Source organism: Nothobranchius furzeri, chromosome 9 (genome assembly GCF_043380555.1).
Source record: "Nothobranchius furzeri strain GRZ-AD chromosome 9, NfurGRZ-RIMD1, whole genome shotgun sequence".
Lineage (NCBI taxonomy): Eukaryota > Metazoa > Chordata > Actinopteri > Cyprinodontiformes > Nothobranchiidae > Nothobranchius > Nothobranchius furzeri.
The window spans coordinates 25,318,538-25,390,626 of NC_091749.1; the positions used below are offsets into that span (position 1 = coordinate 25,318,538).

Genomic DNA, 72,089 nt, shown 5'->3' on the forward strand with positions numbered 1-72,089 from the left:
CCATTGGTAGAAGTGTATAAGGTGCAAATAAAATTGGGGGGCAGGTTGCCACAGGAATGCGGAAATGGGGTCCACACCCGCACTCCCTGGCTTGTCCACCCCCAAGGTCCTATGTGCATGTTTGTGTGATGATGTGAGGGAGCAGGAGGAGAAAAATATGCGGGGATGGGGAGAAATGGCTGGTTGGGCTTAGACCTCCAGGGAGCCAGCTCCCCCACTGGCTCCAATAGGCACCTCTGTTGTCAAAATGCCACCCAGGGCATGGAGACCCCAGCCCATCTTGCCAGGGCCCAAAGCAGCAGCATTGCAGAGCCTCACAGAGTCCGAGGGCACCAACCCAGCCCCACCCCAGCAGAATATCTACGCCCATCCCTGCATTTGCACAACTTCCAGAATGTATAAGACATAGGACATCCAGGTAAGGTTAGGTCCTCCCCCTCCTGGACCTCCCCCTCCCCTGTGATGGAACAGCAGAGGAGCCAAGGTCTACCCGAGGCCCCTGACCCGGGCCAAGCACTGCTGCATGTGCCTGCCTTCTTCCCGGCAGCATACATGTCAGGACCCCACCCCCAAGGCCCCGCCCAGATCCCCACACGGGGCCGGCCACCCCCCACACCCGAGCCCCCAGGCCCCTACCCAGACCCACCCAGGGGCAATGTAGGTGCCAGGCAGCGACCCATGGCCACCGCCAAGACTTCCAAGGGGTCCCACTCACAATCGCCAGTAGTCCACTCCCCGAGGCAACCCAAGCACCTCCAGAGGGGGGCAACGGCCCCCCAGTCCCAGGCACCGCCAGAGTGAACCCACCTCCAGGGAACATCCGGATACTCCAAACTCAGACCCTCCACCCCCTCACCCACATCATCCCGCAGGACAATATCAATGGTCCCCCATCATTGCTATGTGATGGAACCGATCAAAGGAGCCCAGAGAGATTGATTTGAAGTGGAAGAAGAGGCTAAATCAAGTGTAATATGAGTTAACAAAAGATTTCTATACTGGTTAATGCAGAGAGTTTCTCTATTTTTCCAATTCAAGAGGATAGTTTTCTTAGCAATGCCTATGGCGGTCAGAACTACGTGAACCAAAGATGTTTCAATCGGGACATCGTCCAGTTTTCCCAATGAACAAACAGAGGGGCAAGTTGGGATATGACATTTCAGACATTTTGACAGATCTTCACATGCTCTACCCCAAAATTCCTGGACAGGAGGACAGGACCACAGTGTGTGAATGTAATTGCCAGGAATGTTGTTTGTGCAGTGTGTACAGGTGTCAGATGACACAAACCCCATCTTGAACATCTGATGACCTGTATAGTGTACTCTGTGTAGAATTTTGTACTGAATTAATTGTAAATTGGGGTGTCTAATCCTTTTAAAAGTTTTTAAACAAGTTTGGGACCAGAAGTCCTGGTCAAAGCTAACTGATAGATCCACCTCCCATTTTTCAATAGGGACTGCAATTTTATCATCTATTTTGGACAGTGTCTTATAAACTTTAGACAGTAGTTTAGGGGGGTTGAGATTATAAAAGTCAAATACCCTTGATGGTGTTTGTAATTCTATTTTATTGAGCTTACATTTTTGTTTGACTACAGATTTAATTTGGTGATAATCTAAAAAGCTATTCTTATCCATTCCAAATTGGGAGACTATTCGATTAAATGGGATGAAGTCCAATCCTTCATATATATGTTCCAGGTATAGGATCCCTTTTATTTTTCCAGTCCGGAAGGTTCATCATTTGGTTATTTTGCAAAATATCAGCATTATTCCAGATAGGTGTGCGTCTGCATGGTATTAGTGAAGACGCTGTCATTTTTAGATACTCCCACCATGCTGTCAGAGAGGTGCTGATACTAATACTTTTGAAGCTTTCATGTTTCCTTATGCTTGAGCTAATAAATGGTAAGTCTGAAAGCTCTATCGTATTGCAAAGTGTCTGTTCTATATCTAACCAGGACTCATCTAGTGGGTTATCTTGCAACCATCTCGGTATATATTGCAGCCTGTTGGCTAAGAAATAATAATATAAGTTGGGTAAATCCAGTCCTCCTCTGTCTTTGGTCTTCTGAAGCGTTTTTAAGCTAATTCGTGGAGGTTCATCCTGCCAAAGGAATTTAGTAATTGAGGAGTCCAGAGATTTAAACCAATCAGTTGGTGGTTTGTTTGGGATCATTGAAAATAAGTAATTTATTTTGGGTAAGACCATCATTTTAATTGTAGCAACCCTCCCCATGAGTAATATCGGTAAGGATTTCCATCTTGCAAGATCATCTTCCACTTTCTTTAAAAGTGGGATGTAGTTTAGTTTTGTTAGATCTGCCAACTTGGGAGAGACATTAATTCCCAGGTATGTGATATTCCCTGACTCCAATTGTGTATTAAGCTAAATAACAAAAGAGAAATTAATTGGTAGAACTGTGGATTTTAACCAGTTTATAGAATAATCTGAAACTCTTGAAAAAGAGTTTATCAGTTCTACTGAATGGGAGAGAGATGATTGAGAATTCTGGAGAAAGAGTAAAACATCATCTGCATAAAGACTGATCTTATGTTCTATTTTCTTACACTCTGTCCCTTTAATATCTGTTGTTTGCCTAATTGCTGCCACTAGTGGTTCAATAAAGATAGCAAACAGTGAGGGGGAGAGTGGGCATCCCTGCCTGGTCCCCCTCTGAAGACAGAAGCTGTGGTGAGTACAAAGTTTGGTAAAAGTCTCTGAAAGTGTTGTTTATGATTTCAGGGTCATAAACTATATTCCCGGTTGAGTCTTTAACAGCAGATATGGTAGTTTTCTCTTTATTAATTTTTAACTGGCTAGCTAAAAATTTACCTGATTCATTACTATGTTCAAAGTTTTCTATTCGTAGTCTTTGTGCTAAAAATTGTGTCTTTTTGTCAATAATTCCAAGAAGTTCTAATTTAGCTTTAGGTAATTTGCTCATTAACTCTTCTTCTGTGGATGCCTCTAAAGACTTAATGATTTCTTCCAAACTCCTGAATATGTTTGTTTTCTGTTTTTTTCTTATGTGATGAGAAAGAGACTATTTTACCTCTCATCACTGCCTTTCCTGCCTCCCAGACAATAGATGCTGATGTTCCAGGCAGGTCATTTTGTTCTAAATATAAAGCCCACTCCTTTTTAAAACAAATCAATAAAACCTTCATCTTTAAGCAGTGATGTGTCAAACCTCCAGTTTTTGTTTGGTGGGATTGTCTTCTTGTTAACCAGAGTTAAAGAAACCGGAGCGTGGTCTCTGACAGCTATGGGGTGCATCATAGAATTTTCTAAATAATTCACACATCCACAAGGTGTCAGTGTCTGTGGCGCTGCAGGTCAGTAAGCCTGGTTGATCCCATCAGCAGGGATTTAGTGTGTGCAGCCTGAACACACCATTGTGTAAATGACTGTTACAATAAATCTGAGTGTGTGAGTGAGTGTGTGTCTGTGTGCATTTCATCAATCACCCTGAGCTGAGAAAAAACCCTTTTCAGAAACATTTTAGACCCAAGAATGGTCCAGTTCAAATCCTTTTCTATATCTACGAGCGTCTGCACACATACTTGGAAATTGGCCTCTGGTTAGATCAACAGCTGCCTACCTTTGAGCTTCCATCCAAGTACCTGTGCTTTAAAGTGTCTGTCTGCGTGTGCACTTGGATGCTCGCTTGAGAGCAGGTCAGGTGACATAAGCTAGTTTTGCTTATCCAACCAGATGAGAAGGATATTGGGAGGTCGGACCCATGCGGCCTCCCACCCACCTCCATTCACTAAAGCACAGCAGATTAACTCCCTGAGATCGCTCCTCTTTAATTAGGGGCACACAGGAGGCGTGGAAGCACAGTGACTCCATTCTAATAACTCAAAAGAAGCACTGCTATAAACAGACCATACGAGTGTCGGTGCATACAAAGACACTCATCTTTTAATTTAGCTCCTAAAACATTATTTCCCGAGTGTTGGGGGAAACATCACGTATCGTTATCTCCGCAGACAGACAGAAAGATAATTAGATTGTCTTTTGTATAATTGCTTGCAAGATTATTCAGTCTTTACTCCAGACATGAAACCAAATCATGGACAATAAAGGGAATGCCATTCAATAAAACACGGAACAGTTCATTAAGGAAAACGGTCGGCCATTATGAAGTATGTTTAAAAAAAAAACTGCCTGAACAGCCTCAAGTTGGAGAAATAGTTTGTATTTGACGGCTAGTCTTAATGTAGCTAAAACCAAAGTGTGCTGCTACATCCTTTAAGCAGCTCAGATCTTTTACATTTGAGTTTTATATTTTTGTTAACTTTACAAACAAACACTAACTCTCTGACTGGCAGGATAGCAACTTGGTTGAGCACATTTTAGACCTTAAATCTTATTAAAACATTAACTGAAATAACTTGAATAAAACATAATAAAAGTTCTTAAAGTAAGTAAGTACATTTTATTTATTTATTAATGACTAATTAAATCACATAGATCAAAACAAAACAAATAATAATGTCATAAAATCATTGTGATCATAAAACAGAAATAGATTAAAATCAGAAAAATAAAGTCATAACATTATAAAATACAATAAAACCAATGAAAGACAATTACAAATTGGAGATAAAAATAAGAGAATATCTATCCATCAATCTCTTTTCGGCCTTTAATCCAGGGTCGTGCCGTGGGGGCAGTAGCCTATGCAGGGAGGCCCAGACGGCCATCTTCCCAGCCACTTGGGCCAGCTCTTCCTGGGAAACCTTAAGGTGTTCCCTGGCCAGCTATGAGCCATAGGGTGTTTTTCAATGTCAAGACATCTGGCCTTGTGAGGCGATGTCTTGCGAGGCCAGGCGTCTTGCTTACGAGGACACTGACCTTCCTTGGTCAAAGAAAATGGTTAAATGGAACACGTATCACGTGACTGCGGTTTCCACGACGGTCACGTAACGTCACGTGACACGGGAGATAACGTTATATTTTATACGTATAAGTTTCAGTATAAATACATAACGAGCCTTTTACTATTAAATTGTGTATATATTTATTAAATCAAAAAATATGAGCGAGTTACTACCTGCTAGCCACCGAAGCTGCAACTACTAAGCAACTAACCAACCACAGATAACTTCTTTGGATCTAATAAAAAATTTTAAATTAGTTGACTTACTTTTAAACTTGAAATTTCCCCCCGGGGTAGCTGCCGGCTTCTGATCCGCCGTTCTTTTGAAAATACCGTGGTGTATTTTGGGTAAACTTTTGACCAAGGCTAGGCTACAAGACACCTCCCGTGTATCCTCACTCAGCTAGCTAAACGGCTAACACACGCCTCTGTAGAACATGAACATTGCAACACGCCTTGGCGGCTCTTGATGATTTATTTTCTAGGCAACCGGGGCGGGACCAAGACATCAAGGCAAGGTTCCTTGGCATTGAGAAACATCCTAAATCCCTCCAGCATGTCCTGGGTCTTCGTTTAGGCCTCCTCCCGGTTGGACGTGTCCAGGAAACCTCACAAGGGAGACGTCCAGGAGACATCCTAACCAGATGCCCAAGCTACCTCATTTGGCTCCTCTTGATGTGGAGGAGCAGCAGATCTACTCAGAGCCCCTCCTGGATGACCGAGCTTCTCACCCTATCTCTAAAGGAGAGCCCAGCCACTCTGCAGAGAAAACTCGTTTTGGCTGCTTGGATCCGCGATCTTGTTATTTTGGTCCCTACCCAAAGCTCGTGACCATCGGTGTGGGTAGGAACGTAGATCGATCGGCAAATCAAGAGCATTGCTTTCCGTCTCAGCTCTCTTCATCCCGACAGATCGATACAACGCCCGCATCACTGCATATGCAGCATCAATCCACCTGTTGATTTTGCTCGGACACTGGTCACATAGGGACCTATCAGGTTGCATCAGAGAGCATGGTACCCCATACTTCTAAAGTACCCCCAAGGGCCTCCCAAGGGACGTGGTCAAACACCTTCTCCAAATCCACAAAACACATGTAGATTGGTTGGACGAACTCCCACTCACCCTCCAGGATCCTCCTAAAGCCCTGATCACACAGTGCGATTTGTGGCCGTCTTAGCCATATTTCTTGTCGGGAGCATAATCATGAAATTATTTTTTAATTAATTAATAAATAAAACAGCAAGTGAGGGTGACCACCACCCCGGTCTGCCAATCCAGTGGGGCTGCTGATGTCCACGTGATGTTGCAGAGCCGCGTCAGCCAACACTACCCTGTAACATCCGGAGTCTTAAGGAAGTCTGGGCAGATTTTATTCACCCATGGAGTCTTGCCAACGAGGATCTTTTTGACCACCTCAGTGACCTCAGCACCAGAGATCGGAGAGTCCAACCCAAGTCCCCAGGCTATGCTTCCTCAATGGAAGACATGCCAGTGAGATTGAATAGGTCTTTGAAGTACTCTGCCCACCGATTTACATCATCCCAAGCAGAGGTCAGCAGCACACCATCCCCACTATAAACAGTGTTGGTAACACACTGCTTTCCCCTCCTGAGATGCCGGATGGTGGACCAGAATCACCTCAAAGCCATATGGTAAGTCTTTCTCAGCGGTCTCACTGAACTCCCCCCACTCCCGGGATTTTGCCTCTGCAACCACCCAAGCTGCGTTCATCTTGGACCCCTGGTGCCCATCAGCTGCCTCTGGAGTCCCACAGGCCAAAAATACCTGATAGGACACTTTCTTCAGCTTGACGGCATCCCTAACCGATTGGTGTCCACCAGCTGGTTCGGGGATTGCCAACAGGCACTGCAGGTGCAGTTCTGGTCAGCCACCTTGACAATGGAAGCACAGAACATGACCCAATCTGACTCAATGTCCTCCACCTCCCTCAGAACATGTTGGAAGTTCTGTCGGTGGTGGGAATTGAAACTTCTTCTGACAAGAGACTCCATCAGACATTTCCAGCAGACCCTCACAAAACATTTTTGCCTGCCAGATCTGACCGGTATCCTGCCCCACCATCGAAGCCATCTCACCACCAGGTAGTGTCACTTGACAGCTCCAAACCCCTCTTCATCCAGATGTCCAAGAAATGTGACCGCAAATGAGACAAAATGAGAACAAAGTTGATCGTCGAGCTGCTGCCTAAAAGTATCCTGGTGCCAGCAGGACACCTGGAGTACAGAACTACACCTGTATATCTGAACATGGTGTTCATTATGGACAATCCATGATGATGAGCACAGAAGTCCAATAACAAAACACCGCTCAAATTCAGATCAAGGGGGCTGTTCCTACCCACGCCACCTCTCCAGTTCTCACTGTCATTGCCCATGTTAGCGTTAAAGTCCTCCAGCAGAATGAGGGAGTCGCTGGAAGGAGCACCTCCTCCAAGGTCTCCAAAAAGGGTGGGTATTCTGAGTTGCAGTTTGGTGCATAATCACAAACCACAGACAGGGCCCATCCACCCACACGTAGGTGAAAGGGGTTTACCCTTTCATTCACTGGGGTAAACTCCAACGTACAGGCACCCAGGCTCAGCATCCCTCAGTGGGGGCAACTTCAGAGAGGCAGAGTGTCCAGCCCTACTCAAGGAAACTGTTTCCGAAGCTTGAGCCATGCGTCGAGGCGACTTTATCTAATCCAAACCTTTCAACCTCACACACCAGCTCAGGCTCCTTCCCCACCAGAGTGGTGACATTACACATACCGAGAGACAGCAGCAGAGGATCAGACCGTCGAGGTCCCCGTTGTTGGCTACCACCCATCACACATTGCACCCGACCCCTTTGGCCCCTCCCACAAGTGGTGAGCCCATGGGAGGCGTGGGGGGGGGGGGGGGGGGGGGGGCATGTTTCTTCTTCGGGTTGTGCCCGGCCGGGCTCAGTGAGTGAAAGCTTGGCCAACAGGTACTCGCCGACATGCCCCACCTCCAGGCCTGGGTTCAGAGGGGGCCCCAGTGACCCACATCCGAGTGAGGGAACATTGTTTCCATTGGAACTGCGCTGCTCTGGGTGGCTGCATGTTGGAGTAGCTCTGTTGACTGTATGTAAGTTTTGCCTTTTCTTGGACATTTTTTCTTCTAGTTTCACAAGAAAAACGGTATTCTGTTGGACATTTTACTTTTCTGTTTCTGGTGCTGTGAAGCTTGGAGGATTTTTACTGCTATTTTTTTAACTTTTTTCACTTTTTGAGCATTTGTTATGATGCGTAACCATGGCAACAAGCTGGTTTACAATCAGGAGCAGCTGATTAACATTGGGAAGGCTGAAATAATACCTCAACTGAAGCCACAAATCCCAAATGAGCTAAAACGCAAGAAGCGAGGGTGCAGAGCGGGAGCAAAACGGAGACAGAGAAAGAGGAAATTCAAACCATCTCTTCCATCGATCATAATGGGCAATGTGAGATCACTGGCCAACAAGATGGATGATCTCCAAGCCCTTTCAAGGACTCAGCCAGAGTATCGGCAGTGCAGTGTTATGTGTTTCAGTGAGACGTGGCTGCAGGACCATATCCCCGATTCCAGCGTCTCTCTGCCAGGATTCCTGACTGTACGAGCAGACAGAGATCTGAAGAGGAGCGGGAAAAGAAAAGGAGGTGGAGTGGCAGTGCTTGTCAACAACAGATGGTGCCATCCAGGTCATGTTTCAGTGAAATGTCGTCTCTGCAGCCCAGATGTTGAACTCTTGGCAGTAAGTTGTCGCCCATATTATTTGCCAAGAGAGTTCACCAGTGTTGTCTTGGCAACCGTTTATATTCCACCTTCAGCCATTGCTGAAAATGCATGTGATGCCATCAGTTCTGTTGTCACTAAGCTACAAACACAGCACCCCAATGCAATTGTGGCTATATCTGGTGATTTTAATCATGCCTCGCTCTCTGCTTCACTTCCAACATTTCAACAGTTTGTCAGCTGCTCCACCAGAGAAAACAAGACATTGGATTTGTGTTATGCAAATGTAAAGAATGCATACATGTCCAAAACAAGACCTCCTCTGGGACAATCAGATCACAATCTTAATTTTCTCTGCTCGGAATACAAACCACTTGTTCAGAGGCAACCTGTGACAAGAAAAACTGTTAGAAAATGGTCACAGGACGCTGAAGAAGCCCTGCAGAGTTGTTTTGAGACCACAGATTGGATGACTCTCTGTCAAGGATATGAAGAGGACATCAATGCCATGACTGGATGTGTCACTGACTATATAAACTTCCGTGTGGATAATATAATACCCACCAGAACAGTGAGATGCTTCGCTAATAACAAACCCTGGATCACCAGTGAACTGAAGAATCTGCTAAATGAGAAAAAAAGAGCCTTCAAGGAGGGAGACAGGGAATTATTGAGGAGTATACAGAAGCAACTGAAGATCAAGATCAGAGACAGCAAGGAGGCATACAGGAAGAAGCTAGAGAACAAACTACAGAGGAACAATATCAGAGATGTCTGGTCAGGGATGAAGAAGATCACAGGCTTCAAGCAGAGGAAGGATTGCACAGATGGCAGCCTGGACACAGCCAATGAACTGAACAAGTTCTTCAATAGGTTCAGTTCAGGAACAAACCCAGCATCCTCCTCGCCTGCCCCCAGCCAATCAGACATCCCATCCTCCTCTGATCCAACATTTTCCTGTCACACGCCAGCTCTTTTGTCTTCTAACACAGTCATGGACTCCTCTGGTTCTATTAATCTGTCTTCAACCAAGTCAGGAGATGCTGCTGCCCCAGTTACCTCCCCCTCCCACCTATCTGTCTCTAGAAGTCAGGTGAAGAGGCAGCTGGAGAGACTGAACAGGAACAAGGCTGCAGGTCCAGATGGTGTCAGCCCCAGGGTACTGAAGGCTTGTGCAGAGCAGCTCTGTGGGATTCTGCAGCACCTCTTCAACCTCAGCCTGGCCCAGAAGAAGGTTCCAGTCCTGTGGAAGACATCCTGCCTTGTTCCAGTTCCAAAGAAAACTCGCCCATCAGTCAATGATGACTACAGACCGGTTGCCCTGACATCCCACATCATGAAGGTCCTGGAGAGACTCCTGTTGGTCCACCTGAATAAGCAAACTAGAACATATCAGGACCCGCTGCAGTTTGCTTATCGCCATGGAGTTGGAGTTGAAGATGCCATCATCCAGCTGCTTCAACCAACCCACTGTCATCTGGACAAAGCAGGCAGCACTGTGAGGGTCATGTTCTTTGATTTCTCCAGTGCATTTAACACAATCCAGCCTGATGTACTTTGCCAGAAACTCCAGAAGACACAGGTGGGGGCCTCAACTATCGCCTGGATTAAAGATTACCTGACAAACAGACCACAGTTTGTGAGGCTGAAGAACTGCACATCAAACCAGGCGATCAGTAACATTGGAGCACCACAGGGGACTGTACTCTCACCATTCCTTTTCACCCTGTACACCTCAGACTTCCAGTACAAATCAGTGACCTGTCATCTACAGAAATACTCAGATGACTCTGCAGTTGTCGGGTATATCAGAGATGGACAGGAAGCTGAGTACAGAGAGCTGATGGAGCGCTTTGTGGCATGGTGTGGAAACAATCATCTGACCTTGAACGTGAACAAAACAAAGGAGATGATTTTAGACTTCAGAAGAAACAGGGTGGAGTCAAACACTGTTTCCATCATGGGAGAAGAAGTGGAGGTGGTTGAGGAACACAAATACCTTGGAGTTCACCTGGACAACAGACTGGACTGGAGAAAGAACAGCGAAGCCGTTTACAAGAAGGGACACAGCAGACTGCACTTCTTGAAAACGCTTAGGTCCTTCAATGTCTGTAGCAAGATGCCGCAGATCTTCTACAAGTCTGTTGTTGAGAGTGTAATCTCTTCAGCCATCGTCTGTTGGGGTAGCAGCATCAGAAGCAGGGACCTGAAAAGGCTCAACATCCTAATAAAAAAGGCTGGTTCTGTTCTGGGGACGACTGTGGAACCACTGGAGGAGATAATGCAAAGAAGGATTCTCCAGAGAGCCAAGAAAATGATGGACAACCCTGAGCATTCTCTTCACAAGACTGTCTGACAACGGAAGAGTGTCTTCAGTCAGAGGCTTCTTCAGTTTCACTGCAACACTGACCGCTACTGGAGATCCTTCCTGCCAACAGCCATTGTAATATACAACAACTCTTTGATGACTTGATTATTATTATCATTCTGAGCTACTACAGCAATCAATTTCCCTCTGGGATTAATAAAGTATTTTTGAATTGAATTGAATTGAATTGAATTTGTATTATTCATCATAAGGGGTCTGTGGGCTGCTCTTTTTCTGATCCCTTACTTAGGACCTGTTTGCCATGGCTGACCCTACCAGAGGCTGACATTCTCAGACAACTTAGCTCCTAGGATCATTGGGACACTGAAACCCTTCCACCACAGTAAGATGGGGTCAAAGGGAGGGTGCGACTTACCCCTACTGCACACTGGAAGCGTCAGTGGTGGCCCCTTCTGGAATGCGTCTGAAAAGTGCCGCATCGCGGCTGGTTTGTAACACTCCAAACTACAAACTCTACAGCTATTGCATTATATTTGAAGCAATGCTGTTCTGCTGCCGTTCTGCGCCGCTGATGCTTCTAGTGTGCAGTAAGAGTTACACGCTACTTAACATGCATGTTTTTTTTCTGTGGGAGAAAATACATGTATGCATGGGGAAAATGCACAGATATTCTGAAGTGGGATTTTAACTGACAACCTTTTCACGGTGTGGCAGCTGTGCTAGCTCCACCATGCAGCCCTACATCAGGATGCACCAGAAATGCTACATTATGCTCAGGCTAATATAAGCTTGTTAATAATCACAGAGTTCCAGGTAAAATAATGTGTGATGCTAAACTGACTGTTGTGTAAAAGGTCATAAAATAACTTTTTATAACTTAAGGTGGCAGCAGAACGCTGAGTTACTGGCTGAGCGCAGATCCGTTACCTGGCCTGTTTAAAATACAGAACATCCATGTGCAGGGAAAATGTTGCAGGTCAAGGTTGTCAAAGGGGAGGCCTAGGGGCCACAAATGGCCCATGGAGTGTTCTTGTTTGATCCACAACTGCATCAGGGAGACAGGGCAGAGTCAGCCGTAATCCCAGCATGCATTGGTGTTCTGCAGAATGGAGTGTTACACCCATCGACATATTAATATTGGACAATGGGTTTCCAAAGGCTCCAATAACACATTTTTGAGGCCAAATGGGAGGTGGCCACCACCGCCATTTTGACCGTGTCACAGGTTCCGTCAAGCCCAGACAATTCCAAAAAAGGGAAGAGAGGTGGAGCTGAGGGTGGGGCTGTAAGGCTGGGATCAACTGACGACACCCGGTCGAACTAGCTACAAGCTAACCTGAAACTAACCCAAAGCTAATGCGGAGGTGGGAGCTAAGCTAATGGAGGTAGCAACCTAGCTATAACCAGAGTTAACTGTATACAACACCAGAGCTTCTGAGTCAGAGATACGCCGGGCTGACCGCTGGGAAAAACCAGGTGGAACACAGAGTTCTCCAAGACTTCCACAAGCCGGCAGCCGCACAGCAGAAAAGCGCCGCTGCGATCTGAGATGCGCAGAGCTGCAGCTGGGGAGAACCGGGTGGAAAGGTTTCCATCCCAGAGCTCCACAAGCCGACAGCCCACGCAGCAGACAGAAGCCGCGATCAGACAGAGATGCGGCGAGCTGCAGGGAGGGGAGAACGGGTGGAAAACATCGGTCTCCCGAGAGCTCCACAAGCCGATAGTCGGAACCCAGCTCCACTAACGTTATATTTCAACCCATTTTCTGAAGTGCAGCATTATGTTAAATGCACTGGGTTTTACCCTATTACATTTAAATTTCAATGTTAAACAGTACATGTTAAAATTTAAGCTCAGCTCGGCAGTGACCTAAAATACATAAATATAATTTTACTTACCGAAAAAAATGAAGTGGAGACTCCTTGGACGCTCTATTAGAGCAATTAATGCCACAGCAAGTCATTTTGTCCAACAATTGCACAAAAAATATCCAAAAAAGAATACACAAACACAGAGACTCAAAATCCCGGAACAGTTTCCAGGCAAGACCGCGGCTCTACTGAGGCCTTTCCACGGAGCTAGCTCTGTGGTCACGTGGGTCTGAGGCGGCGGTCACATGGGTCTGATGCTCATTAATTATACAGAATTTTAGGCTTTTAATACACTTAAACAGAAGAGAGAGAAAAAAATTCACCCCCCTCAGAGTTGTCATGAGTGTAAACTAGATAATTTGAACCAAAAACATGTTTTGGTAGCAGGCTGTAAACATGTTTATTTCTGCTGTGAAATTGGTATTTTTAGCATGGGAGTCAATGAGGATTTGCTCGCTTCTGACACCAGCCCCCAGCAGATGAGAGTGGAACTGCAATTTTTGGTACTTCCGGGTTGGTCTCAATTTTAGAGCCGCATTGTGGGGGCTTGGTCACACCCCAACATTCTTAGTGGAACCACCCACATCTACACATGTTGTCTGACCTTTAACATGAACAGGAAGCACTCTGGTGATGCGGGAGTATTTGGTGGCACAGGTCTAATAATGTTGTGACAAGAGTGACGTGGTGCAGAATGTGATTTGTGCATAGCATTCTTGCAATGATGGACAGAAGGTGTGGTGGGCAGGGCTTGGAGGAGGGGTCAGATGGAGACTGGTTGGGACAGAGAGGCTAAATTTAGCCAATGGCTCTGCTAGGGTGGAGCTAATCCTCTTTGCACTCGAATTATCTGGCCTTCAGATTAGAGAGCTTTGCTCTGTGCAAGACATCTACTCTCTAAAATGATGCCTCAACACAGGCCATACCATGTCCTCCTGTTTGGGGGTGGGTGGAGACTTTGATAATAAAATCAGATCAAACATATCAGATTGTAATTAGCACATAGAACAGTCTTCCTTTGTAAGTCTGAGAATACATGCTGGTGATTACAAATAAAGGAAAACATTAACAGGCAGGTCTATCTCACAAATGTAATGTAGATAGGACATTTCACATGAAACTGCTGAAATAAAAGACTTTATCTACAGTTTAGCGGCTCTACTGGAGCTAAATGCTGAACTATTAGAGAGATTGCAATGCACTGGAGTAGTGTTCATGTGCTGAAAAGGCGCTGCTTGGTGTTTCAGTCAAATCTTTAAGACATGTATAAAGTCATGTTACAGGGCAGTACAAAGACTTTAAACTGGGTCATTATTTACACAAACACTGAAGGAAGGCATAAGCGTTTTAGGCCAGAGTTAAAACTAAGGTATGTTCTCCAACAGCCTCACTGGCTCCCAGTTAAATTCAGGTCCATCTTCAAAATTCTCCTCCATACCTTCAAAGCCATCCATAACCTCTCTCCTCCATATATCTCAGACCTTATAAGTATTAACACCCCCTCCCGTTCTCGCAGATCTTCTTCCTCCATCCATCTTGCTGTTCCTTCTGCCCGTCTCACTACCATGGGGAGCAGAGCTTTCAGCCACTCTGCTCCCCGTCTCTGGAACTCACTCCCCCCAGACATCAGGAACATCGACAGTTTCACCCTTTTCAAAACCAAACTCAAAACACACATGTTTAAATCTGCCTATGACCTCTGATTTTATTGAACTGTTTCTCTCTTTGTTTTTTCTTCTTTACGTTTATTGTTGTTTTAATGTATTTTCTGAATGTATTTTCTGTCAAGTGAGCTTGGGTGTTCTGAAAGGCGCTTTTAAATAAAATGTATTATTATTATTATTATTATTATTATTATTATTATTATTATGTTCCCATGGTCAAGAGATATTCCGTTAAGAGACAAACGTGACTACTAACCATCAATGATGTTTTAAGCAGAGGACTCACATGTTATATTTAGTGCAGGATCACAAGATCTTGTCTGAATTTTAGCCCTAATGCGGTGAACGGCTCTCAGCTTTCACCATGATAGCTCTCTAAACCTGACCGAGTTGTTGGGGAAGGCTGACTGGCTGTTGGTTGTAACTGCACACCCTTTCAGGAAGTTTTATGAAAACCCATCCAGTGGTTGGCGATGAGGACACTTTCACCTGCTGAAGCTTGATTAGCTCGTCTCATGATTTAACGTGATTCTCGTGTAGGAGCATTAATGCAGCTCATGGTGTTCTTTCTGTTCCTTTAAACCTCAGAGACATCAAAGTGTGTATTCTCTGCATGCATGCCCAGAGGAAGGCGAGTAACCTGGAGAAGCTGTGTTCATTCATCTCCTGCACAAGGTGCCACTCATCGACACCCCGAGGAACCCGTTCCATCCTGCTTCAAGGGAAGGGGAATATTTCAGCTATTTTTTGCTGATTTGCCTATCTGAAGCCACTCAGGATGGATGAGCAGTCGCCGTGGTGATTCAGTGTCTCACTCAAGGGCACTGTGGCACCCAGCCACTCTCCTCACTCTGCTCATGGGACAGAAGGGTGCATGGGGCTCTACAGGTAGCCATTAACCAAGAGTGACACCAGCAGAGAAAACTTTTTGCTGTATGGATGTAATCTGAATTGTGGCTTCTGTTTTTTGTCCACAATGACTGAAAAACCCTGGAGGCACTTGTTCGTGTTTCCATGACAACTGGCATCTGCCTCACTGAAGTGTCCTTGAGCCCTACTTGAAGGATGAAAAAATTACAGAAATTCAATCTCTCTCCTGACAGCTGACGATAACCTTTGACCTCTTTGTGGAGGATCGCTCATATAGATCAGGGTGGAGAAAAAACCTTGTGTGGAGCCGCTGCAGGTTGGGAGTGAGCTGTCAGCACCGCCTGTTGCTACTTAAACCTAAAGGAGCGTACCATCAGGCCCTGATGGGGGGGGGGGGGGGGGGGGAGCGAGCCCTGTGGGTGGTGTGTCTGACGGGGGTTGGAGCGGTTGTGAGCTTGGATCATAATCCCTTGGGTTTGGCTGCAGCACGGCCTCGGGATAAACTGTCATGTAGGCTCTGGACCTCTGAAAATGCTACTTGGACTTTTATTTTCTTTTGATTTCCACATCAGCCTTGTTTAGATGTTGCTTTTTATTAAGGACAGAGCAAGTTCTGGTAAGAGCACTTTTGATTTCTGCAGCATTATAATCTCAAGATGACAGATGGAGCTAAAACGGGACAAAAGACCTGCTGCCGCCTCATTTGCTTCTCAACTTATGACTGTTTCACCAATTCTGAAACGTAGCAAATATCCATCAGTGGCCAATGTTTGCCATGAAATGAACTAAATCCTCACAAGGGCAGGAAGAATTCTACCAACTTCATTCTCTTTTATTTCTCACACCAAGAAAAACGCAATGAAAGATTTTCTTGTTGATCTTTCTCCATTTGAGACAATAAATGTAAAGTTTTAGTGATGCAATAATAATAATAATAATAATAATAATAATAATAATAATACAAGCAGGGTGTAGATGATGTAAGGGAGTATTTGTTGTCTCTTAACCTAAAGCCCAGCGTTACCAAAGAACCAGTTAAAACTGGATTATGATGAAAATGTTCTGTTAGTCATCACTTGCATACAACTGCGTTTTGCTGCTTCCAACACAACAAAAGACGTGGAGACCTTTAGAAAAAAAATTAAAGGAGAAACCCAAAGAAGAACTCTTACTTTACAGGTGTAGAGGTTGGCCTGAAGCTTAAAACTTATAATAATAATAATAATGCATTGAAATTATATAGCGCTTTTCTAGACACCCAAAGACGCTTTCACACACTCTCACATCCACACACTGCTGGTGATGGTAAGCTACTTGTAGCCACAGCCGCCCTGGGGAGGTCTGACAGAGGCGAGGCTGCCATTTGGTGCCATCGGCCCCTCTGACCACCACCAACACAGGCAAGTTGGGTGAAGTGTCTTGCCCAAGGACACAACAGCAGGATACCACTGGCGGGAGCTGGAATCGAACCCATGACCCTCCGATCATGAGGCAACCCGCTCTACCACCTGAGCCACTGGTATTCTGACTTAAATGTGAGATTCCATCTGAATTCCTTTCAACTTTAGAACCACCTTCATTTTTTGCCACAGACTCAACAATGTGTTGGGAACCTTCCTCAGAGGTTCTGGTCCATCCTGACATGACAGCATCACACATCTCCCATTCCACCACTCCCCAAAGGTTCTGGACAGGACTGAGATCTGGTGACTGTGGAGGTCGTTAGAGTCCAGTGAACTCGTGGCCATGTTCTAGTCACCAGTTAGAGATGATCTGAGCTTTGTGATCTTGTGCTTCATCCTGCTGGAAGTAGCATCAGAAGATGGGTTAGGGTTAGGCTGCAGCTGAAATCCAGACTCATCAGACCAGAAAGGTGTTTCCAAGGTCTTCTGGTCCAGTTCTGGTGATCCTGTGTGAATTGTAGCCTCAGGTTCCTGTTCTCAGCTGACAGGAGAGTCTTCACCACATCTAGGTGTCTAAATGCACAGAGGTGCTGAACTGACCAGATGTACTCAATAAAGTGACCAGTCAGTGGGTAACTGATTCTAAGTTTCTGAGATCTCACAGCAGAAAGGAAGGATTTATGAGTCATTGGCTATAAAGCACAGTGGTGAAGTGAAGACGATCATAGGGATGGAAGATCTAAAGAGTTAAAGGTCACACGTTAAACTGAAATCTCAGTAAATTAGACCGTGCCCTCGCTGAGTCTCACTCTAACATCGATTCTCCTTATTTCTTAGCGCTCAGAAGAAACCAGATCATGACCTGTTCGAGATCTGCACCAGTTTGACATCTAAGTGTGTGTGTGTGTTGCTGGTGTAAATACAAATATGGATGAATACAGCAGAGGGGGTGAGTGCAGGAGGTGTTACGTAAGAGCCAGTTGCAGCTCCTCCAGCACACCGAGCATTGATCTGCCTGTAATTCTCATCTGAATTCATCCCGTTTTACTCACAGATGTGGATTCAAAACTGATGATGTTGATGAAGATGTTCCCATCATGGTGCTGCAGGACCTCCTGGCCACTCGTTCACTTGTCCAAACACAAACTTTTGGATTTCTGCACCAAAAGAACAGGATTCTCTAATCCTCCACCTTCATGACGTTTGTGAATAAACAATAACATGAGGCAACAAGGACAAAATGAAAGAAACAATCTGCAGTCTTAATCTGGATTAAAAGACAGAGTTTTTATCCTGGCTCCAAACCGGAACAGACCCAAATCAAGCATGAACACCCGTCAGATCGGGAGTTGTTGATGAAAAAGTATTCATCATAGAAAACTCTTCAGAATAGATGCGATAAAACAGCCTGTTTGCATAAAAAGGCATTTTTAAGTAAAAATGTCAATAAATAAGAGAGAACAAAGCAAATGCAGGTAATTGACGCAGACCAGCTTCACACAGCTCCAGACAAACTGGATAACCTCAACAGAAATATGTCGGCAAAGCAAAACATTAGCAGCTAGCACAATGTTTTATTAAACTTCATATTCGCAAATATGAGCCTTAGTCTGGTTCTTAATTCAGATTCAAAGCAGCTTTTGTGTCATTTCCATGAAAATACGACGGAGCTTTAGTCAAGATTCTCATGAAGATGGCAGGAGGAGGAGCTAAACGATCTCAGCTCCCTGACGTTTGTCACTGGAAGCAACAGAAGCAGAAACGCTGGTGAAAGCCGGATTATTATGGTCTGGAATATTCAGCACAAATAACTTTTCCTCAGGTGACTGAAGATGTTGATGCAGAATGTGATCGGACTGAGAAAAACTGCTCGACAGTTGTTTAGGGTCAAAGGTCACATGAGCCAATCTTTACCATATTGCTGAGAAGCCGGTGCACCGCTGGATTTGTTCAGGTCCATGTTGTCATTTGAACCAGAGCTGTGATTCAAGAAAACAGTTGTGATCATCTTTATTTCGGTCTCCATGGGAACGGCCTCCACCTGGAAGACAATGTCCTGATCCAGAAGATCAGATGTTTTACCAACACGGTCAAAGTCACTGAGACTACTGACCCCAACTGTTGCTGGGCTCAGAAGAAATGACCTCGTCAACCGTTGCAAGTTTGCTCCTTCCCTCTGAAGGCTACATATGTCACTGACTGCTGAGGAGGTGCTTCAATGAAAAACCATTTTTTACTTATTATTTTTGATCATAATCGATCACTCTGAGTGTTTCATATAGGCTGAACATGAAAATAGTCTCCTACACCTCTCATTAGCTTCTGATAGAAAATAGACGCTGGCAGATCCGCGTCACGTAACATTCATGGACTCACCCATCTTGAGTCACGACGGGGAAGGCTGTTGTTGGTTTAGCGTCCAGGAAACAGCGGAGAACATCTCGGCTAGTAGACTAAAGCCTAATTTATACTTCTCTGTCTGCGTCTGGACAGACGCACGCAACAACACTATCCCTTAGAACGCTCTCCAGCAGGCTCGCAAGGACGGACGGAGCCGAGCTGTCTTTTTTAAACATCCATCCAACGAGAACGCAAGCTTGTGATAGGTCTGGATGCCGCTGTCTCAAAAACAAAGAGAGCTGAAGATGTCTAGCGGCAGACAGGGAGCAGCTTGAAGAATACCTCACAAAACTCTAAAAATACGAACATTTTATTCACCCGTGACTGGAGGAGTGAAAAGATATGCAGCAAGCGTTTTATTTGTCGACGGAAGTGACGGGAAACGTGGGTTTAGAGGTGGCGAGCGCACGAAGAGGCGAAGGAGAATGAGGCACAAATTTGTCCATGTTAAAAAGTATCTGAGAGACCAACAAAAAAAAAACACAATATAAACACAATAGTAAAAGCACTAACTTGGACCGGATACATGAGAGGATACCCCAGAATAGCGCTACGCCCTCTGTTGTCCTGGCGGGGAGTTGCTTTGCGACACTCCCCAGGAGACGGAAAACAAAACGTCTGTCCGTGTGTGCGTGTCTCTCCCTCGTGGAAAAGACGGAGAAGAAAAATTAGGCTTAACCGTCAGTATTAGCAACTCCACCACAAAGCAGAACTCCTCCAGGTTTGAGTTATTTGTGGAGATGAAACATCAATGTTGCAAAGCAGGCAGCGTAGAGTTGTGATGCTGTTAACCAATCAGAAGTAATCGTGTCCAGACATCAGGATATAAGACTCCAAATCCTGCCGTCCGAAATGACTTTCTCCTCTGAATTCTCCGTACTGAAACAGGCACATCCGGAGCTTTTTTCTCCAGAGAACAACTTATAAGGCACTCGTTCCCACCAGAGACCACTGCAGATTAATTAAAAATATGGCTGATTTGGCCTGAAATAATACATACTGCTGCCATCTTTTATTCTAGTGTTTTAAACTAACTTTGAGTTGAGCAAAGATGGAGTTAGTCGTTTGTGCCAAATCTGGAAAATAAGGTTATGCACATTTTCACACAATAGTGCATGATCCTACCAGGTCATTATAACTTTTAGCTCCTTCAACATGAATTTGATGCAGATAGTTGCAAAAGTGACTGAGTTGTAGCTCTGTTTGTGTCAGCTGAGGCTGGGTCGCATCTTTTATTAGACTGATTTCATGTACATTCATTGGTTACTACACTTTCATTAAAGCCCTTTGAGCGGTTCACGGGATAATTTAACAGGATCTGTTAATCTGCCTTTTGACCATCAGAAAACAGGGAAACTCCAGTAACTGGTGGGTCTGAATCTTCAGTCGGCCAGCTGAACGTTTCTGTTTTGGGTGGAGGATCAGAGACGTGGGTGAATACCAGGTTCTCGTCTACCTTTTCTGATCACATAGCCACTCCACTTTTGGCTGAAACGTCTTTGTTTTATTGACACCAACCCAATTTCTCAATGGGGAAAACTTTCTGAGAAAAAAGGACAGCAGCATATTTGTTAAGCAAAGCTTCCAAAACAAGACAGAAAGGGTAAAACCCGCAGAGCAGTTCGGGTTAGAACCGGTTTGTTGGATAAATCTGAGCTGAAATCAATCTGTGTGAATCTCTACCTCACCATCAGGTTAAGCAGGACTTGCTTTTGTCTGCGTGCTCAACTCCCCCGGCATGCTTCTGGTATGTGAAGTGAGTGACAACACATCTCTGAATATTCAGCGAGTCATTTTGTTCCTCAGCTCTGGTGCTCCGGGGCTCGGGTCAGTGTGAGACAGATCTGAATGTGTCGGCGACACAGCAGCGCCGTGTGATGGATCAAAATGGCGTCAGAGCGTTTGAGAGCCTAGGATGAGATTATCTGCTTGTGCAGAAGGACAAACAGCCTGCAGGGAAAGCAGCATCGCCAACTACTTCATTCTGCTTTTGTTGTTTCATTAGGGGAGAAAAATAAGCAGAACTCACATTAAAACTGAAAATGCTTTTGAAATAGGGATGATTACATTAAAGTAGTCAAGGTGAGAGGTGTAGAACGAGTGACAAAACTCACCAAAGATGCCGTGTTAACAGGGATGAAGATATAGCTGATAAAACTCAGAAGATCCACGGTTTCAGTGAGTCTGATGCACACTTTGTGTTGTTCCAAAAATGACTCCGTCAGATCAGATCCTGAGGTGGAGACAGGTCACGAGATGCCCCAAAAGGCGCCGCGGCATCACAGTGTTTCTGCTCTACATGCACTCTTCTCGGTTGTTGGGCTGACAGACACTTTGTTGTGTATTTCAGGTTCAACATGTCGCACTGTGCAAATCAGGGAAGGTAACAGTCTGTCAGCGTGAGGCCTTAACAGAAGATCTGCAGTTTCTCCTGACACCTGGGATCCAGGAGGATTATGCCGCTCTAGCTGACAGCTTGAGCTACAACAGCGTTCTACAAGACAAGAGTCCCTTTTCACACTGCAGGAACCATGAATGACCCCTATCAGAACAATGTGAACCAGCAGATGACTGAGGCTGGAGAGTACACCTACACCCAAGATGGAGGAGGTCCGGATGGATACCCTTATCAGACCGACTACCCCCCACAGGAGGAGGATGCAGCCAGCGATGCCACCGAGGGGGCAGATGAGGACGATCAGATGTATGAGGGGGAGTACCAGGGCATCCCCCACCCCGATGAGATCAAGGAGGCGAGGCGGGCAGCCCGGCTGGAGGCCAAGAGGAAAGCACGTCTGACTGCACAGCAGGAGGAGGAGGAGGAGAACCTGCCAGAGCAGTACGAGACCATCATGGAGGACTGTGGTCACGGACGCTTCCAGTGGATGCTCTTCTTCGTGCTGGGCCTGGCGCTGATGGCCGACGGCGTAGATGGCTTTGTTGTGGGTTTTGTCCTGCCCAGTGCTGAAAAGGACATGTGCATATCCAACGCTAACAAAGGACTGCTGGGTGAGTGGCTGCTCTGACTGGTTAGTGTTTGATGCTGCTTATTGATAATAAATCTTGACCGCCGGAAGGCCTCACTAGTCACCTTTCCTAAAAAAGTAAAGGATTGTGCATCTGCAGAATGGGCAACACAGCTAAGCATGTGGTAGCACCCCAGGAAGATGAGATGTGACGTCTTAAATCAACGATGCAGGAGGTTTACGTTTGGGCATGCTTACACGTTTAGCTGTGTTGCTCATTGTATGGATGCACGATTCACACGTTCACCTCTTAGAGAAAGTCACCAATCATCAGGGTTTATAACATGGCAGATTTATCACGGCGAAGCATTTTCACCACATAATCAAACAGACGTTTGCTTACTTTCCAGCTCCAGCTATGTGTAGGTGGTGTAAGAAATCATTATTTCTTATTCTAAATAACCATTATGTAAAACACATGTGGTAGTGTCCATCTGCTTGGTCAGGTTCAGGCGGTGGATCCGATTTCTGGCAAACTACCCAGTAAAAATGGACCTTGGTAAGTTTCTCCATGCCTTTGGACAGAAGGAGGAAACTGAAAACAGCAACAGAAATTCTAACTCTGACAAAGATGAGATGGAAAAATGTAAAGGGAAAAGAAAGGTAGCCTAGAAATCTGGACCAACCTTAGCAGGAACTAAAGATGTGGCTCTGCAGGTCGGTCCAGCCACTCTCCACCCTGACCCTCATTGGATGTGAGAAGGTTTAGGTCCAGCCAATCACAGCGCTCTGTGTTCGTAGACAGACCTCGGGCGTACCTGGCACCAGAGCTGCAACGGAGAAAACTAAAATCTTTTTTTAGTTATTCTTATCTGTATTTTTATTAGGTTTAATTGACTGAATTACAGCAAGGTTTTACTTGCTTTTATCATTAGCTCTGTTGAATGCTTTGAGTACTTCTCTTCCTGTTGGGCGCTTTGGTCAGCTCTCATGCTGTTTGGAAATGCACTTGATAGAAAAATTAAAAAAACTACAAAGATGGCATCATATTATGTTTTGTAGATGGATGCACCTTTTTACACTGTGAGCCAGGAGGACGTTAGGACCCAAAATGCAGAAACCCAGAGCGACACAAAGGCAGGAGCAAGTAAAACATAAAATCCTTTATTTAGGAATAATCGTCCAAAAACCAAAAATCCAAGAAGGGGCAGGAAGCCCAGATCCAAATGTCCAAAAATCCAAAGAGCAATATCCAAGAGACCTAGAGAAAAAAACCAAAATACCAAGAGACCAAGAGGGGGGAACGAGACAACGCTGATGCAAGAACAATGGGCCGACAACAAACTGAGACGCAGACAGGGTTATATACACAAGGGCTGGGTGGTTAGGGAATTGTGCACAGGTGAGACTAATAAACAGAGGAGGAGCACAACAGAGCATGGGAGGAAACCAGACCTAAAAATGGGGAAGGGAGCAAAATGAGCTAAAGGGAGAACGTAAGGGAAACCTAGAGAGAACCTGGAAGGGGCTGGGGAACCACAGGGACACAGAAACCTAAGGGGAACACCTAAGGGAAAAAACCTGGAGTGGGCTGGGGAACACACGGAGGCACACGGGGGATGGGGGGTGGGGGGGCACAGACAAGGAGACACATGAGGAACACAAGGAGACACATGAGGAACACAAGGAGACACATAAGGGGAACCTAGAGAGGGATGGAGAACACAAGGAGACTCATGAGGGAGACGCAGAGCATGACAGCAGCAGGCAGTTAACTTTATAATGTGAACTTTATTACAGTAGAGAAGAGTCACATGTTAACATCATCCTCAGCATGCCCAGTATTCCCAGTATTCCCAGTATTCCCAGTTTACATGCAACTTCATGTGGACTGGGAATCCAAATGTTTTCACAAACAATGATGGAGTAGCTAAAGTCAAACATGTCTTTAGTTGCCTTTAAATCAAAAACACCAACAGCATTGGTCCGTTTGCTTAAGGCGAGGGTCCGAAGTGGGCTCTCCTGGGAGGAAGAAGGCTTACGTGAGACCCTGAGGCAGTAGAGTCCCCAGGAAGGGCCCAGCCTTTTCCCTTCAGGAGCCCTGATGCCTCCTGCATAAAGACACTAAAAGTGATTCATTACAAACTTTATACAGACCTATTACTTATGCAGAGTTTGGATTATACTACTGGGTCTTTTTTTGGGGATTTTACACGTGTAATTTTTTCAAATATAATCTAGTTTAATCTCACAACCCCAGACAAAATTGTGGGGACCCCTGTAATCTTGTGGGGACCATTTCCAGTGGTTCCCGATCTGGGGGCCCCCCAGGTCCTGAGGAGCGTGCTGATCCTTCAGCGAGGTAGAGCGCCGTCACACACAGTTTTCTGATGCCTTTGGTGTCACACGGTTAAAATTCTTTATATTTCCAAGCAAAAGAAAACTAAACGTGTCGGTATTTCCTTTTTGTTTTACACGTCTGTGGAAAATGTCAGAGTTTTTGTCTGCTGTATCATTCCATAAGCCACAGAGCTAACAACTGATTTGGGGGAAACTATTCTACCAACACAGACGCATCCTTCAGGAAACCCGCAAGACTTTCTAATTACAGTCATCTGGTGGCGAGTTGCAGTCTTTACCCAGAAAGGAGGAAACTCATCAGTGAAATGATGTGCTGTTGTGCTTGGCTGGAAAATATTCCTGCAGATGTTTGGCATTTCATGGCTACAGATCATCAGGCAGGAATATTCCCAAGCTGCTGCAGCAAGTTAAGGGAGAAGGCTTGGATCAAATAATAATTACCATTGTGTGTCTGCGTGGGGAATTGGTCCATTGTGTGCAACCAGATTAGCCTCGCGGAGGCTTGGCAGTAGCACGACAAATGTCTGAGAGCTCGCTTCGTGGACGCAGATTGTCTTTAGACACAGATGCAGACTTTGTCTGATGAATATATTGTGTCTTTTGGGTTGTGTCTGCTTCATTGCCACTCTATTTTAGCTTCACTCTAACAGAAAAAACCCATAAAACAACAAAGATCTTTCTTAGCTTACTGAGAAATGTACCATGAAAGCGTCTGTTCCTCTGTGCAGACAGCTAAGCTGCACATTAAAGTGCCTCACCTGGATTCCCAGAGCCGGAGCGTAGCCAGGCGAAGTGGCAGGTTGCACATCACTCATCTCATCTTGACGGGCCCCTGGGACGCAGCATTACGAGAGACTGATGAGGAACGTGGTGGTGATTGCATTCAGCGTGTGTTCCCAGGCTAATGTGGAGCATGTTGCAGCAGTCAGAGATCCTGGCAACCCGCGGCGTCCTGGTGCAGAGCTGTCAGATACGCTTCAGGCCTCTGACAGGCTGCAGAAGCAGGAGGAGGGCCCGCTGAAAATGAAATCGCAGCATCTGTTGGTGTAGAGAGAGAGAAGAGTTCTGATCGCCGACTGAGAATATGAAGCAGATCTACAGAACGGCCCTATAGGATGCACGCTCATGTTCTGGCCACCAGACAGTGACTCACCTTTATGAGGCTGATTACAGAGACCTAAAGGAAGACCCAGGACACGCTGGAGGGACTATGTCTCTCGGCTGGCCAGGGAACGCCTTGGGACCCCCCGGAGGAGCTGGCTAAAGTGGTTTGGGACAGGGAAGTCTGGCCTCTCTGCTTAGGCTGCTGCCTCGCGACCTGACTCCGCATAAGCAGAGGAGAATGGATGGACGGATGTTGTTGCTTGAAGTAATGCAGGTCACCCCCATGTCAGATTTAGATCATCTTATTTTGAAAGCTGATGGATATTTACCTGTTTTTCTCTTTTTATTTAATGTCCATCCAATAGTTTTTGCAGTATTTGACTCCGCCTGTCAGGGATGACTCTCAGCTACCAACAGGGCTACTTTCAGACTCCTTTCTGGGGATTGGCTGAGGAGGCCATCTTGAATAAAATACCTCAGATGGAGTTTTGCGAATAACTCTCAGATCAAATCACATGAAACTTAAGCTGAATACCTGTTCCACATTCAAAATCATCACACCTGTTCGTCCACGACATCAGGCCCAGACAACCCAACATGTTCATGATCGTAGGAGTCCAGACGTGCCTCTGAGCAGACCAGAGCGCCCTTAACACATAGCAGGAATATCTGATGGGATTCATTTCAGAGCCATCACAGCAAATAAAGCAGCATAGTTGTCCTGCCACGTAAACTAGACAAGAGCCAATCAGAGGTTGCTGCGCTCTCTTGTCACTAAGCTCCCTTCGCCAGCCTTCTTCTTCTTCTGTGGTGCTTTCTTGTGGGTGGCTCCAGAGCAAAAAGGCTGCCGCTGTTCACAGACATCATATACGTAGGCGCCCCATGGACTGGCGTAGCAGCGGGCCGCCATCTTGGATGGGTCTTCATTTACCCCCAGTGCATTTATTTCTACTGGGGACGGTGCTTACCCAACTAAAAGCAACACATTTTATTATGTTTCGTCACAAAATCAGACACATGGTTTGGCGTGATTATTAAAAAATAAATATAATAAAAGCAAATAAATTAAAATATAAAATCTTGTCAGATAGGCTAGAAAAGTCACTAGTAGTCCCACGTGAACTGTTTTAATGGTGTGCTGCAACTGTAGGCTGCACAAAAACGGGTTTAGTTGCTCACTCTGCACTGAGTCCTGTTGGGTTTGAAGAGAGGAACCCGTCCAGTATGGTGGAGACACTGTTACGCTCTCCAGTGCTCAATGGGGTGTCTACGTATTCATGTCTGTGGATGCTGTTTATCACTCAGAAGACTCTCCGCTACCACACATCGCCATCTTTGATGCTAAGTTATTAGCTGGATTTTTTGTTGCTGTCTGTTAGCTGGGTGGCCATCTTGAATCACATTGATTTGACCATTCTGAAGCTCTCGCAGAACATCTCAGGGACATTTGGACTCTTAGATTTCCCTCTGAAGGTTGAGTCTACTTGGAAAACAACCTCAGACAGCTCTTTTCGTCCCGTTTCTGTTCCAGCGAGGCCAGCTGCAGCGTGATGTGTGAAATGAAAGCTGAACTGGGACTCGCTGATGTGTTTGGAATCGTACAGCAGTTCTCTTCTTCTCCTAAGAAAGTTAAAAGTGAGACTGACCTGCGTCCTGCATCATCTCTGCATTACTCTGTCTTTAAGATGAATGCACTGCAGGACTCTCACTTTTATTAGAACAAAGAACAGATCAATTCTCTCTCCCCCAGCTGGTGTGCAGCCTCCTCATTGGGCTCAAGGGCTCATTTTTCCAGGCTTATTGCAGCTGGGATGGATCCTGGACCTCCGCCTGAAGGACACACTCCCAAATCACAAAGCTGTCCTGTCAGCCTATCAAAGACAGACACCTACTTGGCTGAGATCCTATAGCTGATATGATAATGTTGACACGTAGTCTCTTCCTGAGCAGTACATTTTGAATGGGAAGTGCTGATTTGCCCTGTTGAGCGCTGGAACCTTTGGATGATTCGGTAATCCAGGGGGAAGGTGCACCACACACGCCGTGGCTCCACGTGCCACTAAGCTGCTTATAGGCCTTGGTTAATTAGGGCTCTGTAGTAAAAACACAGAGTCTAAACTGTCCAACTCAAGTCACTTCAGAAAAAGAAGAAGCAAGACGAGCTGCTTGTTCAATGCATGAAAAAACTCCTCAACATCACGAGTCAGAGAGCATCACATCACACACACACACACACACACACACACACACACACACACACACACACACACACACACACACACACACACACACACACACACACACACACACACACACACACACACACACACACACACACACACACATCATCGGTAAGAACTCTGAACAACGCTGAAAGCATCTCAGAAACACACTTAGCTGCCTCCAAACGTCGGTGACCTTTCTCTTTGTTAGCAGTACCGTCGTCTACGTGTGCTTCCAACGTGTTTCCTGATAAATAAAACTTGACAAATGAATAACAGGAGCCTCCATTGTAAAAGGCTGCTGAAACTCAGCTGCTGCTTCCTCTAACAACCTGTGTTCATGCATGGGTAAAGGTCGCCCCCTGCTGGAACAAACGAGCAGGTGCATGTGAATCTGGACATCAGTAAAACCTAAATTAATGTGAGTTCTGTGTGTGTGTGTGTGTGTGTGTGTGTGTGTGTGTGTGTGTGTGTGTGTGTGTGTGTGTGTGTGTGTGTGTGTGTGTGTGTGTGTGTGTGTGTGCGTGTGTTTACAGGTCTGTTGGTGTATGTGGCCATGATGGTGGGTGCCTTGGTGTGGGGGGGTCTCTGTGACAAGATAGGAAGGAGGAAATGTCTGATCTACGTCCTGACCATCGACCTGGTCTTCTCCTTCCTGTCCTGCTTCGCTCAGGGCTACGGCTTCTTCCTGTTCTTCAGGTTCTGCTCCGGCTTTGGGTGAGAGGCTTCTTAATGCATGTTTGTGTTTAAGGGATGCTGGAACAACCCCACTGGCTTTTAACGAGCGACCTTTACAGGGAGCAAAGTCGTGAGAGGGAACAGGTTTGGGAATGAGCTGAGTGACATTTAAATACGTAATGTAAAAAAGGAAAAATTCCCATTAAAGTAAGAATGATGTTTTTGAGTTTCCATCTCCTGAATGATGATGTGTTTAAAGAACTTTCACCATGACACTACATTTGTGGTGCTTCTCAAAATAGTTTGCTTGGTTACAGGCTGATGATCATGATCACAGACGCCTATTGTGCTGAGTGTCATGCACACACACACACACACACACACACACACACACACACACACACACACACACACACACACACACACACACACACACACACACACTGGATATTTTTTTACCTCAGGAGAGAATTTTTTTCGTTGTACATTAAAACACGAGATCCATGAAGTGAACTTGTCCAGGTTTCCTGCTGTTGCAGCAGATCTCTCTCTGCACTGATGGAACGTTTCAAACATACATTTTTATGTGTTTTTCTGTTCAGCTGCCTTCTCGTGACATGTCTTCATTTTTTTGTTCGACCAGCTAAAACAATAATTTACCTGACGTTTTTAATGGTGACAGCGACGTGTCTAGAAATTCTTCCTTTGGGTGGTAAAGGTGGAGCGTGAAGTCCCAGCTGTGGGTCGTGTTTATTCTCACAGAGAATCTTTGTTTCTCTGCAGCCAAAAGGAGCCCAAATCAGACTCTGGCTGCCCATACGTCGCTTTGTTTGTGTGAACAGCACATCTCTGATTATTTTAAATCATGCAGGAAAGACGTCTGAATGAGTCTTTAGGACTTGCAGTGTGAGTACAGTCTCAGCTTTATCAGCCAAAGCTGCAGAAAGAATATAAAAGCGGATTTTAGACTCAATATTCATGCATGAGCGTGTTTGTTCGTGCACAATTATGACACAAAAGACATGAAACATTTTAATTATTACTGTTTGGCTCTATTATCCCTCCACATTAAACACAACAAACAATAATTTTTGTTTTACATTGACAGAGTAGAATTTTATTTCTATCATCATTTTAAAGCTTTAATGGAGAATTAGATTACCTTTTGAAAGAAGGAAAACTATTTCTGTTTTAGTCGCAGGGTTAGGGTTAGTGTGTTACCCTAACCCTAACCCTGCGTCACATCAAAGAAACTAATTGTCTGGGCATTGTGAATTTGCACTCATCAGTAACAAGTTTTAATTCCCTTACGTCTGGCTTTTTCCTGCTTTTACGGGAATTTTCTTTACTAAGAAATTTTAATTATTAAGGAAATGAAGAAAAAGACTTCCAAATCAATCACGGTGTATCATATTTTACAAGAAAGGGAATTTATCCATGCTGATGTTCCAGTGTGACTTCTCACAATCTGCTGGTGTAAACAAATATATTTTAATGATTCATATAATGTTTTATGAGCTGAAAGACATGTCATGGATTTGACCCACCCCTATTCTAAGAGAATAACAATCTTATATTTGATATAAATCATCAAAAACAAGACAGCTAATCTGCAAAAACCAGCTTCACACAGCTCCAGACAAACTGGATAACCTCAACAGAAATATGTCGGCAAAACAAAACATTAGCAGCTAGCACAATGTTTTATTAAACTTCATATTCGCAAATATGAGCCTTAGTCTGGTTCTTAATTCAGATTCAAAGCAGCTTTTGTGTCATTTCCATGAAAATACGAAGGAGCTTTAGTCAAGATTCCCATGAAGATGGCAGGAGGAGGAGCTAAAAGATCTCAGCTCCCTGACGTTTGTCACTGGAAGCAACAGAAGCAGAAACGCTGGTGAAAGCCGGATTATTATGGTCTGGAATATTCAGCACAAATAACTTTTCCTCAGGTGACTGAAGATGCTGATGCAGAATGTGATCGGACTGAGAAAGACTGCTCGACAGTTGTGTAGGGTCAAAGGTCACATGAGCCAATCTTTACCATATTGCTGAGAAGCCGGTGCACCGCTGGATTTGTTCAGGTCCATGTTGTCATTTGAACCAGAGCTGTGATTCAAGAAAACAGTTGTGATCATCTTTATTTCGGTCTCCATGGGAACGGCCTCCACCTGGAAGACAATGTCCTGATCCAGAAGATCAGATGTTTTACCAACACGGTCAAAGTCACTGAGACTACGGACCCCAACTGTTGCTGGGTTCAGAAGAAATGACCTCGTCAACCGTTGCAAGTTTGCTCCTTCCCTCTGAAGGCTACATATGTCACTGACTGCTGAGGAGGTGCTTCAATGAAAAACCATTTTTTACTTATTATTTTTGATTATAATCGATCACTCTGAGTGTTTCATGCAGGCTGAACATGAAAAAAGTCTCCTACACCTCTCATTAGCTTTTAATTAAATTTTAATTATTAATGAAATGAAGAAAAAAACTTCCAAATCAATCACGGTGTATAATATTTTACAAGAAAGGGAATTTATCCATGCTGATGTTCCAGTGTGACTTCTCACAGTCTGCTGGTGTAAACAAATATATTTTAATAATTCATATAATGTTTTATGAGCTGAAAGACATGTCATGGATTTGACCCACCCCTATTCTAAGACAATAACAATCTTATATTTGATATAAATCATCAAAAACAAGACAGCTAATCTGCTATCTAGAAGGACAAGATAGTCAGATTTTATATTTCCACAATGAGAATAATAATCTAATTATTTACATTTTAATTTAATAATTACATGTTTAAAATTAATTGCATGGTTTACAACACATGTAACAGTCTCTGACCTGCTAAAGTGGTGAGGAACTGTCTGGACTCATGAAGCCTAAAACGACCAGACGTGACTGAGATACTTCAGGAAGATGGCTGTGTTTCCTGTTCTAGGATTGGCGGATCCATCCCCATTGTGTACACCTACTTCACTGAGTTCCTGCAGATGGACAAACGTGGAGAACATCTGAGCTGGCTCTGCATGTTCTGGATGCTGGGAGGTCTGTACGCCTCCTTCACCGCCTGGGGAATCATTCCTCACTATGGTAACAGCACCACTCCCACAAACACAAACAGCACGAGTGGAACACTGAAAAAATCCAGAAGTGGGATTTTTCATTTGAACAGGAAACAGATTAAACATGAAAAAGTAAACATTTAAAATGATTATTTTTGAGTGTTTCATGCAGGTTGAACATGAAAATAGTCCCCTACACCTATCTCCTGCATTAGCTTCTGATGGAAAATAGACAATGAAATTTTTGGATTAGAAAGGCCTGACAGATCTACGTCACACTGTCACTAAACATTCATGGACTCACCCACCTTGACTCATGACAGGGGAGTCTGTTGTTGGTTTAGTGTCCAGGAAAAGAGAATGTCTCGGCTGGTGGAAGCTAGCCGTTAGCATCAACTCATTAACTGCCAGCTGTTTTCACCGTTTTTTTAAGAGTCACAGAACGTTGCGCTCTATGATTATGCCAACGCCAAAACTACCCAAATTAAGAGTAGACTCACCTCTTACATCAGGAAGGATCCACGCGCTTCGAGCGTTATCCGTTCTTTCATAATTTGTAGTTGAATTGTGATCGGCAGAAGCTTTTCCGGTTCACGCCTCACTTTTTTTACAGCAGCGGCCCAAAACCATCTCCTAACACATGGATTTTCTGCTTCCTGATCAAGTGACGTGTGACATACGCGGACGAAGATCAGCTTTAGAGCTGGGATGTTTGTTCTCACGGTGCGGGGGGCTCATTCCGATGCCCACACAGTAAAAAAATGCAAATGATGACTTTTGCCATCAATGGCAGCGAATGAGTGAACAGCTCGACCACACAGCAGAAATCCTTCAGGGTTGAGTTGTTTGTGGAGATAAAACGTCAGAGCAAACAGACTCAGTGGTAGAGTCGAGTCGCTGGTTGCCAGTCAGATGAAAGATGTCCAAATATCAGAAAAAAAGATTCCAAATCCTGTCGTCTGAAGCTCAGCTGGGATGTGGCTCACTTCTAGTTCCTGAAACTGATGCACCAGAGCTTTTGTTTTTCTAGAGTACGACTTACAAGGCATTCATTTCCATCAGAGGCCACTGCAAATGTATTGATTAAAGGAGTGATGCACTCCTTTAAGTTTTGGACTTGATCCCTTTCAGCTTGCATGGTTGGTTGTTCACATGTACACTAAGAAATGAGATGTTGAATTGACTTAACTAAATCCTGTTTCTTAAATGGAAGGATTAATATACATTTCCTTTTAACATAAACATTTGAGCAGTGGGAGTAACAGTGCTTAAGTGTAATAGTGTTATGTTTTAGGTAATGGAGTAATCTAATGAATTACTTTTCCCAGCATTACAACACTGTTACTGTTACTGGGCATGTAAAGTGGTGCGTTACTCCTATGTGGTTGAATAAGGTGCAGCTTATCAGGCTTCGAAGGTTAATATCAGATCTACAAAACTGCATTTGAGAAAAGATTATCTAATTTCGTTCAACATTAGTTTTTGTAACTCGTGCCGACTGCAATGGCATATCGGCTTAACAAGCTAGCTTTTAAACGATCACAGAGCTCTCACCCCCACAGTAGGCTATCATATTTAGGCCAGGTCAGCTGGATACTAGAACCCGCACTGCCAGAGGAAACAAAACGGTGCTAAACACCAGTCACCATTTTCTCTGTCCAAACATTTTAGTTTTTGCTGTTCAAATGGTGACTTTCTTTTTGGGACACTGATAGTTTGTCCTAAAGCTGAAGAGGTAGCAGCCGGCTGTTTCTCCTTCTCTGATATTATTGAGTGGAGAACTTCTCACACCAGGGGTGTTCTGCTGCTAAATACACAAGTGAGAATGATGTGGAGCACCCACCAACTGGCAACCTGATGGTCTAATAATTGGTTTCAGATCATATTGTTATTGGCTGAGGTTTTTGGACAAATGCAAGAGAACCACTTTATTCATTTAGTCATTTTTTTATCTCCTCAATATAATTAATGCTATACTATGTTCGAATGTTGTTAAGAGGCATGAAAAATGGGCTAAGCTCGTTTGTTTGGCAGATTTGCCATTGTAGCTTTAACTAACACTAACCCAGCACATGCTATTAAAATTGATGTAAGCCAGTTTTGTTGTTTACTTAGCATCACTGAGGAGGGCTTGACCTAATGACGTAACACAGAAAGCAACTGTGGATAACATGAATCTACACACAGATCTATTGGTTTATAGTGACATGGTTACATTGGATTACTTCTTTTCAGTTGTTGTAAATTCTCATGCTGCTGTGTAAGGAAAGTTGAAGTTAAAGTCCCATCAGTTGTTACACACACTGATGCATGTGAGAAATTTGTTCTCCGCATTTGACCCATCCCCTGAGGGAATGGTGAGCTGCAGACACGGCCGCGCTCGGGAACCATTTGGTGGTTTAAGCCCCAATCCAACCCCTTAATGCTGAGTGTCAAGCCTTTTTTCAAAGTCTTTGGTAAGACCCGACCACGAATCGAACCCTGATCTCCCAGTCTCTGGGCGGACACTCTACCACTAGGCCACTGAGCTGGTATATACACTGTGATCACAATAAAAGTGTAATTTTAAGCATTTATCTGAAAATAAAAATGCTACATAAAAATTACCATTCTAAGAGGGATTTTCTAGCTGAAGCAATGAAAACATGAAATCAAGCATGAGCCAGAAATGGGCCAAGGTCTAACTTTGTAGCCTGGCAAGCCAGACTAAATAAATGTATTATTTAGTCTGGCTATGCTCCATTGATGGCTCCCGGTTGTGGGGCGGGTTCTACCATTGTCTTTCAAATGATCTCCACATGCTACTGGACAATGAATGTGACATACTCTTGTTTCACTCTGTTGCATCATCCCACCCACCAGGCATATAGAGTACCCTGATTGGCCCACAAAGCGGATAAAGCTCTGTGATTTGTTCACTAAGCAGATAGAGCACTATGATTGGCCCACCATTATGGACCAATCACAGCTCTTTATGTGTTTGAAACCCCTCTAGAGAGCTGTGATTGGCTAGCCAGAGTCCTGGTAGGAGCTGCTGAGGTTCCAATGGAGCATGCCTAGACCATTCTTTGCAAAGCAAGAATTTGGTCTAGTTCACTAGGCTACTAACTTTGGGGATGTGAGAAAATATCTATATGGCAATATATCACGATATTTTTCTGTGATATTATATCGATATTCAAAAACAGTGTATCGAATTTTTGAAAGAATTTGCATACAGACATGTGTGTATTTTCTCTTCTTTTGGTGCAAATCAAATGCTGACTGCTATTTGGCAGCAGTGTGTAATGGGTTTTGTTTCCACCACTGAAATGTAAACCCCTCTGTTATGGTTCAGATATGTTAAACAAGTTATGTTTATAGAATTTTCCTACAGTAATTTCTGTTTAAAAACATCACTAACATCGTCTGGCTGAATGTATCGCAATATATCGTGATACATTGTATCGTCAGAATTTCAACAATACACATCCCTATTTTACTTCCACACCAAGAAAACCAGTGAAAAGGTTTTCTGCATGTTTGCTGCTTTTGAGGCGATGGGGGTTCTGACGGAACGTAAAGCTAACTTGTTCTCTGTTGGTTTTCCAGGCTGGGGTTTTGCCATTGGAACGCAGTTTCAGATGCACAGCTGGAGGCTGTTCATTCTGGTGTGTCTCTTCCCTGCACTGGCGGCACTTATCGGAGTCATCTTCATGCCAGAAAGTCCACGTTTCCTGCTGGAGGTCAGATACTGGGACCAGTCTGGTCCATCTGGATAGATTCGTTTAGTTTAGTTAGGTTTTATTGTACATCACACAGACAATGTTGCATGGAAGGGCAACGCAACTGTTGTTTTGTACAGAGGTCTTCTAGCCAGAGGCCAATTTGCAAACCTAGTCCTTTGTTGGACTTTTAGAGACAATCAAATAACAGCATGTATTACATTTATCACCACACACACACACACACACACACGCACGCACGCGCGCGCGCACACACACACACACACACACACGGTAACGCTTCCTTTTACAGCCCCCTAATTACTAAGTACTTACATGGTAATTACATAGTAAGTTAAAGTGTAATATTGTTTCTGAGTTCTTAAACAGTTATTGCCATGTAACTCATGTTCAATTCTAGTTTTTATTTGTATTAATCATTCCCAGTGAATTCTGCTTTACACAATAATTACACATTATTACAATCATACACTTTAATTACACAACAACATAGTTTAACTTACTATGTAATTACCATGTACGTACTTAGTAATTACGGGACTGTAAACGGAAGCGTTACCAGTTTACCTGATGAGAATCATCAGTGTTTACAAGTTTGTTTTTGTTTCAGTCATTTTTTCTCCTGGGAGGTAAAAGTTGTATAATTGATACTAGCTTTATTGCTGATGGTCGATTGTTCCACATCTGAGGTCCTCTAAATCAGAATGAGGCAACTGATGTTTTGTATTTCAGTGTTTTGCAGTCTCCACTTTCTACTCCTCTTATTGTAGCTCCTGTGCTGCCTTGTCCCAGCTCCGGGATAAGGCCTTTTAGACATTTGGATGTCAGTTTTATGACAGAGAAGTTTAAGATTTCGTTTTTAAGATGAGAATCTAAATCAGCACCCAGATATTTAAACTCATCCACTTGTTGGATTTCTCTCAGTTCGATGAAGACAGTGAAGTTGTCAGAAATCTTGCGTTTGATCGTAACACACAGGGAAACGGTTTTGCTGTAGTTCAGGGTCAAAATTACAAACCAGGAGTGTAGAATCTCACTGTTTTCAAACATCACTGTGCTTGGTGGAGAGTGATGAGTAAGCAGAAATCACAGTAACATATCACTGCTGTGTAAAGGTTGCAAAGAGCTGCTAAGGGTTTCCCACCCACCTTCCAGTTCCCATCCAGGACAATACCCACCCACTGGCGTTGGGGTTGTGTCTCTTCCTGCTGCAGCACAGCCTCAGACTAGAATAGGAGACCTGGAATGAGTTCAGGGGTCTGTGACCAGTTAATTCATTATATCTACTAAAGCACTGGTCTGCAACCTGCTACTCTGGAGCCGCATGTGGCTCCTCATTCCCTTTCAGACTAGAATAGACATCAGCCTGAGTAAAGCTTATATTCCAACAGACATCAAAGGAGGGTAAAGAAAATCATTTGTGGCTATTTTCATTTCCAAACTGAGTTCCATCTAATAGTCTGCCTACAATAACTTTTATTTTAAATGCGCTACAGTTCTCGGTCATTTTAGCAACATAATAACAAAATATTAGGGCTGGGACTTGATTAAAAAATTTAATCTAATTAATTAGAGGCTTTGTAATTAATTAATCTAAACGAATCACATTTTAATCATTCAGGAAAATGTGCTCAGCAAAACTTTTAATTAAAATTATGAGACAGAGAATCGACCATTAGACATGGTTATTACTGTAAACTAAAGCTTTTAATAAGAAAATGCATTTTAATTATTCAAATGTCACTGTGTGATATGAAACAAGACCCAAATCAACTAAAATTTATAATTACAAATAGAAAACACCTGCAAAGGGTTCCTGGGCCTTTAAATTGTCTCTCTGTCTAGTTGAATGACTGAAATAAATTTGACTTTGCACCAGATTCTAATTTTTCCAGTTTCACTTGTTTGTATAATTGGGAGTTTTTATTAGCATTTCTACTCATAATATAGTAAAAACACAAATAATAATCCTTCAAAATGACAGTATAACTGGCACAAATATGATCTAGGACTTAAATGTACTAACTTTTAACACCAGAGCAGGAATGCCATATTCTGAGAATGATCAGGAACACTAACTGGTTCCAGTTGGATGACTGGAGGATGATGGGAAGATAAAAGATCATGGCGAGGAAATAATGATCTGACGAACAGGTGAGCGGACCTTCCTTACATGGGAAGTCCTGATGTCACGTTAAGAAGGGGATGCTGCAGACCCGCAGATTCATGCCTGCAGCAGCGAATCTGGTGTGATCTCCAGCCTGATCACAACTTCCTCGTTCCTCGCTGCCCCCGATGCACTTAAGCATCCGCCCCTTAGCTGATGACAGCTTCAACACACCTCGCTGCTTAATGATAGTATTGCATGTGATGTTTAGACAGAGACTCGTCTCAGAAACATAGAATTCCCCGACAGAATTGTTTAGAAAATCATCAGAAAAGTTTCAGAGTGTTTCTGTTTTAACTTAAACTTCTGTTTTCAACTTTAAGACACGTTGTCTGTGATTGTTTACAGAGTAGTGAGAACACGGAGCGTTCTCCCAGCGGCAGCCAGGTGCCTCTCGTTTGTCTGACTACTTTCATAAACTACTGTTAGGGCAAAGAATTATTCTGTCTGGTGCTTTCAGCGCTGCACAGATGTTACGTAAATGTTAAAAATATAGCTTACCGCAACTTTTGTAAAGTTTCTGGTGCCACCGGGCAGCCGCAGCAGAGACGATCTCTGAAAAATGTCCGCAACACGGACTCCGTTGTTGTCTGGAAGTTTTTTTTTTCCAAGTTAAGAAAAGAGGCGGACGTGTTTCCTAAATTCTGCATCAGTCCAAGCAAGGCAACTTCTTTCTGTTTTTATTTCGTTTTAGTAGCCATTAGCACTGTGCATTGTTGTGTGCGTCAGTGATATTCAGTCTACGAGGAAGTTGTGCAATGACAAAGGTTCCGCCATGCTCTAAATGCAAGCTGCGATTAAATGCGTTATTTTTCTTAAACACGAATAAAAACAAAATATTTGCATATTTACTGAGGCGCCAAAATATGTTGTAGTTAAACCGAAAGTTAAGAGAGAAAAAAACTAAATTTAAATCTTATGCTTTAAGATCTTTTGAGACTATTCTAGTGAAACTAACAACAGCCTGGCGCTCTAGTTTTTATTTCATTTACCAAACAGTGTTTTCCTGAAATATCTCTTTACAAAATAACAAAATGATCTGATGATCTTCAATGGAATAAGTTTTATTTTTTATTTTTTCATTTTGACTTTATGTAAAAGAGCAGGTAGCACAGTGCAACATGCATCCATGTTTAGATGTGTGTTATGAAGAGTTTAGTACATTGTGTAGCTCTAATATATTTTATTTTGATAAAGATAAGATAAAAATCAGTTTCCACATTTGTAGGATTCACATGTGTTTGGTTTTCAGAATGCTCGACACGACGAGGCGTGGATGATCCTGAGAAAGGTTCACGACACCAACTGGAAAGCCAAAGGAGAGCCAGAGAGAGTGTTCACTGTGAGCCTTCCTCCACACCAGCGGTGTTTAACAAAAGCAATGATAGAGTGGATTCAGCGAAAGTGTCTACATTTAGAAGCACAACAGAGACATGAGACCATTTTTCAATTATTTTATGTGTTGTTCAAAGTTTCAAAAGGTTTAACCTTTTTATTCTTTTTTCATTTACCTGATAACAGACTTTAAAAAAAATCTATTGTTGCATAATCCATCAATAATCTATAAAACAAAAGTGCCCTGCTTTTAGTTTAGAATGAAAAGGTCCATCATGCAGATGAAAGCCTCTGTCTCTCTGTTGCTGGTCAGGTCACCAACATTAAGACTCCACAGACTCAGGAAGATGATTTCATAGAGATCCAGAGTGACACTGGGACAGCTTTCCAGCGCTGGACTGTCAGAAAAATGACCATGTTGCAGCAGGTTGAACAATTGTGTTTTATTCCATATAAAACAGAAACTTTAGCTAATCAGTGCTTGATGACACTCTTATTGTTATGTGTGTTCTTCCTGAAGGTGATGGCCAACGTCATGTCTTTATCTGCTCCAGAGCTCCGACTGCAAGGCCTCCTCCTGGTCATCGTCTGGTTCTGCTTGGCCTTCAGGTGGGATTAGCCTATTTTGACCTGATCAAGAGGAAGAACTCTAACAGCTCATGGTGTTTTTTTATGTTTCTGTGTGCATCAGCTACCATGGGCTGGGAGTGTGGTTCCCTGACATGATCAAGTACATGCAGTACGAAGAGTACGAGTCCAAGGTCCGAGTGTTTCACCGAGAACGCGTAGAACGCTTTCACTTCAATTTTTCTCTAGTCAACCAAGTCCATCGGGAGGGAGAGTACATCCATGACAAGTATGTCTACCTCCATCCTCCCTTACACACAAGTCACTGATCATAAACCAAGCTGGAAAAAAGTGAAGAAATGTGTGTTTGGATTCTTATTTCTTTGTTGTTATGATGCTTGTTGGTGATATGTTTAAACTACCAGCTACAACTGCCTGGTACCTCCTCCTTATGCTGGGAATCAGGACAAAAATGCTCTGACACCTCATATACGATTTGTGTTTACACTCACGCCTGTGTTCTTACAAGCTCAGTAACTGGGCTCTGTAGAGGATCACAGGAGAAGGATGAAATTAAGGACCGTTATTGCCCGTCACCTTGTTAGTAGTTTGTCCAGGAAAGCTTTTCGGCAACAACATAGAAGATTTGGGGAACTACTGCTGCCTACAGGCTTGGCATGCCTGTGACTGTACTCCACAATGCACTAGAGCTGCGGTGTTGCTGCTGGGATTGTCACTTCCGACCATAAGACGTATGGCGTTACTTCCTTTTTTCACTCTGTGAAGCTGCACGGTGTCTCGAACTCACTTGTATTGATCTGATTTCTCTGTACTGAGCCATTCTGAGTAATTACAGCACAAAGCCATTCTGTTGTTGCACCTCACATTTAGTTAACGTTTTGTTTTGCATGTTTGTTTCTGTTCCTGGAAAGCACATTTAATTGCTTGTGTGTGTGAAATGTTCTATATACATTAAGCTGCCTTGCCTTTCCTTATTACGGAAACTGCTTTATAAAAATGCCCTTCAACAAGCTTGAACAGCAAATTTTTTTGTCACAAATTGAGACGACAAAGAATAATGCTAAATTTATTTTCAAGATTCAAGAGGTCCTACCTCAAGTGGAGGAGTTTAAGTATCTCAGGGTCTTGTTCATGAGTGAGGGTAGGAGGGATCGGGAGATCGACAGGCAAATTGGTTCAGCATCTGCAGTGATGCGGACGCTGAGCCGATCTGTCGTGGGGAAGAGGGAGCTGAGCTAGAAAGCCAGGCTCTCGATTTACCGGTCGATCTACGTCCCAATCCTCACCTATGGTCACGAGCTTTGGGTAATGACCGAAAGAACGAGATCGCGGATACAAGCGGCCAAAATGAGTTTCCTCCGTAGGGTGGCCCGGCTCAGCCTTAGAGATAGGGTGAGGAGCTCGGACATTCGGGAGGGCCTCGGAGTAGAACCGCTGCTCCTCCGGATCGAAAGGAGTTAGTTGAGGTGGTTTGGGCATCTGGTCAGGATGCCTCCTGGACGCCTCCCTGGGGAGGTGTTTCAGGCATGTCCTGCCGGCAGAAGGCCCCCGGGTCGACCCAGGACACGTTGGAGAGGTTACATCTCCAATCTGGTCCGGGAACGCCTTGGGGTCCTGCCGGAGGAGCTGGTGGAGAAGGCCGGGGAGAGGACGTCTGGAGCTCCCTAGTTGGGATGCTGCCCCCGCGACCCGGACCCCGATAAGCAGAGGAAGACGACGACGACGATTCAAGATCATTTTGTTGTCATTGCACAAGGAAACTGACTTTACACTCACTAAGACAGCTCTAGTTTGGTAAAATATAAAATAAAAATAACTGCTACAATTGATGTCATGCATGCACAGACTCACACACACGCATGTGCGCACGCACACACACACACACACACACACACACACACACACACACACACACACACACACACACACACACACACACACACACACACAGAATCAGTTTAAGGGTCAAAAGTTCAGTTCAGTAGTGGCTCTTGCATAAAAGCTGTTCAACAGCCTGGTGGTGTAGGTTTTTGTTGTCCTGTATCATTTAGCAGTGTTAGAAGAGATGGTTAGCAGGGTGGGTTGTGCCTTTTCGGATGTGTGTGGGTGTTTGAAGGCAGCGAGTGGCGAAAAACTCATCCAGGGCAGGCAGGTGTGTGTGTGTGTGTTATTTTCTCTGTAGTTTTGATTACTCTCTGCAGCTCTTTCCTGTCAGCTGCAGAGCTGCTGCTGTACCACACCAGGATGCTGTTGGTCAGGTCACTCTCTATGGAGCAGTGATAAAACCACAACAGCAGTTTTTGTGGCAGTTTGATGTTCCCGAGAGCCCTCAGGAAGTACAGCTGTTGTTGTGTCTTCTTTATCAGACATTTGGTGTTGTGTGTTCATGTGAGGTAGCCTGACCAGCCAGCCCCATGCTTCCTTATGGGAAGCATTGGATCTGGAAACTCTCCTATTCAAATAACCCCACCCCCTGAGAATTCTAACTGAGCCAATCAGTGCTGAGCAGCGTAAGTCACACACTGCAATGCTCAGTTTCTCATAAACAATGAAGACGGTGTCTGAAGCGGAGTTCGCTGCGACTCTCTCTGTTCTAAATGACTTGAACATGTCTTTAAACCCCACAACAAGTAGAAGTGCTGAAAGCCTTTGTTCTAAAGAAAGATGTTTACGCCATTTTTGACACTAGCTAAAAAAGAAATACAGTGGTTGAACGTTTTTCCCAAGGACAAAACAGTAGGATTCACTGCCAAGAGCCGAGATCAATCCTACAACCTTCTGATTGCTGGACTACCTCTTGATCAAACCCCTGGAACTTACACAGAATCAAAGCTCTGAGCCAGCTATTCCGACAGCATTCTACATTATTGACTTTGTGGGATTCTTAACAAACAAATATGATTCTATTAAATACAAAGTCATCAGGATCCACCCAACTTCTTCTTCCTCAGTAATTGAGGCAGCATCGGAGGTAACTGTAGAACCTCATCTGTGTTTGAACTGTGTTGATTCTGTTGAGCTTTCAGTTATCAAAAACATTAGCTTCCTCTGAACCTTCAATTTGTGTTTTAGACCCAATCTCAACCAAGCTATGTAACATTTCAACCATTCATCTAAACATCCAATCTATGCCAACCACTAAACATTCCCATTGTTCTGAAATTAAATTTATATTGATTTAACATTGAATTTTAGTCTGACAAGACATTCCATATTTGGGAATATATAGTCTGGCCATGACCATGAGGAGAGCTCAGTCCATCCATCCATTTTCACCTACTTATGCAGAGTTGGGTTACGAGGGCAGCAGCAAAGAGGCCCAGACTTCCCTCTCTCCAGCCACTTGGGCCAGCTCCTCCCCTGGCCAGCTGAGAAACATAGTCCCCTCAGCATGTTTGGTGATCTTCCTTTGGGACTTTGGGTTGTGCCTCGATAACCTCACCAGGGAGGTGTCCAGGAAGCGTGCTGAACAGATGCCTGAGCCACCTCAACTGGCTCCTCTTGATGCTCCTCTCAGTTCTACTCCAAGCCCCTCCCGAATGACTGAGTTACTAACCCTATCTCTAAGGGAGAGCCCAGTCCTTCTGTGGAGAAGACAAATGTTGGTTGTTTGTATCCGCAATCTCATTCTTTCGGTCACTACCCAAAGGCAGCAGTAGCTCAACAGGTTGAGTGGGTTGTCCAGTACCATGAAGGCTCAGGAGTGTGATCCCCAGAAGTTGGAACACAGTCTGCAGTTCCTTTCAAATAGGGGCACAGCCACCGAGTTCTGCCAATCCAATGTCCACGCAATATTGTAGAGCTGCATCAACCAACACAACCCTACAACATCCAGGGCCTTAACAAACTCCGGGCAGATCTCATCCACCTCAGCAGAGCTCAGTCGAGGTTCAGAATACACAGTTGTCTCTTTTTCTCTTAATGTTTTTAATTTTAATTTTCTCTAAATGGTTTTATTCCTCTTTTGTTGTTTTACTTAATGTCTTGTTATTTTATTAAATTCAATTGAATTTAATTGAACTAGACATTTCATTGAAAACAATGTGGTGAGGAGGATGTTTGGTTTTAGAAAACCCTGCCTACATGTGTACATGGCCTCAGATAACCCTGCTCTGTGAAGGCGAGCATCCTCCTCCTGGATTATAGAGCTTGGTGTCATCTGGATATCTGGGATTGCCACCAGTTGCAGAATATCTCTGCCCTGTTTTTCCAGTGAGTGGTTTTTCTGCTCAACCCACTAAATGCAGATTCCTTACAAATGTGGCTTCACTCAATTTGAATTAAATCAGCTTTTGAATGGTATAAGATTTTGTTTTAAACAATTCACCTTTTCCACCACATAAATAACCAACCAAGCAAAGAACTTGGATTTTGTGCAAAGCTTTGTTTCTTTGTGCCAGGGCTCAACTGTCATGTTCTGTGTCCCTGTGGTCCCCAGCCCCCTCCTGGTTCCCCTCATGCGTGCCCTAATCTTCTGTGCCCCCCTTTTGGTCCCCAGCTTCTTCAGGTTTCCCTTTAGTCACTTCACTTATCATTAGTTTATTTATCTTTAGTCTTTGTTCTACAGTGTTTAAAGTTCAGGTTATTTTAGTAGCTTTGGTTTAGGATTTAGATATGGTTTTCTCCCTGCTTATTTCTGCTTCTTCCCTCAGTTCATTAGTTTCACCTGTGCCCCATTCCCCACACACCTGCTCCTCTTCTCCTATCACCCAGGCCTGTGTATATAACCCTGTCTTGTCCCTCAGTGTTTGTTGGTCCATATTTGTTGTCAGTGTTGTTCTGTTCCTCCTCGTGAAACTCTAGGTTTTGCTCATCAAAGAGCTTTTTTTATTTTTGTCAGTCGGATTACTGATTTTAGACTTGGCTTCCTGCCCCTTCTTGGATTTTTGGACATTGACTCCTAACAAAAGGATTTTACGTTTTACTACGCTCCTGCCTTGTGTCGTTCTGGGTTTCTGCATCTTGGGTCCTAACCTCCTCCTGCACCACGCGTGACATTAACATGATTTTCTCCCTTCTTTTAGGTTTGCAAACATTGAGTTCAAGTCTGTGAAGTTTGAGAATTCCCTGTTTGAGAACTGCTACTTTGAAGACGTCAAATCAACTAACACTTTCTTTGAGAACTGCACCATCAAAAACACTGTCTTTTACAACACAGGTATTATTGATGTCACAAGTGTCACCTGATGTCATCGAAATAAGAAATACAGTTTACAGTAAAAACCCATCACCTTTGAAACGGCTTTTCCAGACTTGTGGCAGGAAAAGTTCAAAAACTGTCGAATGGACAACACCACCTTCCTCCACCCAAAGAAAGGCTGCCATTTAAACTTCCAGGAGGAGAACGACATAGTCATCTACATGGTCAGCTTCCTGGGCAGCTTGGCCGTGTTACCTGGTAACATCATCTCAGCATTGTTCATGGACAAGTTAGGAAGGATCCGAATAATAGGTGAGAGAACGTGTGACCTGTGTCGTTCTTTACGCTAGATGAAAATAAACAAAAGGATTTATCTTTGATTTGATAAACATGAATTAACTTAAACAAGTAAAGTTTCCCTAACTACGAAAATCCAGGCTAATCGTCCCTTACTGATTTACTATAAATAGTTTTTAATGCCCCCCCCCCCCCCCCCCCCCCCCAAGCCTGAGATCAGTGGACTCAGTGGTCTCCTTTAAAATGCAGCTGAAAACTCACCTGTTCAGGCTTTGGTGTGACCTTCGTCACCACCCTTTCCTTATTCTGCTCTTCCCACCTTTTCCGCCATCCCCAGCAACCAATGGTTTCCCTCTTCCCTATTCACTCTCTCTGCATTTTAATCACAATTGTCAAATTTTCTATGTCATTTTCTAAAATCTTTTTCATAATTTTTGTTTTTGTGAAGCGCCTCATGATCTTATCTTGAGAGGCACTATAGAAAACATCATTTTCTTTATTTCTTTCTTAGTACAACTTACCTGCGGGGCTAACAGCGGCTAACGTAGCATCATGGTCCCGCCTTGTTGCCTTCTTTACCTTCTCTAGCTCCTGGCAGTTCCTGTGCTGCACAAACTGCCGTTTGTGGTGCAGAACATGTATACTCCTAGGATTAAGTAATTCCAAGAGAACAGACTTGGTACTGCAACCAAGTTACGACGGCTAACACTTAGCTCCAGCAGTTAATCCTGAAGAGTCTGCTGCAGACATAAGTAGCTACTTCCCCTTTAATTAACAAATTTCAGCCCCTCCTCATGCTGGATCGCCCTTAGACAATTTTTTCTTGCATTGATAGATGTTGGAAACAGATGGAAATGGAGGTAGGGCTGCTTCAGAGTATAAGAAAAACAGCCTTCTACGCTGCAGTAAGGCTGCAATAACATTTGTTTTTGCTGCCATTGATGTATTTTTGGTTAAAAACACAGGAAATGTGAAAAAGGTCTATTGCTCTATTTCACCATCACTCACTGAGCAGAAGTTGATGTTAAAAATGATGACTGATTGCTATCAACAGTTATTGTTCTGCTCGAGGACCGTTTCCCTCAAAACCAAATGTTTTAGTCAAACAGCAAAAATAATTACTTGAAGAATGAAAATAAAACCAAATGTTTGTATGGTGGCTAAAATCGTATAAAAGGTAAAAAAAATGATAGAAAAGCTTGAATTGTTTTGTTTTGTTGTGTTTCTTTAGGTGGGTCGATGCTGGCGTCTTCAGCCTGCACCTTCCTGCTGCTGCTGAGTTTTAGCCAAGGAGTGGTTATATGCTGGCAGTGTCTGTTTTACGCCGTCAGCGTGGCGGCCTGGAACGGACTGGAGGTCATTTCTGTGGAGCTCTACCCCAGCTCAAAGAGGTATGCGTCTACTCTGTCCTGCTCTGTGGAAAAGTTGTAAACACATAATATCTAGCCTGTTCTGGATAGTTCCTTGACACGCTTCACCTGTCCAGCCACAACAAAACCGTTCCTCCTAACACAAATGCTTCGGTCTGCAGTAGGTGTAATGTTAATTGATCATATTGTTTCACTGAAACAAACAAGATTTCTCCTTTAAAAGGGAAGTTTCTTAAAATGTGAATTAGTCTGAACTTATGTGCTCAGGTCCTTGTGACAAGTACTGTTCCAGTCCTGAGTACATAGCATGGCAAGTATGCTTAAAGTTCTCATACGTGTTCTTGCTCCGCCCATTGTCCTGAGGGTGCATCCTTCTGTGGACTTGGCACAGCAATAATACCCATAATGCATTGTGTTGCAAACCGTTGTACAGTGATTCCTCGCTACTTCGCGGTTCGTTTATCGCAGATTCACGACTTCGCGGATTTTTTCTTTGGAGCCTTATTCAAGGGAAATTTGCCGATTTGCAGTATTTTTCACCGATTCGCGGCATTTTTCTATGCGAAATATCAAGAAACTCCTGTTTTTTTTCATCAATTTCATCATAAAATGCACTTTTTGTAATAAAACAATAAAAAAACCAAGTAAAAAAATTTTTTTTCTTGAGTTTTACCCACAAAAAGAGAATGTGATCATACGATAATTCAATATAGTACTGTACTGTAAATATGGTGTCCCTACTTCGCGGATTTTCACCTATCACGGCCAGGTCTGGAACGCATCTACCGCGATAAATGAGGGATCACCTGTAGTGCTTTATATCAGAGTTGCAAAAAAGAAAAGTATTTCTGTTCTTGTAAATAATTGTGTGTAAGCTGTAAAATTTGCTGCATGCATTTGTTTTTTTCAGGCTCTTCACAATGCTTCAAAATGCGAATTAGCATCTAAATAAAAGCAGCGGTGCCTTAAATAGTTCTGTTTTGATTAGAAAGAATCGTTTTTCTTTGTTTAACGGTAGGAACGATGCCACTTTTATCAATTTTGATCAAAGTGAACAAAATGTTATACAAATAATATGTATTAATTGTTATTTTGTTATTTAAGGGACAAACTAGACCAGGGTATATGCAGGAATATCAAAATCAAATGTAAGACTTTTTCAAGACTTTTTAAGACCTTGTAAAAATAAAATTACGACTGTATCACAAAGAACTAATCAACTGTTAAACACTCTTATATAGTTTTTAAATACTGCATCGCTTCGTTTTCCACTTCATGTCGGGTTACGTCACATCCGGGACAGCAAGGCTGTAGCAATAATACGTAAAGCCACGTGGTACAAAAATGCAAACCGCGCGCATAGAAGAACAAAATATATTTATTTTTAGTTTACATGCATCTATTTTTCATAGCCACGAACTCCGAGGCTGTGAAAAAAGTAACAACTAAAATAACTCCCCCCAAACAAGGTCCTCACGTGCTGCAGATGTGCATCTATTCTACAGTGGGTTTTGTAGTGACCTCTGACATTTATATACTTTTATTTTATTGAGAATATTAAAAAAAAAGTATGTGATGTTTCTGCAAAATGCAAGCAATTTTCTACCAGTCCTATTGTTCAAGAGAGCTAAATATAATAAACTGAAATAACTAATCAGATAATGATTAGGGATCATCATATAATTATTAATTATTATGAGACTAATTCAAAAAACACCAAACATAAAAACATCTGAAAATATTCCAAATGACTGTAATCATTAAGTAGGATGGCCAGATCCCAGCTCACCACATGTGGGACAGAAACTGCCCACTGTGGCACGTGAAGCTTCAGTGTAACCAGATAAAGTTAAAATGTTTTTTTAATCGATTCTGCCTTTTATGTCTAACATGACTGTTAAATATACATACAATTATTATATAATTGATGTCTTATATATTAAATTTGAATTAAACTGGAACAAGCAAACAGAAAAAGGTTTAATGCTGTCTCTCAGCTCCTCTCCAGCTACCACAGCTTAACTCAGACTGGACCGTCTACAGTGGCTCTGAGTAACTTTAGTTACAGTTACTTTAAACCATCAACTGATTTTATAAATATAGACATGCCCACTATAAAACAATGAAGGTTTAAGCAGCTTTTTAAAGTTTTTGCAGAATATTTGTACCGACTTTCCACAACAGCCAATCATATGTGAGTCCAGGGAGTTGCAGATTCTGCTCCAGAAAACACTGCTGCTCTGCAGAGTTTGTAATTTGATACCGATCAGCAAAAGCAGCAGCGCTGTGGAAAAACTGTTAGCCACTAAAAGAGTGGTCCGGACGTTATTCCTCGTAAAAAACCACGGTCTCTTTCTGTTTTACTGTAATATCTGCAAGAGAAGGCTGGAGCATGACTCCGTCTCCAACTTAATAATGAACATCTTCTGTTAGAAGCTGCAGCAGGGACCAGTGAAACTTTCAGCCTTTCTTGTGTTCTGATTCCCAGAGGAACGGCGTTCGGTATCCTGAACGGGATCTGTAAATTTGCTGCCATCATCGCCAGCTTTATCTTTGCAGCCTTCATCGGCATCACAAAGATCATCCCGATCTTCCTGGCCTTCGTCGCCTTGGTCTGTGGAGGTCTGGTGGCCCTAAAGCTGCCAGAGACCCGGGAGAAAATCCTCTGCTGAAAAGCCAAACTTCCTGGGGCTTGGGAGCCCCAGACAAGGACACATAGCTAACAGGGGGGCGGGGGAGAGCTCTGGGGGGACGGGGAATGAGATGGAAGCTCAGTTGTGTCTGTCCGGTTGCCTACACCTGTGGCAGCTTTCTGTTAAGCTCCTCGGGCTGCCCAGAGTTTCTGTCACTTCCTACAAAACATCCCATCCTGTGTGCACACAGAGTAGAACCATCTGGTTGATGTAAAAGATTAAATGTGTTTGAATGGTTTGTAGTTCATGTTACCATGTCGTGCTTTGATTTCATTCCCTCTAAGAGAGACGAGGAGGACGTTCCGTGTTGATTTGGGTTCTAATGGACTCTGCTCAACCAACCTTCAGTTTTTTTCCACATGTCTTTGGTGTCTGTAGGTGTTGTTTGATCTTATTAGATAAAAATGATTAATCAACCAGTTTATTGAAGGTAGAAAGTTTCTGGTTTTGGTTTTATTCTTTTCTAAAACGTTCACCTCCATCTCCATCTGGTCCAAATTCAGCCACACACGGTTTTTCTTTTGGTCGTATCGTTGTTCTGAGACTTGTGTAGCTGTTGATGATGTAGTATCAGAGTATTTATCCATCACATCTGTCTGCCACAAAGGGAAAGGAACCGTCTTTCATTTGTTTTTTGTCTTTTTCTAAAAATAAACACCAAACCTGTGAGACAGAGAAAACTGTGATATTCAGTGTTTTTGATATGATGCTTTCATTTTAACTCTCTGATGAAGAACTGATCTGCAGAACTTGTTGCATTGGTAACGTGCGTGTGTGTGTGTGTGTGTGTGTGTGTGTGTGTGTCTGTGTGTGTGTTATCAACACCCCTGTGAATTCACTGAGACACAACAGTCTGTGGATCATTACTGTATTTGTTGTTGTACATCTAGGTTTGTTTGTAGTAGCTGTACCATAGTAGCTGCATCATGACTTGAATAAATCGGAGGGCTCCTGATCCAGTGTCCTGTTTTGTATCAGCTGTATGGAGTGTGTGAGATAAAGTGTGTGGCTGCTATAAAATATTAAACATGTCTGTGGTCCAAAGCTACTGAGAAGGGGGAAAAGAGGGTAGAAGTGTGTGAAGCAGGTTGGAATGGGGGAGAAAAGCGGCAGGTGTGATATAAGGTTTCAGTAAGAATTAAAGGAAAGGTGTAGGAGACAGAAGTGAGAGCAGCCATGTTGTCTGGCGTAGAGACAGTGTCCCTGACAAAAAGCTTAACACCAGTCAGAACATTTTGTAATAATTCACAGACATCCAACCCTTAGAAATGAAATAAAATCAATATTAGAATGAAAAATTGTTAATATCCTTGTTTCATTAAAAAATGTGTTTTCTGTGAATACTTTTTATGTTTGATATAGTCCAGCTTAAGCAGACATCTGCTTATTTCTATAACAGAGCTGTTTTGATAGTGATAATGCTGCAGGATTTCATAAAGCTTGGTTTATGCTTGACGCATTCACTTTCCGCTTGGTGATGCGGCTCGCGGACGGAACACGCTTCACAACTCGCAGCGTTTATGGTTCATGCGGCTCGTCTCTGCGGTGAGCCAATATTCTCCCAAACTGTAGGGGGCAGCATGGAGCTCTACAGCATGCATCCAACACTACACCATAGTAGAAGTAGAAATTACTGTTTACAACATGGCATTCCAGCATTTTTTAACAGCGTCCTCTTTGAGAGCTGAATCATACAAATGTCTGTATTTACGAACCTCTGCCATACTAGTTCTTGCCGGTCCGCCATGTTTTTCCGCGTCCAACCGTCCGCGTGGTTAGAAATTTTCCTAGGTGCGCGTTGCAGAAATTTTGGGCCGTGCGGAGGCGCGGTGGAGGGGCGTGTTGTTAAAATGATGCAATTTCGCCGCTCGGACCTCGCGGATGCGTCAAGCATAAACCAACCTTTATTGTTTCCTTCTCAGCAGCGGCACTGCAGCTGCTCTCCATGTCCAACATGTGCATAAGCCAGGTCCTTAGTCAGCTTAAAGTTGAGCACAGTTTTCCGCTAAGTTTTCTTTCATAAATCCCAAAGTTTGCGTGGAAAGTTGCTTACACTGTTTTCCAACCCCGTTTTGTGCATAAGCAAGGTTGATAAATGAGGCCCCAGGTCACTACAATCTGGGCATAGAAAGTGTTTCTAGGAGCTAAAGCTTGTTGGCAGCAGCTCACCTGTTCCTGACAGGAGAAATCCTCTCATCAGCAGCAGGTGATCAACAGAATAACACCAGTCCCAAAAAGAACTAAAAACACCGACCTCAAACTGGCCCATGGGGAATTTCTGGTGATTTTAATCATGTCTCACTCTCTGCTACACTTCCAACATTTCAACAGTTTGTCAGCTGCTCCACCAGAGAAAACAAGACATTAGATCTGTGTTATGCAAATGTAAAGAATGCATACATGTCCAAAACAAGACCTCCTCTGGGACAATCAGATCAATGTCTTGTTTTTCTCTGCTCGGAATACAAACCACTTGTTCAGAGGCAACCTGTGACAAGAAGAACTGTTAGAAAATGGTCACAGGACGCTCAAGAAGCCCTGCAGAGTTGTTTTGAGACCACAGATTGGATGACTCTCTGCCAGGGATATGAAGAGGACATCAATGCCATGACTGGATGTGTCACTGACTATATAAACTTCTGTGTGGACAATATCATACCCACCAGAACAGTGAGATGCTTCGCTAATAACAAACCCTGGATCACCAGTGAACTGAAGAATCTGCTAAATGAGAAAAAAAGAGCCTTCAAGGAGGGAGACAAGGAATTATTGAGGAGTATACAGAAGCAACTGAAGATCAAGATCAGAGACAGCAAGGAGGCATACAGGAAGAAGCTGGAGAACAACCTACAGAGGAACAATATCAGAGATGTCTGGTCAGGGATGAAGAAGATCACAGGCTTCAAGCAGAGGAAGGATTGCACAGATGGCAGTCTGGATACAGCCAATGAACTGAACAAGTTCTTCAATAGGTTCAGTTCAGGAACAAACCCAGCATCCTCCTCGCCTGCCCCCAGTCAATCAGACATCCCATCCTCCTCTGATCCAACATTTTCCTGTCACATGCCAGCTCTTTTGTCCTCTAATGCAGTCATGGACTCTTCTGGGTCTATAAATCCGTCTTCAACCAAGTCAGGAGATGCTGCTGCCCCATTTACCTCCCCCTCCCACCTATCTGTCTCTAGAAGTCAGGTGAAGAGGCAGCTGGTGAGACTGAACAGGAACAAGGCTGCAGGTCCGGATGGTGTCAGCCCCAGAGTACTGAAGGCCTGTGCGGAGCAGCTCTGTGGGATTCTGCAGCACCTCTTCAACCTCAGCCTGGCCCAGGAGAAGGTTCCAGTCCTGTGGAAGACATCCTGCCTTGTTCCAGTTCCAAAGAAAACTCGCCCATCAGTCAATGACGACTACAGACTGGTTGCCCTGACATCCCACATCATGAAGGTCCTGGAGAGACTCCTGTTGGTCCACCTGAATATGCAAACTAGAACATACCAGGACCCGCTGCAGTTTGCTTATCGCCATGGAGTTGGAGTTGAAGATGCCATCATCCAGCTGCTTCAACCAATCCACTGTCATCTGGACAAAGCAGGCAGCACTGTGAGGGTCATGTTCTTTGATTTCTCCAGTGCATTTAACACAATCCAGCCTGATGTACTTTGCCAGAAACTCCAGAAGACACAGGTGGGGGCCTCAACTATCGCCTGGATTAAAGACTACCTGACAAACAGACCACAGTTTGTGAGGCTGAAGAACTGCACATCAAACCAGGCAATCAGTAACATTGGAGCACCACAGGGGACTGTACTCTCACCATTCCTTTTCACCCTGTACACCTCAGACTTCCAGTACAAATCAGAGACCTGTCATCTACAGAAATACTCAGATGACTCTGCAGTTGTCGGGTGTATCAGAGATGGACAGGAAGCTGAGTACAGAGAGCTGGTGGAGCACTTTGTGGCATGGTGTGGAAACAATCATCTGACCTTGAACGTGAACAAAACAAAGGAGATGATTTTAGACTTCAGAAGAAACAGGGTGGAGTCAAACAGTGTTTCCATCATGGGAGAAGAAGTGGAGGTGGTTGAGGAATACAAATACCTTGGAGTTCACCTGGACAACAGACTGGACTGGAGAAAGAACAGCCAAGCCATTTACAAGAAGGGACAGAGCAGACTGCACTTCTTGAGGACGCTTAGGTCCTTCAATGTCTGTAGCAAGATGCTGCAGATCTTCTACAAGTCTGTTGTTGAGAGTGTAATCTCTTCAGCCATCGTCTGTTGGGGTAGCAGCATCAGAAGCAGGGACCTGAAAAGGCTCAACAGCCTAATAAAAAAGGCTGGTTCTGTTCTGGGGACGACTGTGGAACCACTGGAGGAGATCATGCAAAGAAGGATTCTCCAGAGAATCAAGAAAATTATGGACAACCCTGAGCATTCTCTTCACAAGACTGTCCGACAATGGAAGAGTGTCTTCAGTCAGAGGCTTCTTCAGTTTCACTGCAACACTGACCGCTACTGGAGATCCTTCCTGCCAACAGCTATTGTATTATACAACAACTCTTTGACAACTTGATTATTATTATTATCCTGAGCTACTACAGCAATCAATTTCCCTCTGGGATTAATAAAGTATTTTTTAATTGAATTGAATTGAATTGAATTGAATTCCCCAGTTAGCTCCTGGTTCCGCCCGCCGTCCCCATTAGACAGCAGCTGCTCATCATGTTAACTCTCATTGTGACACCAGAGCTGGCTCCGTTGGAGCTCATTAGTGTGACTAGATTCCACAAAGTTTTCATAAACACACAACTTAAACGTCTAACCAAAACCAGAGCGCACTGCAGGAGCGAGATTGTACTGAGCTTGCGCAATTTAGCCACTTGGGCGTTGCGGATCAGAATACTGATGTAACACCATTGCACAGAGGTGTGGGGGAGAGGGCAAACACAGCAAGAGAAACACAGAGGAACCGGACTGATGTATAGTTTTTGAGCTAAACTGCGGGAAAAGTGTGGGTGTTAAAACACCCACATCCACAGGTGCAACGCCCATGTGTCAGAGGGACAGCTCATATTGGGAGATGAGGTCATGAGGGTTTGGACATGTCCAGAGGAGAGACAATGTTTCCACAGGTAGAAGGATGCTGAGCAGGAGATTTATGGATGTGGTGGAAGAGGACATGCTGTTAGTTAGCTTGAGTGTGTAGGATGCAGAAGACAGGACTAAATAGAGACAGATGATTGGCTGTGGAGATCAACGAAGGCATAAACCAAGACAAAAGACGGAAACTAATGTTTCCAAACCATAGATCCTGTATTTTTCTGACCAAGTAAACAGTGTTAGACTAAATGACAACATTTAAACTGATCGAAAATATGATGTAATAATAACACAAGAGTTACTTGCTGAATGTTCTTCAGGGTGTTTTTAGAATAAAAACACAAAATGAATTTCAATGGCTTCTTCAGAGCTGATTTAAAGAGCAAGTCACCCCCAAATCAACTTTTTTTTCTAATAAACTATATAAATGTGTGTCCAATCGTGCGGCAGACACATGTAGTAAATAGTCTTGCACTTTAGTACATTTTAGTTAAATTTTAAAATTTCTGCCAAAAAATGTCAGTGTTGTGCTGTTGTCAGGTAAAAACTCTGCATTTGAATTTAAATCTGCCATTGCTATTGGCTAAGAGGTACCCTAGAACATTAACTGGTACCATATGATGTCACAATGTCATTGAGAGCCTGTGTTTGTGTGTATTTGTTAGTGTCTCCGCCCTCCCGGTCTGCTAGGCAACAGCATTTGTTGCATTTTCAAACTGGAAGTGGGAGTTGAGTACGAATCTGGTAGGGGGTGACTTGCTCTTTAACAAAAACAGCTAATGTATTTTCTCGTGTACACCCTGAGAGGTAGAAATATAAAACTATTAGTAATAAGCCTGATAGATACAAACATATCAAGAATTTTCTTAAACTATGAACCATTTTTTATTTCTCCTACTGAAGCCATTTGGGATCCATCACACCTCACACACATATGAACACACTTTCAACCTAAATACAAAGGAAACATGATCAAAACAAAACAATAATTTTATAACAAAATCTTGCAAAGGAAAGTTTCTAAGATTAAAATGACAAGTGTTTGTCCCCAAATAGGGCCAGCAGCTGACTGGATAAATGATGATGAGAAACCTCATGAGAAATGTGTTATCGGACAGCAAAAAGACAGCTGAAGACATCATTCATGCCTTTTAAAGTGTCTTTCTGCAGAAAGTCACAAACAGCTGATATCTAATATGTCTGTTTTCTCGTGGAGATTGGCTGTAGTTCTTCCTGCTCAGCTTTAGGTTTTCCTTCTGAATGTTTCGGGAGCTCAGATAGTTTTCTAGGATCCTCTTGTCCTCCAATGGGAGCTCCTCACGTCTGTTCCCATGACAGAGGCAGCTGTGTGATGAAGGACTTGTAAAAACAAGTGCCAGTAGTAGGAGGACGTGTTTACTCTGGCTGAGGTGTGAAGGTTCTGCTCCTCTTTATCAGCAGCTCAGGTCAGAAGTTTTCTCCAGATCACCTCGTTTACCTAGATGGACATTAGTTACAGTAAAATGTGTCCAGCTCGTGTTTCACAATAAAGTAAAACGTGAGTTTAACCCTCTGGAGTCAGGCGTTGGAGATTTGCAACGTTAAAACCTACCTACCTGGTTGCTCCACATACGTGTTTCATGAGCATTTTTTAACTCAGAAGTACCCCTGAAGGACTTAGCTGTTCGTCCTTTTATCAAAACTTCTTTTGAGCTTGAGAGGGTTAATGGTAGACCATGACCCAGGTTTGAATTAACACATCATGACCCCCCCCCACCCACCCACCCCCACCCCCCATTTTTTCATAAAAACATTTTGTTCTGATTTCCTACGAAAGTCTCATTTAGATCCACCTCTGGCTGACCTCTGGTTCCAGCGATGTTTCACACCTAGTGTGGAAAATCTGTCCCCGGAGATGTCTTCTCAGCACACACACACACACACACACACACACACACACACACACACACACACACACACACACACACACGCACGCACGCACGCACGCACGCACGCACACACACACACACACACGTCTGTCTTTCTATCATAGTGAGGACCCTCCGTTGACTTCTATTCATTTTTGTGACTCCACTATGCCCAACCCTAACCAATGCTGATCTATTCCTAACCCTAACCTTAACTAAAACTTCACACCCTAATTCTAACTGGTATAGTAAGCTTCTGGTAAGCTTCTAAAACAGTGAGGACCAAAAAAAAAGTCCTCACTTTGAAAAATGTCCTCTCATTGTAGGGAAAATGGTCTAAATGGTCCTCAGTATGTAGTATGTACAAGAACACACTGGCTACATTTAAGTTGGGCAAAATCACAATGCAGGTTCACAATTCGCTCATGTGCACACACACACACACACACACACACACACACATACACACACACACACACACACACACACACACACACACACACACACACACACACACACACACACACACACACACACACACACACACATTTAAAGCAGCTGATTGACTAATGTAATCCTATCAAACCAATTTAGCCATAATCCAGATGGATTGCATGTGTACCTCTAAAGTATACAAATTCAGCACAAGTAATTAATTAAATAAGGCATTTATTTATATATTTCTTGTTCCAGCTGTCACAACCTGGCCCTCAAACTCTCTGATTACCATACCACTTTTATTTATAAAGCACCTTTAACATGGCATTACAGCCAACCAAAGCGCTGCACATAATAAAAATAAATAAATAAAAAATCCCACAAAGCATAAAATAGTCACATCATAAAAACATTCTAAAAATAGTACAGCAAAGTACGGTCAACCAAACAAGCCATAAAAACAGACCATGGATTTGAAAGTAACCAGACCACAGATTTAAGATCAAAGAACCAAATTGAAAGGAGTAATGCTTTAAAAATTGAAGGCCAAAATAATAATGTTTTCAGCGGAGACTTAAAGACTGCAAGCGAGGGTCTTTGCCTAACCTGAAGGGGTAGTGAGTTCCACAGTGCACAGTTAGAAAAAGCCCTTTCACCACCAGTCCTCAAAGGTGCGTTAGGGACGGTGAGGAGGACCTGATCTGCAGACCTAAGAGCACGAGAGGGGCGGTAAAACTGGAGGAGTTCTCTCAGATATGATGGGGCCTGACTGTTCACAGATTTGAATGTAAGGAGCAGAATTTTGAAATTGGTTGTGAATTGAACGGGCAACCAGTGCAGGGACTTAAGAATAGGTGTGATGTGCTGTCAGCTCCAGTCAGGAACCTTGCTGCCGAATTCTGGATGACCTGAAGTCTGGACAGAGCAGCTTTACTGATGCCTTATAAACAGGAGTTGGAGTAGTCTAGCCGAGATGGGATGAAGGTGTGAATTACCGACTCTAGAAGACGGACACTCAGAATGGGCTTTAACTTAGAAATTCGCCTTAGGTGGTAAAAGCAGGACTTAACTGTGCTGTTGACCTGAACATCCAACTTCAGAACCGGGTCCATTTTTACTCCCAGGTTTGAAGCGGAGGATGTTACATTAGGAGAAAGAGAGTGGAGTTCAGGTGACTGGGCCACTCTAATGTTGCCGGGACTAAAAACAATGACCTCTGTTTTAGAGTCATTCAGATGCTGATGCTCCCTGGCGGTAAGGCGTTTCCTGTTTCCTGTTTTCAGTGTTACACTACGTGTAGCTGTTTGGTGTTTGGGGCTCGCTAAAACTGATTTAATTTCTCTGTACTAGGATATCTCTGAGTTATTGTAGCACAAAAGCACGCTAAAACACACATTTTCTGTTGTTCCACCTAGCGTTTAGGGAACCATTTGAGTTTGCACGCAGTTTATTTGGTGTTGAACAGGTTGCTCGTCCAGTTAGCTTAGCCTCAGCACAGCTATGGCTACTTCTGTCTCTGCTTCTCCCTCTCCTATCGCTTGCTCTCTGTGTCAGATGTTTAGTTACTCCTCTGCCTCCTTTAGTGATAATGGGGCGTGTAATAAATGCAGCATTTTTGTAGCTTTGGAGGCGAGGGTGTCGGAATTGGAGGCCCGGCGCCGCGCTGTTGAAAAGCCCATAAACAGCCGTAGCTACTTAGCTAGCGCGGGGCTAACTAGCTCAGAGCCACCCCGTAACTATCCTCCAGTAGAACCCGAGCAGCCGGGACCTCAGGCCTGCTGGGTGACGGTACGCAGGAAGCATAGAACCCAGCCCGTGGTTCTCCACCAACCCGTCCACGTTTCTAACAGATTTTCCCCGCTCATTACAAGCCGACTCTGATCATTGGCAGCTCCATTGTCAGAAACGTGGCATTAGAGGCTCCAGCAACCATAGTTAAATGTTTACCTGGGGCCAGAGCGGGCAACATTAAATCTTACCTGAAACTGCTGGCTAAGGATAAGCGTAAATACAGTAAGATTGTTATTCACGCTGGTGATAACGACACCCGGTCACGCCAATCGGAGGTCACTAAAATTAATGTTGCTTCGGTGTGTAAGTTAGCCAAAACAATGTCGGACTCCATAATTTTCTCTGGCCCCCTACCTGATTGGACCAGTGACGACATGTTTAGCCGCATTCTGTCCTTCAACCGCTGGTTGTCTAGGTGGTGTCCTGAAAACAACGTGGGCTACATTGATAATTGGAAAACTTTTTGGGGAAAACCTGGTCTGATGCGAAGAGACGGCATCCATCCCTGTTTGGATGGAGCAGCTCTTCTTTCTAAGAACATGGCCAGTTTTATTAGTCCTCCATGACAACCCAGGGTCCAGACCAGGACGCAGAGTCGTAGTTTAACCCACCCCTCTGCAGCTTCTGTACTGTTACCCACCCACTACCCCATAGAGACAGTGTCCTGCCCATGGCCAAAATCACACAGCTAAAATATCAGGCTAAATAAAGCAAATCATGGAAATCTCATAAATATTAGAACAAATTCAACTGAGCAGAAAACTAGAAAAATTAAATGTGGGTTATTGAACATTAGGTCTATTTTTTCTAAGACTTTGTTAGTTAGTGACTTGATTTGTGACAATCAGATCTCTTTGGTCTCTCTCACAGAATCCTAGCTGCAGCAAGAGGACTATGTTAGTTTAAACGAGTCGACTCCTTCTAATTATTTAAATCATCATATTACTCGAAGTACAGGGCGAGGAGGAGGAGTAGCAACCATTTTTCATTCGGACTTATTAATCCCTTACCAATTAATAGCTACATGTCATGACTTGAGGAAGATGTTTAACCCAAGACATGCAGAATCAACACAACTTCTCTGGGTAAGTTAAAGAAAAGTTATTTTATTTTTAAAACAGGAACAAAAGGTGTACTTGGAAGTCCAGTGAGGGTGTGCCGTACTGCGTTAGTCCATATGGTAATCCAAGAAGCGGGGAAGGTGGGAAGCCAAGGTGAGTACTGGTGGAGGTACAGCGGGCTGAGGTGGGTGAGGCAGCGGAGGTAATCAGGGCAGGCATGGTGGAGAAGGATGGGACATGGTTCTGGTGATCCGGGGTTTGAGCGGCGAGAGTTGTGAGTAGAGTGGAGTTTTCCTGAACGGAGTACACAAACAAGGTTCAGAGGAGAATCCAAAAACGTAATCCAGAAACAGTCCGAAGTTCAAAGCCAAAAAAATCCACAATCAATTTCAAGCAAGCGAAAACGAGCAAACGAGCAAATGGATACAAGAGGCTGGGGCTACCTAAACTGGTGCAATCATCTGGCGTAGTGTGGTGTCTCCATCCTCCCTTTATACCAGACATTCTGATTGGAGATTCAGCGCATCTGCTGCCCCCTCCGCTCCTCACCTGTTGGAAATTGCCTCAGAGATGGTTAGAGAGAGAGGAGCACTCACCTTGGCTCGAGAACATGACACCACCCCCCCTCAACGGACGCCCCCTGGCATCCCAGCAATGGATCTGGAAGCCTCAAAGTTGGCGATGAGGGAGGGGTCCTCAATGAAGGACCGGGGTATCCAAGACCACTCCTCTGGGCCATACCCCTCCCAATCTACCAGGTACTGCACCCCCCGTCCCCGGGGGCGCGAGTCGAGGATCCGCCAAAACTTGTAGACCAGCCCCCCCTTGTAGAGCTGGGCAGGAGGCAGCAGAGCAAGGTGACAGGCCTTGGAGAACCTGTCTACAATAGTCAATACGGTGGTAAATCCATGGGAGGAAGGTAGTCCACAAACAAAGTCTATAGCAATGTGTGACCAAAGGCGAGACGGAACAGGCAGGGAACACAGTAATTCAGCTGGTGGTCGGTTGGTACCTTTTTGCTGGGCACACACCTGGCATGCCGACACGTACTCCTTGACATCCTTGTAGATGGAGGGCCACCAGAAGGAGCACTTGATTAAGGCCAAGGTTCGTCCCACCCAAGGATGTATGGAGAATTTCCCAGAGTGAGCCCAGTGGATAACCTTTCCTCGCAGACTCTGAGGAACAAATAGTTTATTGGGTGGACCATTACCTGGGCCGGGGTCGAACTTGAGAGCCTCCAGAACCTGGTCCCTAATTGCCCAAATGACTCTTGCCACAATGCAGGTCGGAGGCAGAATGGTACCAGGCGTCAATTCCTCCTCTGAGGCATACTGACGGGAGAGAGCGTCGGGTTTAGTGTTCTTTGATCCTGGGCGATAAGACAATACAAAGTTAAAACGTGAGAAGAACAGAGACCAACGGTATTGCCGAGGGTTCAGTCTCTTAGCCTCCTAGAGGTAAATCAGATTCTTGTGGTCTGTCCAAATAATAAATGGATGTTCAGCCCCCTCCAACTAGTGCCTCCACTCCTCAAGAGCCAGTTTAACAGCCAGTAACTCCCGGTCCCCCACGTCATACCTGCTCTTGATGGGTGTTAATCACAGTGAGAAAAAGGCACATGGATGGAGCTTGTGGTCTGCAGGGCTGTGGTCTCCAAGGTGAACTGCTGCTTGGGGTCAGGCCTGCAGAGTACCGGGGCCTCAGAGAACCTTTTCTTGAGTGCCCGGAAGGCTGCCTCAGCTTCTGGAGACCTAAAGAAGGGTTTAGTAGTTGAAGTGAGAGTCGTTAGTGGAGCTGCGGTTTAGCTAAAGTTGCGGATGAACCGTATGTAAAAGTTGGCAAAGCCGAGAAATCGTTGCAGCTGTTTTCTGGTAGTAGGAGTGGGCCACTCCGTCACAGCTTGCACCTTGTCTGGGTCTGCCTTCAGTTGTCCGCTTTCTAACACAAAACCCAAAAAATTTCACAACCGACACATGAAATTCACATTTCTCTGCTTTAACAAACAGTCTGTCCTCTAAAAGCCGTTGGAGCACGGCTCAGACATGTCTGTGGTGCTGGGTGATGGACCTGGAAAAGATTAAAATGTCATCCAAATAGACAGTCACAAAGTCATTCAAATAGTCACCCAGTACAGTGTTCACCAGTCTCTGGAACACCGCCGGGGCATTGGTGAGACCAAAAGGCATCATGAGGTATTACAAGTGCCCCAGGGGTGTTTTGAAAGCCATCTTCCACTCGTCCCCTTGGCGAATCCTGACCAAGTGATAAGCGTTGCGAAGATCCATCCGGTTGAAGATGGTGGCGTCTTGGACGGGCTCGAAAGTGGAAGAAAGTAGGGGTAGGGGGTATTTGTTCTGGACAGTAATCAGGTTGAGACCCCAATAGTCAATGCAAGGGTGGAGAGACCTATCTTTCTTGGCGATGAAGAAGAACCCAGCCCCCAGGGGTGAGGTAGATGGTCTGATGGTGCCGTTCGCCAAAGCCTCTGTAATGTAGGTCTGCATGCTGTCTCGTTCAGGTTTTGAGAGGCTGTAAAGACGGCTGGATGGCAGCGGAGCTCCCAGTAGCAGGTTGATGCCACAATCGAAAGGGCAATGAGGAGGAAGCATGGTAGCTCGGTCCCTGCTGAACACCTGTTGAAGGTCGTGATAAACATGGGGTACCTGGGAGAGATCGGGAGGCTCAGTTGGCGTCAAGCCGGAGTCCTTAGACACAGTAGGTGCTGAGTTGAGGCATGTGAGGTGACACTCCGGACTCCAGGTCTCGACTCTGCTGGCTCACCAGTCCAAAAGCGGGTTGTGCAATTTGAGCCAAGAATGTTCAAGCACCACTGGATTCTGCAGGGATGGGAACACAAATAGTGAGAGGGTCTCTGTGTGGTTACCTGAAACCTGGAGCTGGAGTGGCAGGGTCCTGTGAGTGATGGTGGACAGTACTCTTCCATCCAGCGAGGTAACTGACACTGGCTCGGGAAGACGCTCAGTCGAAATTCCCATTCACAGACCAGTTGGGGATCCAACAGTGACTGCTCGCACCCCGAGTCCACTAGGGCAGTAGTCTGGTGGGATCGACTGTTCCAAGTCACAGCACACGTGAAGAGAACCCGGGAGGTTTTATTTCCAGTGTTACTACCCACCAGGACACCCGGTCCTACTGGTGGGCTCTACCATTTAGCAATGCCGGGCATGCCTGAACAAAATGTCCAGTCAGTCCACAGTACAGACAGAGGCCTTTACTGATGCGCTGTCGCCGTTCCTCCGAGGATAGGTGGGCTCTTCCCAACTGCATCAGCTCCTCCGAGGGAAGAGGTCTAGAAGTAGAATGGCAATGTGTAGGAGGCGATGAAAACTCCACTGCTGACATCCTCTGAAGCTCCCGATATCTTTTGTTGATGGAAATGGAGAGAGGGAGATTAATCCATCCAGGGTGGTTGGCTCGGGGCACAGAGCCAGCTGATTTTTAACTCTGTCACTCAGGGCTTCAATAAAAGCTGCCTTTAAGGCGTTGTCATTCCACGACATCATGGCCGCCAAAGTCCTGAACTCCAATGACAGATCTGCCACCGTTCTCCTTCCCTGAGATGGGTGCAAGAGCTTCTTCGGGATGTCGGTGGTGGTTTCGGAACTGCAGAAAGTTAGTTTAAATTCCTCCAGAAAGTCAGTATAAAGACCGGACAAAAATTCTGTGTTCCGGCTTTTGGCCTCTGCCCACCTAAGAGCCTTTCCCCTCAAAAGTCCAACAATAAAGGAGATCTTCGAAGAGTCCGTAATAAAAGTATTTGGAGAGCGCTTGAACGCCAGGCGGCACTGAAGTAAAAATCCAAAACAGTCCTCGAACCCACCCGAGAACGTAGGACATGGCAGGGGTGGAGCTGGACGGAAGTTGGTGACTTCCGTAGGACCGGGTGTTACTGGTCCGGGCGGACTCACTGTTCCTGGGACTAGTTGCGTTCTTAGGTGTGTTCTTGCTGTGTCGTGGTTCTAATTCCATGCTGTTGTTCTTTTTTTAAAACACAGAAACAGTTTCGTTACATGTTTTTCCGCTACGTTTCGTCTGAGGCTGCAGACTTCCTCAGGCTGACGCTGATGGTGGCGTCACTTCCTTCTCCGTTTATCGTTGCGTTGATTCCGGGCTTGAAGCGGAAGTAGCGGTTGGAGCTGGAGCTGAAGTTGGAGCTGGAGCTGGAAATCGCTCGTGAAGCTGTTGGACCATAGCCTCCAAATGCTGGTAGCGCTGGTTAGCGATTGTAAGCTGCTCCATGAGCACGGGAAGAGTCTGCTCTTGCTGGGACATCCTGTTAGCCAGATCGGCGAGTGCTGATTCCGCTGGGTTAAGGTTATGGCCGGATGATTCTGTCATGACTCAAGGAAGATGTTTAACCCAAGACATGCAGAATCAACACGACTTCTCTGGGTAAGTTAAAGAAAAGTTATTTTATTTTTAAAACAGGAACAAAAGGTGCACTGGGAAGTCCAGTGAGGGTGTGCCGTACGGCATTAGTCCATATGGTAATCCAAGAAGCGGGGAAGGTGGGAAGCCATGGTGAGTACTGGTGGAGGTGCGGCAGGCTGAGGTGGGTGAGGCAGTGGAGGTAATCAGGGCTGGCGTAGTGGAGAAGGATGGGAAGTGGTTCTGGTGATCCGGGGTTCGAGCGGCGAGAGTTGTGAGTAAAGTGGAGTTTTCCTGGACGGAGTACACAAACAAGGTACAGAGGAGAATCCAAAAACGTAATACAGAAACAGTCCGTAGTTCAAAGCCAAAAAAAATCCACAATCAAATTCAAGCAAGCGAAAACGAGCAAACGAATACAAGAGGCTGGGGCTACCTAAACTGGTGCAATTATCCGGCGTAGTGTGGTGTCTCCATCCTCCCTTTATACCAGACATCCTGATTGGAGATTTGGCGTACCTGCTGCCCCCTCCGCTCCTCACCTGTGGGAAATTGCCTCAGAGATGGTTAGAGAGAGAGGAGCACTCACCTTGGCTCGGGAACATGACACTACAGTTCGTTTGAACATCTTATTCTTAGTTTTCCTAATCCAGATTGTAAAACTGTAAAACCACTCATGTTTGTAGTTTTATATCGTCCACCAGGCCCTTACTCTGAGTTTTTGGATCAGATCTCTGATTTTTTGTCTGATTTGGTGCTAAAGGTCATTCTAGTGGGGGATTTTAAAGAGCAAGTAACGTCTAAATTAACTTTTTTTGCTGATGAACTGTATAAATGAGTGTCTAATAGTGTTTTAAATGTGTGTATTCATTATTTTAGCATTTTGGTGCATTTTCTTTAAAAATTAAAAATTCTGCCTAAATACCACAGTATAGCTCCACCTTCAGCTTAAAACATAAAATTTGACTCATTTTGAATAAATTTTAGCCAATGGCTAAAGAGTAAGATACTACGTAAACCAGTAGAGTACTACGTAGCAGCTCTGTGTCAAAGTTATAAAAGCAACGAGCGTCTCGGCCACGCCTTGTGGCGAGTTGGGAGTTGGATTTGCAAGCGAGTGTAGGTTAGCGGTAGTTCAGCATTAGCATATAGCATTAGCATATCCTAGTCTTTAGCATAGCTTTTAGTGTTATAAATACTTATTTAGTGTTAGTTTGGCTGTTGGATATTGTAGTTTAGTTAGTGTTTGGCTGTTAGTGTTATTAGGAAAGTAGTTCGGGTTTAGTGCTCCATATCGTGCTAGTATGGTGAGTAGATGTAATGTAATATGGTTGCGGTGGCTCTGTGGGCATTTTACCCGCGATTCTGCATGTCTCCATTTGAAGAGGGAGGCTGTGCCCACCGTGGCTCTTCCGTGATTTAGATGCAGCCCACCGACTCTGCTCCCCCACCACGGCGGGCTCCAGTCTGAGGTGAGTACGCTAAATAAACATTTTAACATCTTCTAAAGACAATTCCCTACCTAAATGCAAAGTTTGAGAGACGTGGTTCACTTCCTTTAGCTAGTCAGTCGGCAATTCTGCAACAGTGGCTCTAACTGACGCAGCACTAGTTGACACACAGCATTACAGCGTGAAATCCAGCTTGTGACCCAGTTCTGTAAGGAATTCTGTTCAGGAGGTCGCATTTCAGGCTCTCCACATCATACGTGACTGACTTTTACGTTATAACAACGATCACACACTAGGAATGTTATAAAGCACCTATATAGGACAGTTTCTTTTGTATATTATCTGACTTTATAAACTCCCAACAACAATGTGCTTCTATTTTTTTTTCAGGCTAAATCTACCCAAGACATTGGCTGTCAGACTGATTTAGCTGCAAGAATGTACTTGTCCAGGCTGACGTGAAGCCTTACCCGTAGCAAAGGTGAATTATTTTTAATAATCTTCTATGTAAACATTTTATTATTACCTTCTAGTTTTAATTTGTTTTACAGATTATTGTTACACATGATTTTATTCTCTTTTAAACATTTATAAATGTGCTGTTTCTTTGTTTTTTACATAGCCAGCCAGAATGGAGTTCACAGCCGCAGTGTGTCTGGTGACCCACAGGGACCATGATGGAAATTCATCTTCCAGAAAGTCCCAGAGCAGCGTCCACACCCCTGAAAAGACCAAGATGTGAGGTGTCTCCTGTTGATTCCAGCTTCCACCTCAATGACAGTGCAAGCTCAGTGAACTGTTCAAGGTAAAAAAAAATTAAAACATTTCAGAATTTTTAAGATATTAACAATTAAATAAGTATGTGATTACATCATGACATCATGAAGGAGGCTACTGATTCTGGCCCTGTGACACTTGGTGGTGACGTGTGAGCTGATTCACCTGGTAAATAACTTTTACATTAAATATTTTGTTTTTGCTATCAAAAGTAAATTAACTAATAACCTGCATTATTGCAGGACACTCAGCAAAATATGGACTCTACACTATGAAGCAGGCACACGTTAATACTCTATAAGAGCACATAAGGTGAGCAACACCACATATTATTGTACACTGTCCTGGATTTGTTTTCTTTCTGCATCTCATCATTAGCCTGGCTGATCACCTGATAACTCCTGTCATCTGGTTGTGACAGCATGAGGATGTCCTCACACACCTGTAACTTATCAGCTCATCTGGCAGAATAGAGAGAAGAGACAACACCACATCTCCTGTTCCTGGAACGCCTTCAGCCATCCTTCGATGACTGAGAACCTCCATCAGCTCTGTCTCCTGTCTGCCTACAATTATTATAATAAATATTGTGTTTGACAAGTTTTTTGTGCTGCCAAATATCTCATTTAGATTCCAGTTTTGATATTTTAATGGATATTTATAAATTACATTAATAGAATTATCACATTGTTGCATGTGTAACTAGCTCTATTGTGATGAATTAAACTAGCACCTCACTGTTAAAAGCTCGTTTTAATTTTAAGCATGTTTAAGTATTTATGGACATGAACAAAAACAGGAAATATATAAATTGAGATTTATTTAATTAATATAACAAATAAGGGGGAAAGAGTCATTGAAAGGCACATTCTTCCGGAAGCTCCTGATCCTGACAACACCAGACCAGCTGCAGACACCAGAGGACCTAGAACCAAGAGAGCAGCTGTTATCAGTAAATAAATAAATCAGGGCAGTTTTAGTGGGCTGAACACATTACAGAATAATTTTCTCATGGGGTAGTTTCATAACTTTCTGCAGCAGACTGTAACTTGAGCCCAGGGCTCCTGGACAGCTGCTATCCAGCATGTTTCAGTGGTTTTCCTGCTTTAACAGGTTGGATTAGCTGTTAAGCAGCTCAGCTATTTGTTGCTGATTAAAACCAGGTGTGTTGAAGCAGATAAACCTCTAAAACATGCTGAATACTAGCTTTTTTGGGCCGTGGAGCCAAACCCTGCAGCTAATCCAATGCTATGGCTAACGGCTACCTACCATTCAGAGCTGGTTCTGTTGGGTCGGTTCCGCTAGTTTCAGGCAACTCACAAGCTCAAAACAATAAGGCTCAGGTCCGCTTGTCTTCTCCAAATAGACTAGGTCCCTTTCTTCTGGAGTGTCTGGGTAAGGAGGGGGAGAAACGTCCTCCACTTCTAATAACTGCTCAGAGTGAAGGGAGCTAGCTTCGTCTAGTTAGCCATCGTCTTCGTCACTGCCGCGGCTCCGCCCTCTCGGTCCTCCAGGCAACGCCTACTAATGTTGCATTTTTTTAAAATTGATACGTGGGTGGAGAAGGACTCCGAGGCACACTTGACCTGCTCTTTAACATTCATGTGGACATTGAAAATGATAGCCTCAATGTAGCCTTTAGTAATATCTTGGACTCAATTGGCTTTACTCAAAGAATACATAGCTCCACCCACTCCTGCCATCATACATTAGACCTTGTGCTGACTTATGGCATAGAGTGTGAGGAAATAACAATCTTTCCACATAATCCAGTCCTCTTGGACGACTTTCTGGTAACCTTTTTATAACTGAGTTCTCAAGACATGAAAGTAAATTTTACTATAGTCGGTCTCTATCTGACAACGCTGTTGCATCTTTTAAATCAACTGTTCCATCTTTACTGTCCTCAGCATCTCAGAGAAACGTAGCAGAGGGTGATATATTCATTTCTAGCCCCTCACAAATTGATGCGTTAGTTCATAATGTTACTTCTTCTTTGCCTGTTGCATTAGATGATGTTGCCCCTTTAAAAAAGAAGGTAATTAGTGACAGGAAGTTGGCTCCCTGGTTTCATTCTCATTTACGAGCTTTAAAACAAAACTCTAGAAAATTGGAAAGAACATGCGCTCTACGCACCATGAGGAGGCATACCTATCCTGGAAAAATAGTCTTGTGCTTTACAAAAATAAGCTTGGACAAACTAGAACTGCTTATTTCTCAGCGTTAATCGAGGGGAATAAGAATAATCCTAAAAAATTTTTCAGTACAGTTGCCGAACTTACACAGAATCATAGCTCTGAACCATCTATTCCCTTAGCCCTCAGCAGTAACGACTTTATTGGATTTTTCACAAGTAAAATTAATTCTATTAGAAACAAAATCATTAGCATCCTCCCTAATGCGATTTCTTCTTCCTCAGTAAGTGAGGCAGCATCAGAGGTAACTGTCTAACCTCATCTGTGTTTAAACCATTTTGTTCCAGTTGAGCTTTCAGAGTTATCAGAAATATTAGCTTCATCTAAATCTTCAACTTGCATTTTAGATCCAATCCCAACCAAATTATTTAAAGATGCATTTCCTTTGGTTACTGCCCCCATTTTAGATATAATCAATCTATCCTTAGTAAATGGATATGTACCACTGGATTTTAAGGTTGCTGTAATCAAACCTTCACTTAAGAAGCCTTCTCTGGATCCAGATGATGTTATCCCACCTCGACTCCTGAAAGAGGTGTTTCCTTTAATTAGCAATAACGTGCTAGGCATTATAAATAGTAGCTTGACATTGGCTGAAGTTCCTCGTGCCTTTAAACACGCTGTTCTACAAAGAATCTTGAAAAAACCCGGCCTTGATCCCACCGATTACTCTAATCTCCGACCAATTTCCAAATTACCGTTTCTATCTAAGGTCCTTGAGAAAATAGTGTATGCACAGTTGATGAAACATCTAAATGAATTTCAGGTAATGGACACCTGTCAGTCTGGTTTTAGAAAACAGCACAGCACTGAAACTGCTCACGTTCGGGTGTTTAATGACATTTTTCTGGCTTTAGATTCAGGTTTTCATGTGGTTCTGGTACTTTTGGATCTATCTGCAGCATTCGACACGATCGATCATGACATTTTGATCACAAGACTTCACACTTGGGCTGGCATTTCAGGCACAGCCCTAGATTGGTTTAGGTCATACTTTTGTAACAGGTCTGCTAGGGTCATGTTGCTGTTCATCAGAGTCACAGCCTCTACGTTGGGGTGTCCCACAAGGGTCAATTCTCGGCCCGTTACTGTTCAACCTCTATATACTGCCCTTAGGAGCCATTTTCAGAAAGCACGCTGTCTCATACCATCTTTACGCTGACGACTGTCAAATCTATTTGTCATTTAAGCCAACTCATTCAACGAAAGTTCTGTCTGATTGTATACTTGAGGTCAAGCAATGGCTTGCTGATAACTTCCTCCATCTTAATGACTCCAAAACTGACAATCGTTTTCAGTCCTTACAGTACCACGGCTACTCATCAACCTGACCTCAACTATCTCTCACCTAATGTATCCTCTGTAATCTCCAACCTTGGAGTAAAAATGGACCAGGCTCTGAAGATGGATGCCCAGGTCAATAACACAATTAAATCATGTTTTTACCACCTAAGACGCATCTCGAAACTAAAGCACATCCTGAGTGTCCGTCTTCTGAAATCCGTGGTCCACACTTTCGTCACTTCAAGGCTGGATTACGTCTAACTCCTGCTTATATGGCATAAGTAAATCAGCTCTTTCTAGACTTCAGCTGGTCCAGAATTCAGTGGCTAGGTTCCTGACTGGAGCTGACAGAAGACAACACATTTCACCAATTCTGAAATCTCTCCACTGGTTGCCCGTGCAGTTCAGGATAAACTTCAAAATTATGCTTCTGACTTACAAATCCTTGAACGATCAAGCTCCTCCATATCTGTGTGAACTTTTCCATTACTACAACCCGCCGCGTGCTCTCAGGTCTGAAGATAAGCTCCTCCTAGCTGTTCCGAATGCACATTTAAAAAGCCGTGGAGAAAGGGCTTTCTCTGTCTGTGCACCGAAGCTGTGGAACGCATTACCACTGCTAGTGAGGCAAGCACCAACAGCTAGCATTTTTAAATCACGCTTGAAAATTCACTACTTCAACCTAGCTTATACCACATAATTATGAACCTCACTCACATCTGCACTGTTTAAAAATGGACTTCACAATATCAACTTCCGTACTATTGAGGTTCTTTTTTAAAATGTTTTTCTAATTTTTTATTCTCCCTGTGTCTTATTGATTTTTAGCTGTTAGTTTTGGGAATTTTGTTGTATTTCCTTTTTATCTTTTATCTGTGTTCGACATGTTTGTATATCGCCGGTTTAATTAACTAACATTTTTAGTGTACAGTGCCTTGTTTGGTTGTAATGCCTTGTGAATGCGCTTTATAAATAAAATTGGATTGGATTGGAAACCCTCCAGAATTACGAAGGACAGCGCTACACTAATAGATAATATTTTCACAAATGTGTACGGTTCAGCTACAAGTGGTATATTCCTAAATGACATTACGGATCATCTCCCTATATTTGGAATTTTGCATAGTTTAATACAGACCTGGGCATTTTACGGCCCGCGGGCCACATCCGGCCCTTTGGTTGACTTTGACCGGCCCGCGTAAGGTTAATTGGAAATTACAAAATAAATGTATTTTCTCATTTTACCTCATGCATGGGCTAAGGCTGCATTGCTTTTATTTTGAAGTTGTTTTTTACGTGCACAATGATGCAATACGTATAGCAACAAGTGCCCACGGTTGACATGGTGATTGTAGCCTGAGAAATGTCCGCTCATGCAAAAAAAAAAAAAGAAAGATGCCGAATGCAGGATTTTCAACAAAAATTGGACTGCTAAGTATTTTTTTTACTGAAGTCGGAGGTAAAGCCGTGTGTTTGGTTTGCGGGGAGGAGATTGCCGTGTTTAAGGACTACAATTTGAGTCGGCATTACGACAAGAAACACTCGGAAAAATACAAGAACTTGTCTGATGCTGAGAGGGCACGGACATCCGAAGCTTTGCTAGCAAAGTTGCAAAAGCAGCAAGGCTTTTTTACTAAGCTTCACACATCCAGGGATGCAGCAACCAGGACCAGCTTTGTGATATCCCACAAAATAGCTAAAAACAGCGAACCGTGACCAGGAGGATCGAGGACATTGCGGGGAACCTGGAGCTTCAGCTGCAACGTGAAGTGGCAAGTTTTGACTTTTTCTCATTAGACGGGAGCTGTGATGTCCGGGACACAGCCCAGCTGCTCGTATTTGTCCGGGGATAACGGACTTCAAGCTCACAGAGGAGCGGGCAGCAATGCGGTCGATGAAAGGGACAACGACAGGGAGTGATCTTTTTACAGAGGTAAATGCGTGCATGGACACTCTGGGATTGAAACGGGAGAGACTGTCAGGTGTCACAACAGACGGTTGTCCAAATCTTAAGCCGGGCATACACTGTGCGACTTTTTCACTTTTTTGAGCCGATTTTCCAGTCGTGCGAGAAGCCACGACATCGGGGCGAGTTCTGCGCCGAGCGGTCGTGTAGTGTACGGGGGGTTACGAGAGGCGATTAACACCACGTGACCAGCCGCCGATCAGCAGTCGTGAGGTCGCACTCTGGTGTGTTTAATATTTCGCTCGTCCCTCGTGAGGGTATCGCACTGTTGAAGCGGCGCTGCGAGCAGCTGCGACCCAAAAAGTATCAGAACCACTCACGGCGCATGCGCGCGCAATCCTGCATCAACGCCGGTCGCTCGCTATTTCCCTAATAACACACGCTGTTTGTTTTTGTTTCTACACGTTTTTTTTACTCACAAAGATTGTCAAGAAAGTGTGTTTGTCGTGTTCATGTCAAATTAAACTGATCACAAAACACAGATTTACTTTCTTTATTTCGTTTTCCTCATCCAACCCCCATAAATCCCTGTGTGTCCTCCAGCAGCACTCCCGAAGGACAACAGGCAAAACAAGACAAAAAAGTCTAACGTGTTGAGTAAAAACTGCTATTTTTAGCACATTTTTAGGGCCGACGTGTTGCTACCAGACGTACAGTGTGAGCAGTCAGGTCGCATGCGAGAACTGGGTCGTACAGTGTGAGCACATGACTCGTGAGATCTGCTCTGCGGGGAAGTCGTACAGTTTGAGCTGAAGCTGAACGCTGCGAGTGAAAAAGTCGCACAGTGTACGTCCGGCTTTACAGGGAAAAATGTCGGACTTTTGAAACGCATGCAAGATAA

General features: G+C 44.0%; 1 protein-coding gene across 1 annotated transcript; it reads left to right on the plus strand.

Moving 5' to 3' along the window:
* Nucleotides 1–21,647: 21,647 nt before the first annotated feature.
* Nucleotides 21,648–49,842, plus strand: sv2ba (synaptic vesicle glycoprotein 2Ba). Its single transcript, XM_015953924.3, has 12 exons — nucleotides 21,648–22,176; nucleotides 28,357–28,537; nucleotides 31,449–31,600; nucleotides 35,164–35,297; nucleotides 38,717–38,806; nucleotides 39,113–39,226; nucleotides 39,320–39,408; nucleotides 39,491–39,655; nucleotides 44,412–44,545; nucleotides 44,639–44,839; nucleotides 46,056–46,215; nucleotides 48,683–49,842. The coding sequence occupies exons 1-12, from the start codon at nucleotides 21,699–21,701 to the stop codon at nucleotides 48,864–48,866; spliced, it is 2,082 nt and encodes a 693-aa protein (XP_015809410.3). The 5' UTR covers nucleotides 21,648–21,698; the 3' UTR covers nucleotides 48,867–49,842.
* Nucleotides 49,843–72,089: the final 22,247 nt, after the last annotated feature.

Coding starts and splice junctions, on each gene's coding strand:
- sv2ba (XM_015953924.3), top strand. CDS start 21,699: ATGAATGACCCCTATCAGAACAATGTGAACCAGCAGATGACTGAGGCT. Junction 35,298..38,716: donor GTCCACGTTTCCTGCTGGAG/GTCAGATACTGG, acceptor TTTGGTTTTCAG/AATGCTCGACACGACGAGGC. Junction 39,656..44,411: donor GGAGAGTACATCCATGACAA/GTATGTCTACCT, acceptor CCCTTCTTTTAG/GTTTGCAAACATTGAGTTCA.